Below are 69,240 nucleotides of genomic sequence, written 5' to 3'. Positions count from 1 at the left end.
AAAACTTTAGAAAAGGCGTTTGAATAAAAGATTTCTACTTCTGTATGGAAAAGAAAATCAAACATAATACATATACATATGTATATATACACACACACATATATATATAAAAGAAAAGGAATTTTTGCCGTAATTACTCATTTAGTTCACAGATACTCTTTGCCCTCCTAGGAGGTCGTATTTTGGCTTTTATTAAGACCTTGCTTGCCTTCGTGCCGCKCTCTGCCGCCGCGCAGGCGCGCGGAGGGCGCCGGGGCTCAGAGCGCCGGGGATGGGCTCCGCGCGGCTCCGGTCGGTCCTTCGACGGGCTCGTTCTTGGGTTTCACGAGCACGTTCAGCCCCGGGGCGGCAGGGACCCGCGGGCGCCGGCGGCGGCCCCCTCCTGCCGAGGCGCCCGGGGACCTGCCGGCGCCTCACAGGCGCCCGCGGAGGGAAATAACCAAGCCGAGCGGGTCTGCGCGCCGCCCGGGGAGCTTTCCTCGAGGCGGACGGGTTCGAAAACGTCCGTCCGTAAAYCTCCCCCCTCGCGTTTCTGACTACGCCGCGGTCTGGTACGCGCCCCCTAAACAAACTATTTACGCTGCTAATTCAGATTCATTGCGGTTTTGTTTGTTCAGCAGCGGAAACTTAATTTTAAACCCTTTTTAATTGAATGACCTGCTAGAAGTATTATTAAAGTGATTTCATTATTTTAAAATTTCCTCAGGAAAGGTCATTTGCATAGCGATCATTTTTCACCTGCAACAGCACCGGCCACTTCTCAGCCTTCAGCTCCTGCAGCTCCCTTCCTGCCTCGCGCTCGCTTCGCSTTCGCTTTCACGCGGGCGGCAGCCGGCCCTGCACCGGCGCTGGGGTTCGGCACGCGGGCGTTTCGCAGCTTTACCTCGTCCTCRCGAGCCCCCAGGCGAGCGCACCGCCCGCGGCCTTTTCGCTCGAGTACGGAACGAGGAGGCCGTTAGCAAATACACGTGTTCAGTCTCGAGCAGTTGCACTTTCCATCTACAACACGCTTTGAAACACAGAAGCACCGAAAGAAATTTTCTCTGCCGCTGTTTTGACAATTTTATTTTTTATTAAGCGTATGAAACATTCGTATGTGAAGCATTTACCGTCGTCATGTTCTCAGATACAACGGCCCTCTCACAGCAAAGAGTTCATGAAAAAGACCKCAAAACCTTTTCCACTTGTATGCACCCGAATCAGAAGACACGGACAGCAGAAGGAAAAGCAGGATTCTTGAGAATCTGAAGAAAGATATTTTATGTAAGCAACACCTGTCCTGGCAACTTCAAAACTTATTTCTCAGCATTTTACGTGGAATTTTAGTGTAACCTAACTGCATCATTAAAAAGCAGATCTACTGCTAAATCCACATTTCTATATGGAAGACCGAAACGTAACGGAGGGGCACAGGCACGAGCGCTTAGCGCACGACCCCTCTCGCACCGCCCGCCGTAGCCCGCAGCTGCCGAGTCTCCCCCAACCTTAGGGCGCTTTCTCCTGCCCGCTGAAGAGCTGCTGCTCTGCTTAACATAGCACAGCTCCAGAAGCACCGGTGGCTTAACTCTGCGCGGGCTTACTCCTATTTAACGCCTTGCACAAGAAGTTACTCCCTTTYTTGCGACAGCTCTGCAGTGGAGAGGAAGAGATCTTTAATTTTCTTATGTCGTTGAGATGTTAACACAGAYTGAACCTGTCAAAGTCTTGCAAAAATAAAGATCGGCCCACTGAAAGTACTCCTTCATTCTGTTATATAACTTTTTATCTTTCTTTTCGAGTCTGAACGGGCTTTGTTTGCTAGAGAGGCAAACACCYGGGGCCCGCGGAGCGGACAGGCGGGAGGCTTTCCCCCCCGGCGGCAAAGCTCGACTTCACGCGCTCGCCAGCCACGGGGTAAATTCATGCTGCAGGGCGACTTCGCACGGTTCAGCTCCTGCAACAGCTCGCTTCCCCAAGACGTTTAAGAAAACTGAAATCGCTAGGAAGAGTAAGGAGAGAATGGCAAATTATGGCAGAATGACAAAAACAAACAAAAAAACGTGATTAGAGTACGAAGCAAAGAAAGCTAAAGACATCCAAGGTGCAAAGGAAATAAGGAAAGACRAACTGCTGTTCGTCTACTGCTACTTAATAGGGCAAGTAAACAAGCTGCTGGAGCCCTCCTTAGCCTGTTTAATTTTCACAGTGATAGGCCAGAATATAGGAAGAAAAGACCACAGACTGTTAAGAAAAGTTAGACACACCTAACCAGGAGGCCGTGATGAAATCCTTTGGCGTAGTTACTACCCGGCCGACGGCATCGCCGCACAGTTATTGACCAGCTCCAGAGAYCTCGTGGAGGATAAATAGTTTCACGGAGTTGAAGACAGGGAAATACAACTTCCACCTTTAGGAAACGTGGAGTACGCTGGGATATTAAGCCACCCAACCTAACTTTAATACCCCGACACAACCCCCGAAGAGATTACTAATCAATTTGTAACCTCCGAGGGGGTAAAGYGATAAGGAAAGCTAACACAGATTTGCCAAGGACAGATCATGTCAAACCAATCTAATTTCCTTTTTTTGACATAACTGGCCTGATGGGAAAGGGACAGGAAAGAGATGCTATCTTTCCAGGCTTTATTAAGGTCTTTGAGGCAATCCAGCATGAAATTCTCATAAGCAAACTAGGACATATGGATTAAGCAGGCACATGCCAGTTAAACACCGTATGGAAAAGTGAGCATCCGCTATTAAACAGAGAGCGTGGAGGAGGGGCATTTATGTATAAACATATCTCGGTAAATAGGTGTGCTCCTGTGAGGACAGCACGCTTCAGTATTTTCATTAGCATCTTATACAYGAGTGGAAAACGCACAAATCCAATGGACATCAAGTCACAGTTACTTTGAAAGACTGTTAGAAATTAAAATARCTTTGATACACTGAAGAAATGGTCTGAAATTAAAAATATATCAAAATGCTAAGTATTACACTTAAAGAAAAATGCATAAATGCAAATAGAGGAAATAATAGTCTAGTAACAGGACTGCAGAAAAGGATCTGGGAATTACAGCAGATCAAATGCCCAGATAACAACCAGCATTGCAAAGTTCTTGCAAAAGAAAAGGCAGAGTTAATTCTGAGCTATATTAATGGGATTGTCGTACTAGTGCTCAGGAGGTGATTATCTGGGAGGTTTGAAAGAATTGGGCTTATGGCAGGAGGGAAAAAAAGACAAGGAAGGCAGTAATAGCCTTCACAAGTCTRTATAGGGGTACAGTGAGTAATAATYGGCTAAATCTGTAACTGTAGATAAGCGGGGGAGCGGACAAGGTTGGTGTCCGTGTTTGCGGGTGYGAGGATATGAGAAATCTCATACCTGAAACCTCTAGGTGTGGCCGCAGCGAGCACCTGTGGGCTGCTCAGCCGAAACCACCTCCGAAAATGTCACCTCTCGCCAAAAAGCTGCGTTTGCACTCCAGAGAGCAGATTATACAGGGAAAAGAAAATTAAGGGGGGAAAAGGAAGAAAGAGTACACAAGAAAAACAATTTACAAAAATAGAGGTAACCAAGGGAGAAAAATCATCTGATCCAGCCTATAGAGTTGATAGCAGACTAGGAACCACTGAGTTCCTACATAAACATCCACAGTCAAGTGCAACAGCCTGCTTAAACCATCATCTTTAGCCATCCACTTTGCACACGCAGTTCTGGCRAGGAGATGAAGTTGCAGGGGGAGAGGAGAGGAAACGACTCCAAAGTAGAGTTTGTTGCCTGTGGCACAATGTCTTTAGTAGTACAGCCTGTAGCCACCAAAAAGTATATAATCTATTAAAAATAATAATAATAAAAATAAAGCAGTCCTTAATGCCAGGCAATTAAAAGTAGTGGAATGTAAATTCAAGCGCAGATTTGSAGCCCATGTCTGCAAGAGGAAATCTCTTCCTACTGACAGCTTCTGCTACTTAGAAAGCCAAAAATCCAACTAAAACGTACCAGTTCTTGTTCTCTCACCTAGCAGCTTCCCTGAGACACCCGAGTCTGCTCTATTTTCAGCTGGTAAGTTAGATTCATAAAATCAGAGCAGCCAAACAAAAAGTACTAAAGGTTCCCACCTCTAACTCTGTGAGAGTATAGTTCTGACTCTACTGTTAACATAAAGTTAAGATTCAGCAACTTTTGGAAAAAAAATTTCCAGAGAAAGCTTTCTCTTCCAAGATATCAGTATGTGATTAAAAAGGCAAAAAGTAACATTTGTATTTTGCCATTTTCCTACTTACATGACCTCTTTTGCTAGATATCAGCAAAAGCTTTATTTGAGAATCTTTAACCCTTTACAATTTCTCAAAGGCTTTAAAACCTATGCAATCTACMAAATAGCTGCATACAGTCCAAGTTTCAGACACATTACAAGGGCGTTGATTTTTCYCCTCTTAGTCATGTGGCAATCCAGCTAGAGCAGTGCCAACCCAAAAGCTCAAAAGTTCTCACCTTTAGTAATAAAACTAAATTAGACAGTGTTTTAGCTGTCATCTGGTTCTTTCATTATCACCCTGACTACTTATATTATCACCCTGATTACTTTTTCTAGCTTTTTTATTTTTTGGTAGTCATGAGACTTAAGAAACAAGTTTAACACAATTACTGATCAACTCAGAATTCGGCAATTAGCTGGCCAGCTCCTTCCTCTGGGCTGAAATCCAAGAGAATGTCATATAGACTAGTGACCCATCACTTCATGCACATTTGCACAATTACCTTGGGATTGGTTTTTTTGTTGCTGTTTTGGGGKKTTTTTTTTGAGAGCAGTGACTTGCTTACTGAAAGCAGCTCAAAGAAAACGCCTAAAGGCCCAGTGAAAAATTCATTGCTTCAGTTATAATCTAATTAGTAAATCACTCTATTAAAACTATTTTTCTGCGATTGGAATTTACCCAGCATCAGGTCCGAGCCACCAGTTCTCGCCCTGTCTTCCTCTGTAAGATTAGAGAGTCCTTCTCTATGCAGCTTTTATTCCCCGCTAAGGTATTTTTACTTCGCGTCTTCTTTCGATACTCTGCAGAGAGGATTCTTTTCATGTTTCTCACTGAAAGTCATTTTTCTAGTCCTTRAATCCTCCACCAGCTTTTCCAGGTTTTCACAATAAATAATAAATAAAGACCTCTCTGCAGCCTTACAGCGTTGGCCCGATTTATCCCAGCTGGCACRAAGCAGGCAAACCTCAGCCCACCACTCGCGTCCCCAAACCCCCGAGCCCCGCTCACGCCCTCGCCGCCGTTCGAGCGGGCTGTTCGCTACGCGGTGCTTCCCTGCGGCCGCGACGCCCCTTTCCAGACTGACTGCTGTCCATGTTTCTCGTTCTCTAAGCAGCGCCCGAACGCCTTGTCAGAGAGCTCAGTCGCGGTCCCTGCCACCTCGCTCCCCATTTCTGAGCCCTTGCCCCGCTGGGGAGCCGCAGGCGGAGAGGGCCGGAGCCTTCTGCTGCACCGGCGCAGCCCCAGTTTAATCCCGCTCCAGTAACAAGAGGCCAAGGGAACTGGCTCTCTGCATAAAATACCCAGGAGACGTTTGGGCTGAAGATTTTCCATTTTACCCTTCTAATCAAGCTGATACTAAGAACCGGAGAGGATTAGGATGGCGTGTGCTCATACGAGGAAGAAATTTGGATTTCAGGACCAAACTGTCCACTTACGACCTGCCCTCAACAGAAATCAAGCRGATGGGAAGCAACTGGACATCTGTGATCCTTAAACTGCAACTATAATGTCAAATCCCAGCTAAGAGCCTGCATTCTGTTGGTTTTGGGCAAACGCAGGACCGCTGCTCACACGATACTCGATCRACCTGTAAAGACGAGTACTTCAGTAAATCACTGGAGTTCTACATTGATAAAATGCTTTCAGATTTGACAGTTGGGAAGAACAGGGGGAGGCTTGCCCATCCAGAGCTGCAGGAAGTACTTTGGGACTGTTGTAATTCAGAGATKATGCTTTATTTTCCATTCAGCTTTCAGGAGAGACAGAATTTAGACCTGGCTCCATATTTCAAAAATAAAGATCAGTCGAGGCCATGCCACTGAGATCAGTCACGGCCAGTCCTCCGAGAACTATGCTCTGGAGAGGTCTTTTAAGTGAACAGGTACTAGGAAAAGCAGAAAATATTCTAGGGTTGACTCGCTTCCAGAACAAGAAATTACATCCTGCTAATATGAAACATATTAATAGCCCATATATGGGGTTCAGGGAAAGGAAAGAGGCTTCCTGTTCTTTGGGAAGGTTAATTGGTAACCRAGTCTTAGAAATACTGCACTTACCTATCTAGAAGAGTAGTGACCCCGAAAACACAAAACTGTTCTATTTGCTTGGAATAGTTTAATTGAGGACACATTTGCTGTGACTGTTACCCTACGTTCAGGTAGTTTTTCAGGAAAACTGGCAGATCACTGTTTCTGAGGAATGAATATATCTACTTTAAAGTAAGTTGGATAGTCTCTAAGCTGTTACACTGAACTCTACTGTGAATCACGCACACTTGTCCTTCACAGCAGAGATCAAATCTGCTAAAATTTTGCTCACCGAGAGGTTTTTAAATCAGTGGGGCATTAGATGAGTGTCAAACTTAYGGGTTCAAAAGCAAGATTTTATATAATCCTTGAAATCAAAGGTTCACTTCTATTCCGAGAGTGGCTGCCAAGACTTTCACAGCAGCTTGTTAGTGCAAAGGAAACGAGCAGAAGAGTGGAGGGAAGCAGCACAGACACCTTGGCGGTAACGCGGGCCGTGGCCAGGAGCTCTGCAGGGACACGGACGTTTTTGCCCAGGCGAACGTTTGGCCGTCCGAGCCCTGCAGCACTTGAACGTTCATCCTGCTTGTGGCTCAGGCAGAAAAGATGCTGCAGAGTCTACAGCCCAAGTTATCTGGTAATGCTTAATACGGCTCCAGCCAAAGCCCTTTTGAAGATTAAACACAAAATGTTGAAAACCATCTGCAATACGTTGGCACCTACCTTGAACTTYGAAGTAGCAAACTAGTTTCCATGCATTATTCAAAGTTTCCATCTCTACAGAAACACATAGGGTAGAAGAACTAAGACAAACATGCAATGCTAAAAACCTRTTCTCCTGGGAAGTTTCAAGTATTGTTGTGCTTTCAGGTCAGCTGAACCGTTTATATGGAGAAAGTAGACGGCCGACCAGACTCCTTCCGGTTTGTACAAAATCCCAAAGCCTCACGGCTTTCCTCCTAACCATGATCTCAAACTCACCCTATTATCTGGGATGGGATAAATACTCTTCGGAGGAGGTCCCACAGTTCCAGTAGCTTCTACATTTTCAAATATGCCAAAAAAAAAAAAAATTACTGTCCTAGTTTTTGCCTTTTTGTCTTTTCTAAAGCTGCTTGTAATATATATAATTACATGGCTTTGGGAAATGAATAGCTTTCCTCAGTCAGTCTGCATAATATATTCAATACTTGTAAAATTTTAAAAGCCCTTGCTCGAGAATTGTTGTATCATAGCTCTTTTCCTTGGGACATGAGGCACTTTTCCCCTCTGCAGTAAGATTTTTATAATTGAAATTTTTTTGGTTAGAGCTTTGCCTGTGGCTTAAAGGAAATTGTTTTCTTAAGGTTTTGTTTTTGTTTTGTTTTTTTGCTGCCGCAGAACTAGCTGGGAGCAATTAACCTGAGTAGTTATGCCATCATACACCGGTATGTGCTGCTGTGCATGGAAACATGACAAACAAATCCATGAATGCTCAAATTCAATATTCAAAACAACATTCTTCTAGTCTTTTTTCCACATATATTCCTTGCTAGTCCTGAGATTTTAGTGATGACATAGGAAGAAGAGACCTTGAAGTGTGATTTTAAACATATTACTTATCTTTTTTAGTTATTTAAGATTACCAATACAATCCATGTTTAAGTGGTTACCTGTTTGGAAGTGTGACAGTCAAGAACAGTGGTAGATAAATCCACCAATGGGTACACTGTCAAACCTGTAAGTTCTTCCACTCACCTTTACATCATCTTTTTCCCTGGAAGTTAAATTATTTCCCAAATTTAATTCTGAAACTCTCAGAAATGAAAATTTTATCAACTCTGTAAGTGGCTCTTTGTGGMCAAAGAGCTATTCACGGGATTCGCACCGTGCCCACGCTGCTGCTTTCCAAACAAGGAGGGGAAATGGCCCCACAGGGGTTTCCAAACACTCCACTTTGGACTAGTATAGAAACTGAGTAGATAAACTTTATATGACAAGTGGGATGTAGYATACAAAAAATAAATTACACTGATATACAATAACCATTTATTGATCTTCAGATTTAGAAGCTGCCTTACTTTGAATAAGGAAAACAGTCTAAAATAATGGATTTTTTTAAAACTAAGTAAGTGTGATAAAACAGTTTAAGCCATCATTTTACAGTGCTCAAATGCAAGACATGCAGAGTAGGTGTAGGGATGCTAAAATATTGTGTCATGCTCACTGCTGCAGACATTAAATGCCTCACAGATCAATGCTTTACAAAGGCAAGTGAGTTGCTGGGGGAGTTGATACACAGCAGATACCCRGAGCTTCTCAAAGTCAGTGTGGTAATACCACTAGTACCTAACTAATACTAATTTCACTTAAATAACTTGTTCTTTATAAAAAACAAAGCTGAATTACAACATCTCAACAGAATGTGTAGGGGAATAAAAAAGTATAATCTCTTCTCACTTCGCAGCACTTAATGCGGTTATTAAAGGATTTTTTTTTTATTTTTTGGATTACAAACTAACTCTTACTATTTTCACCAACATTAGTAAAATGCTGACTGACACACACTAACACTTACTAAGCAAGACCGAAATAGCTTCTTACATGCTCTACAGTAAAATAATAAGCAACAATTTCTTACGCGTAGTGCTAAGAAATGTTTAGTAAGCTTATTAGAGCAAGTTTTCCCAGTGTACTATATACAGGATAGATTGCTAAAGCCACTTTTTAGAGCTTAAAGCCCGACATGTTTTTATAAGTCTTCCTTTAAGAAGGTTTCTTTTGGTAGATTTAAATTAATAACTCAATTTACAAGCACTTCACATTTAGAATGCATAATTAATYCAAAAGTAGACACCTACTGTTTCATCCCTTTTTTCCTGTTAAATCAGACCAGTCAAGTTTCATCTTCCATTCATACCATTCTCCAGAAAAAAAAAAAATAGTAGTTGAAAGGTAAGGAAGGTTTTGCTATTTGATACACTAATAGTATWCTAAAAAATTGAAACAATGCATAATTTGTGCCTTGTTTTGGATCCCCTTTGTTCAGTCCCAGAGAGCTATGTTACAATCCAGCTCTTTTGTACACTTTGTGCCCCACATCCATATGGATGTGGTGAACTTCAGTCTTTCTGAGCTCAAGCAGAACTACTTACCTGGCTTAAGTTACCTACGAGCCTGCTGAAMGGAGGTCTATGCAACATCAAGGTTGTCACTATAAAATTTTGTCAAAGCCAATCCTTCCAAAGCTGTGCTAGTCCTTCAATCTCAAAAAAATGGAAGAAAAATGAATATGTAGGTGGAAGTGGGGTGTTAAATTACCAAAAAGGTAGTGGCAGAGCTATGAGAATATCATTAAAGTAGTATGAATTAAATTAAACATTTCTAAAAAAAATCTTATTTGCCACCAATGTGTCGTTAACTCCTTACACATATGGGCATTATATACACAGAAAACAAAGAAAACAACTGTTTCATAGCAAGCCTCATTTTTAGGTCTAGCAACCACTTGCATCTTTTTTCCCCAAAGATAACCTCCTGTTATTTAGCAAGGTAAATACAAAGGTAGGTGCACAAATTTAAAATACGTCTTCTAGAGACCATGCATGCTTAGGCACTTTAATCTACGATGTACACAGACTGTAACTTTTCTGTAGGTTGTTTATTATGGTGATAATTGTACCTAAGTATTGTCCACACTAGCTTAACAAACAAAACAAACGAAAACACCATACCCCAAAYCCAAATCCAGCAACTCCCCAGCTTTCCCAGGGGTTGCTCTTTCCTGTTCATAACTTCCGATGAACCTCTAAAGTATACAGCAAACAAGATTTGTTTTAAAAGCATAGGTGAAGCAACCCTAGTCAGAACAAGTATATAACGCGATATCCATTTAATATCATCTTCACTGAGAACATGCCAGTCTTAATACCTGTAGAAATGGAACCATAAAAATCACATTTTTACAGTAATTTAGCAGAAACAGGAAATTATAATTTACATAAATAAAACCAGAGTCCTCCTCCTTTGAAATGAAGCGAGGGGAGCCCTTTGTTCTTAGGTTCAATCTAGAATAGGAAGTGTTATGTGCTCTTCACTTAAAGAGACAAAAAACAAACAAAGACTATTAACAATAGAACAACAACACTGAATTTGTGTGTGTTCCCACCAGAGAGACATACTTAAAGCAAAATATTTACCACCTGGAGCATGTACCCTGTGCAATTTATAACAAGTCTAGCTTAAGAGAAATTTTAGCCTTAAATTACTTAATAGCATGTTTACATTAGTATTTGCTCATATGGATGGAACACATCCACATATATTCTTCCTAGACCTTACATACTGAAATGAAAACATACAAGATCATTCACAACAGGACAAAAGCATGATTGAAGACAGGAAAAACAAACTATTAGTTGGCACATCATGACACGGGCATAAAGTGTATTTACAAAATATAATTTTTGGTGCATTTCTTCTTCATCCTAGCTTTTTATCAAAAATACTGCAAATATGCGTTCTTGAAACTTAGAATATATGAGGAAAGCAAAGTTACAAAGAACAGAAAAAAACAAAGGYTGATTTTAAGCACAAGATATTTTGTCAGGTTTTAAAAAGACTTAGCAGCGTCATAAAATAAATAAAAATGGCCAAGTACTAAGAAGTTTGAAAAAAGCTACTTTTCAAAACATTACAGAGTATTCTAAATAGCAGTCATAAGGACAGCATGTTGTTGAGAGACATACTGCAAATCTGAATTTCCTCCTTTATTCTTGACTGATGTGTGATCTGAAAAAAGTTTGGTATTTACAGCTTGATACACACTTCAATATAAAACTTCACACTTGATAACACTTCAGTCTAGATATCAAGTTTTAAAAAAATCTGAATGTAGAAATATTTGAGTTCTAGTTGCAGGCACTGATACTAATTTAAAAAATGAAAAGGTGATCTACAGTATCAGAATTAAAAATAATTTCATTAAAAATGTTGTTGAAACTAAAGTATAAAAATATATATACACTGGCATGCAAAACAACRTCCAGTGTAGCATTACTCTCCCGGCAGTCAATGTGGGAGACTTCAAAAAGTTAAGTGCAGTATATACAGATYTCAGTAAAAGCAGCCCTGGAGTAACACCTTGGCCTCACCACCCCTCCCATGCAGAAGGGAGACCTTTCCRTCTAATATTAGGAATGAAGATTAGATATTCCATCAGCTTCAGTACCTGCACTGCCAAAGCCTCAAAGCATGGCAGATCTTTWCAAAGTAAAAGTTGCACAAACGTAGTTCTGAAGTACTGGCTGACTACTGTATCAGCTTGCTTAACTAGATCTAGCATTTGCTACAATACTTCTTACTTGTACCTTCTCTACAGTAAAGATCAGCATGGTCAAAATATTGCTCTTAATGTATCATTTGGGATTTAAGATTTAGGCTGCAGATGCTGAAAATAACAGTCGTACTCATTATAGTAAACATTCACCTTTAATACTAGATTTAGGATACAAGTGACCTGCTGCTGCCTTCCTCTGCTAAGGTTTTACTCAGACATAACAAAGATTTCTCGAACCGAACACATTATTTTCTTTGGCCTCATTTTTATTCAAGATTTTCCATTTTCACTGTGCACCTAATTTTTCCATCTTAAGTAAAATATTTCAGTAACTTTGTAGGGTTAGAGTTAAGTGTGAGGTTGAATTTAGTTTTTCTGACTAACAAATAAATGCAAAAACTATATTGTATTTCAAAACATGAAGTATAGCATTTCAGATTTGGTCAAATATCTTTGCACGAAGAACAAGTTAATGTTCAAAAGGAAAATGGAGGCCTTTGAGAATATAGAGGTATAAGACCTTCTACCTTGTAGAGCTTTCCAACATATCTAAGATTTAAATAACAGTTTTTCAGGACCATAAACTTTTATTATTTTTATGCATTAAATCTAAGATCCCTATTACCAGTTAGATGGTAAACCATCTGTAGTTATATTGTGACAAAGTGCAAAACTTTTAATTATTCTTGTGAGGTCAGCTAGAATTTCTGTACTCACTAACTCTGTTACATTCTGAAGTTATGTTATCTAACTGCAATGTTGACATATCTTGATGGCATTTTTGTTGACAGGCRAGTGATTTGATAATCTGGGGAAAACACGCATCTCTGCTCTCATGTCTTCCAGTATTTGTGACTAAAAGTGGAAGAGCAATTGCCACAGGAACGAATTTTCTAAGGTATGTCCTTCTGTACAGGGATGTTCCCTTGCACTGAGATACTACATGCTTTTTCACTTGTTACTTTCTTTTGATTCTTATGCAAGAGAAGTCAGAAAGAAATTAAAAAGAATGTGCAGCTGAAGTTAACACAGTCCCTTCAACAACTAGGGAATCCTAAAGCTTGGTAAGGTACCAAAAGAGGACACGTGTTACCTGAGAATATTGAAAAGTGCCCACAAAGTGAAAGAATAGACTTGTTACATCCCTTCTCCTCTTCCTAATCACTTTCTCTAAGCTCAGAAATAGCCAGGGTTATGTTCAGCATTTCCTGAATCTTGCTGGAAGACTTGAATTTATCACTAGCCTAATACTTTGTCTAAAGGGACTTCCACTACAAATCAGAGTGCAGTGTTTAACCAACTGTTAACAAGTTTGTGTTTAGCTATTCATATTTCAGCTAGAATTCAAAGTTATTTAAACTATTTGAAGGAACTAATCCTTCACAGACAGGTGAATTTAAATCAAAACCAAAACAATGAAAATCAAAATAGAATTTAATTTAGCCAGATCAGTTCTAAACCACACGAGTTCCTAACTTAAAGAAAGCTGTGGACAGGAAAGAGTCRGGCTAACAAGCGCATTACTGGAGTGAGAAAAGGAGAGTGAAATGAAGGAAGGAAATGTTGATTCTTTGACAAAGCCATCTTTTAAGAATTCTTAAAAATTAAGTAGCAGGGAAAAAGCACAACAAACTGTTTAAGAATCCTGAATAAAAACTACTAACTTCTGAATCAGGTTTTACCTGCTTTTTCATTTCTGTAAGCTACTTCCCTCTCCCTGCCTCATGCTGATCAAGCTCTGCAGCAAAAACACATTTGCTGGCTATGTTTTAAAGTAACTTGCTAAAGAAGCGCGCAGATACTTCTTTGAAGCTTACAAAGTATATGTGGAAGTCAGGACTATCAAGTCTGCTATTTTTCTTTGCAAGTCACTTCTAAGCATATCAAGTAGTTGTACAAAGTATTGCTCACCATCTAATTTCTGTGTCACCTCATATTTCAGAGACGTTTATTGCTACACTGTAGTTTATAATGAGCCTCCTGGACTCATGTAAGACTAAATGAATCCACAGAAAGACCATCTCCCACTCAAATCCAACTGCTGCGCAGCAGCAATGGCCAGAAGCGGTGATCTTAACGTCAGCAACATCCTGGTGCATATTTTCAGTTTAATCAGCGTGACCTCTGAAGAATAAGACAGTATATATACACTTATCAAAAGTTCAGTAAGGCTCAACTACAATTCAGTCAACTACCTTTGCCAAATTGCTGAAAGCTTGCTGATTTTATATAACTACAGCTTGTTCTCAGTTATGAGCTTTTAAAATAAAAATGTCTATGGCAACTGAAACTGTATCTCCTAACAGAGAAGTAGTTTTCTAATACTATTTTGATATTTTTCTCTACTATCTACATTCCTTTCTATCTTTCAGATTGCAATGATAGGTTACATCTAATCTAATGAGTTTCCTGGACCAAGTTCACAATCAGAATGAAACTGCACTATATTGTGGGTATTCTTCCCTGAATGAAACTTGGATGCCTAACTATAACCACTTAAAAAAATGACTTTATTAATTCCATTATTAATCATGTATCTCAAACGAACAGAAAGCAGGTTGGTGTTAAAAAAAGAAAAGAAAAAAAAAAAGCAGCAGCTTTCAGCACCAGCAGCACTGAAATACTGTACTGCAATGAAACTGGTAGAATCATGCAAGGTGTTCTCAGATATCTCAAACGTATGCAGTAGGTAGTAGCTGGTGCATATAAACCTTGTCCCAGTATCAGCAAATGCAATTTAATAAACCAATAAATAACTTAACAGGCTTTCAAAGTAGCAGGACAGTTCTCACCAGCTTAAATCCYTAATTTTCTGCATCCAGTGACACTTTGTTTTCCCATACGGTAGGTTCGCAACAGACTAAATATTTGTGAAGCTTTTACATTTATGAATGCTTATTATATGCCAAAGCTTTACACAGTTCTAAGAGAAATAACAATAACGTAAAAAATAGCTAATATTAAAAACACTGAGAACTCTCATCAGCTTATTAAAAAAAAGTTACTCTACAAGTTTCCACTCGTTTTCTGATTACACAAAATATCTGAAAATGCTGTCATTCTAGTTTGCTTCCCAATGTTTCTATACTTAGTATCTATCCTACCAATTAAACAAAACTTGTAAGTCAATGTTTTGCTCCTCCTTACCTCTGCTTTATTATACAGAAAATCTATTTCTGAAGCCAAAAGACATTAGCTGTTATTATATCGCCAACTTAAAGATTAAGCTGGAAAAAAAAGATGATGATCTGACAGAGCAGAAATTTCAAGATTAAATAGTTTAAGTGGATCATTTCTTCCAAAATAGCAAAGGTTAGTTAGTATAGTTAAGTACCTTTGTAGAGGCACCAAAAACAAATAGCCCTTTCAAACTGAACTTTCAAAAAAATTTTAATTTTCATTTCAAAAGTGATCTTGAACTTACTAGATACACACATATCCCTGTCCCACTGTCTTGTAACATACATTCAGTAATTTAAAATAAAGATTCAATATTTTATAGATTTCATATATATATTATATATTTAATATATAATATATATTTCTATGTACATTACACAGATACATACACTCTCAGTCAGCAGGATTAAACTCTTTTGCTTTGAAATATTTGATTGGTATCACTGATCTACTTCAATTATTTTGTGAATTCAAAGGAATTTATTCTATTACCTGAAAAGAAATTTAAAAGACCCAAATAGAATCCGTGGATCAATATTAGCACCAATACACATGGTCAGTACTTCAAAATGACTGCAGGGACTGCAATAATATATATTTTTATAACACCTCTCCCACTGCACAAGCATTCCTGCATATATTTAGGCAGCAATACCTGCCCAGTCTACACATCTATTCCTATGCTAAATTTAAATGTTATATAACTTTCTTTACTGTAATATACAGTATCTCTCCTGTGCTGTTGGATTGTTTCATTTTCCATGGCAAAAATTGATCAACAGCTATCCAACAGAAGTTTTTTTTTTTGTTTGTTTTTTTTGTTTTTTTGTTTTTTTGTAATTCCTCTCCCATCTTCTTCACTGTATGGCTCAGATTTTACTTACAGATTTTACTAAGATTTTACTTAGTAGGAAGCCACCATCAGCATAACCAGCACCCTAGTAACAYACATAGTTCAGTCACTGACTCCAATTCTTGAAATACAAAGTTTTGAGGGTGGCTGTTTATGGAAACCAAAATACTCAAAGGTGTTATCTTCTCAACCTGCCCACCAATACCAGCCACACAATGTTAKTCAGTCCCAAAACCATAATTCAATTAGTTACCTACCATTTGGGTAACAACAGTAACAAACCCAGTTCCGATTTTAAACATTATAAGAATATTCACCCTGAGAATGCAGAGGAAGTGTTTAAGAATAAATTCTGATATGTTTTCTCTTCATACATAGTTTTCTTTTCTTCTTCATCTCCTCTTAGGTACCTGGGTTTGTATCTAGAATTTGACCTCAGCTTGCTTTGCCAGCTGCTCAGTTCATGCCACTGTCAGGTACTGGTGATAGAAAAGCCCAAAAAGGCTCGTGGAAAAGAGGCAAGCAGCAATCCACCAGGTGAGGAAAGACAGGAGTCCCCGGAACAGGAGAGGAGTGAAAATATTCTTTAGGCTTCCCAAGGCCATTGTTATTTGCACTACAGTTACTTTCATCTTTCCATCAGCAGATGGAGACTCAGAATAAACTGAACTGGGAAGTGGATTGTTTTCTACCGGAGTGTCAGAATTGGATTCTGGATAGATGCCCCAAGAATAATTACCTGTTAAAAAACAGAGGAACAGAAAGTATATTTCTACAAATACCTTATAAGTTCTGCCATTTCTATCAACTCTACAGACCATTTTATATATATATATCTTTCCACATATAATAATTGGAAAATTTTTTACTTATAACTTAGTAAATGCTAACTRTATCCATCCACATGGCTTCCTGCTAATGCTAGCAAGCCATTAGGGTAAGACTCATCTTACCTTTTGGCATCCTGACATTTACATGTGAACCAGATGCCTTGGGACAGTGCTCAGTATAATTTATCTCATCAGATGTAGATGTCTACTTTATGATGGAATGAATCACAGCCTCGTAATGCCTATTTCTTTCTGTTGACATTTGGCAAAATGAATGCCACCACTATGTGGTAGGCTCTGAAAGAAATCCCTCACAAGAAAGAGGAGAGAAAACCCAGAGYGACAGCACTAATAGTGAAATAAACCCCGTATCTTATAGTTTGTGCTCAAGTAGTTCACTGATGTTGAAAATTTGAAAAAAAAAGTTAACAGATATTCATAAGGTTAAATCAACAATGCTTTACACAGCTCATTGTTAAAGTACTTTTGAGCAGATGAATATTTCAATGAAGATAATTGTTAATACAAATTAAGCTGTTTATCAGAAATAAATCAYATTAGTGTATTGTTGAAAGACGTCAAAAACAGCAATAGATGAGTACAGCTTATAAGTAGTCTATCAGTCAGTTTTAGATGGCAGGAAACAAAGTATTTCTATCTGTTACGAGTACCCATACCTTCCAATTCTCTTTAACAGACTGAAAATACAAAAGCCAAACAATAGAACAAAACATATTGTTGTTCAAACTTTGCCTACCTAGTGTTTTCAATAGCAGAGTTGTGTGAAGGAGCATTACCAATGGTGCAACATACTGCAGTGCAATAACACAAAGATAATAGAAAACTCGAGCCACCTAGGAAAACAGAAAAGAGCAACTTGAATTCTGGATGACCAAAGCAAACCTTTATGTACATTTTTAGGAAAAAAAAAACATTTTTTTTTTAAAAAAACACTCCTATGTGAGGAAAGAAAGACACTATTTTAAAAGTTTTCTAGTATGTTTGCTATGTTAAAAGGCCTAATAAACAAATTCTCTAGAATGAGTTCTAGTTGCAGGACATAATATCCTAAGAAGAAATACTCAAAACGAGAAAATATGAAAAAAATCAGTTCTACAACACRATTTATTTTGCTTATGCTAACTGAAAATTATCATTCAAAGATTTGTATTTCAAAACACGTAGAATTTTGCTAAGCCATCTCAAAGCTAAATATATAGTTAGTTTTTAGACTCTCAAGCAAGTCCCAAACTAAATCTCATTTCAAAAATGACACAGTAGTCACAGTTCAAAACTTCATCAAAAGTAAATCAATTTTTGATTAGTATTCCAATCCCTCTTCAAAGTGAGGTATTTTAAAGATTTCCATATGTGAAATACCAATACWTTAAAAACAAAGAAAAGTGAATTTATTAGTAGTTGATCAATAACAAAGCATTTAAATGGTCTTTATTTCAGATATACATTATGGTTCATTGAAACCCACTCATATTTGTCCCTCCCCCTGCTCCCAATCTGTTCCATCTTGAGAAAGATTGTTACATTACATATTTTATATAAGCTGTTGACCTAAAAGACTAGATCAAATAAAGAAGAAAAAGAAAAAGTCATAAAATCAATAGCAAGCAAGAAATGAAGTAAAGTTAACTGGATTTTAGAAAAAAACAGCATACAGGGTGGCAAAAAAGATGAAGGGAGACATGACATTTTTGGAAATAGCTTTAAAACCTCAAAAGGCTTTGAGACGAGCAAGCATCAAAAACTAACATGAGCGAAAAAAAAAGTAGAAAACACTGACAGAAAAAAAAAAGCATGAGACAAAAATATTTTTTTTTCATATGCCATCAATTATTTTAAAAGAGCAAATAGGAAAGTCATGATCAGCATAGACTGATAGGCAGGACTTTACTGGCAAAAGCACCAGAGGAAAAGAAAGCGGGCACAGCTAGCAAAACAAGATAGGGTTTTATTTTGTGGCCTTGGGTTTCTTACTGGCAAAAGCACCAGAGGAAAAGAAAGCCAGCACAGCTAGTAAAACAAGATAGGGTTTTATTTTGTGGCCTTGGGTTTCTTACTGGATAAACAGATTTAGGAAGCTCCACAGAGAGAAGAGATTCCTGAAATCTCTCCAAACTAAATTATGCATTCACAACAACTACAACAGTTCTGTCATAGCCAACTGTTGCCAGCTGTACTTCTTTTAACTGGTCTTCTGAAACCCAGTGCTAGTCTCTTTGTAACTAAATATCTGAAAGCACAACTGCATAGTCCATTTACAACCTTCAGGTATTTCTGGAGACAAATACAAGGCTATAAAGAAAAGGGACAATCCAAAAATAGAGAAGAAGCTCCATCCTATGACATACTTCTCCAGTCCTTCAGGAATATACTCTGACTCACCAAAACTGAAGACTATAGGTACTGCTATCATGAAAAACTAGAAATGTAAGTTTATTTTGCAAGCAACATGCAACAGCATTTCATTATCACTTTATAGCAAACTTAAAAAAAAAAAAATACCTTTTCAGTTTGTTGATAAAAAGCAACCAAAAACCACAACTCAAAGAAATCTTTCCTTTTTATTACTTACCACAGTAATAAGATGGGTAGTCAGTTTTGTATCTAAGCTAGTGCATTTGAGAGCAGTCTTACAGGACTAAACAYGGCTCATTTTATCCCAAAATACAACCATCCTATCTTAAACTTTGCCCCAATTTAAAAATCATCACTGAGATTAGGTAAACAATATTTTGCTATTCTATCAAAACTCAACATTTTTCTATGCTATAACTACAAATCACCACTCACCCTACMCACTTGCCAAGTGCTATTCATGCTTAACAAAAGCAATCATCAAAATAAGCACAAGGCTTGCCAAAATATTTCATTAAGGGATTTCTTGGAGCAACAATGGATGAACAACTTTAAGACAAAGTATCTGCATAATACGGATGACACATSTCTACATATTTTGGTTTCCAGAATTTCTCTGCAAAGGTGCCATTTTTAAGGGATATAGTTTACCAAGCTTCATTCAGATATCAGCGCTGGCGGCATGAAGACACAACAAACCAGCTGTTTGTTTTTCTATTAAAAAAGTTTGCACAGAGCATTTTGAATACTTTATGCCATTATACTTACCATTATGCTTACCACCAAKCTTTATGCCATTATACTTACCATTTTCTGCAAATCAACTGTACTTATTCTGCCAGCTTCCTTTTTCATCTGATCTACACATTTCTGTGCTAAATTCAGGTAGGCCTGTAAATGACTGCGCATCATAGCTAACCGTAAAGCACACAATAGGATTATAATCCACAACCGCATGGTGTCAAAAGTATCTTCTGACATTCTGTGGATAAAAGAAAGAAAATGTTTTCCAAAGGTCACCTACCAGTAGAGAGTTATTTGTTTGTATTAGCTGTAAAGATATCTTAAAGCATAATGTCAAAAATACTTAACTCACAGTTATGGAGTTCATGTGCAACTAATACTCAGTACCTCCCCCCGCTTTACTGCTAGTTCTTGGTACCCTATTTTAGCATTAGATCCAAATTAGKACCCATTTGTATGCAAACAAGAACACTCTTAAATGCTTGAATTCTGAGTAATGAAGACAGGATGCTAAAAACAAGCTCTTTCAGATAATTTAAGTTTTGAAATATATACTTGTAGATACCCGATGTATACTTCAGCTATCTTAGATACATTGCTATACCACAACTCTCATTTTAAGAAAAATTGAAAAATAAAATGGAAACACAAAAATTTTATGTTTTCAATGTTTTACATAATAACACTGTGGTCACTTCATCTTAAAAGCATCTTTTAAACCTAGAAAGTAATAAAAGTGACAACCAATCACATTAGTTTCAAGTCAACAGTCTTACTATTTTGAATTAATTAGATTAATAAAGTAACGACGACAATCACCTATGCTACTTATACAATATTAATTTCAGTTACTATTTGTCTTGAAAATTCTTCCCCTTTTATGCTTTTAAATATTTTAGCTATCAGATTTCATATGTGTTTCATCTCCACATAGATCTTAAGACAAATCTCATGGTACTAAGAGCCTTAGGTCAGTTCTCACACCAATGTATCTCAATTGTCTTCAGTGAAATGACTTCTCTCTTACACCTCTAAAAAAAGATGTAAGATGCTAGCAATAAAGTAGTATTCTGCCCCTAGGAAGAACACCACAGAACTCCACCAAGGAGAGGCCAGAAGACAGCAGCTCTTTGGGAACCTTTCTTAATCAGGTTTAACACATTGAGACTAATTCTCAATCTTAATCACAGAAATCCTTTACAGCTTAGCTGGAACTTCTACAGTTCCTTTTAAGACAGATACTAGTCACACCAACAACTTTAAGTCTTTTGCATTGTTGTAATTTCTACAAATTACTACTTGCACACATGATTTTATCCCAAATAACTCCAGAAAGTATTTTTAAAGAGAATCTTACAAAGGAATGCTCTCTTTGCCCAAAGGTGGGTTCATAATGTAGTCCTTAGTGATTGGTTTTACCCACAGTAGAACCATAAGTAAAGGCGCCAAGAAGTTTATATGTAGCAATGTTCTGAAAGAAGGAAAAAAAAGGGGGAGGGGAAGGGAAAAGTGAGTTATTAAATATATAAAGTGACCATTCTGTTAAAACTGGTGATATAGATTCAAAAGGAGTAGTTCAATTTTAAAATACCAGGGAAAGGTAAATAAGAAAATTACTTTCTTATTTTTATAAGTTTGACTTAAGTCTCAAAAAAACCCCAGGAATATAACATACTATGAAGTCACACTGGCTGTGGTTAAAGAAAAAAAGCGCTCTTTGGAATAAATCAAATTTTTAGACATTCCAACAAACTAACTAAAAGGAACTACATGCATTATTACACCACACTACAGTCACTTGTTGAAAATTTGCATACGATGGCATAACACAGAATTGCAATAGCCATTAAAATTTTACTCTAGAGCATCAGTATCTCAGATAGATAATTACATTAATATATACTGCTATATTAGTGATTTTTTTTGCTTAATTAAAAACATACTCAGATTAATTTCCATTATCTATACAGACCAGTGGAAACACTTCTCACAGGTCAGATTTTCCAGTTTAATGCAGATTTTTACGTAGGAATCTTGACTAAATGAAACTTGGTACTTGCATCCAGTTAAAGATACTCTGAMAAAAAAAAAAAAAAGAAAAGAGAAAAAAGAAAAAGAAAAAAGCTACTCCATTTCAAAAACACTGTATTCCCTATATATTAAACTACACAGTTAATGTAGAAACAGCTCTAAGTACAAAACAGATATTAACATTTAAAAAGAGGAAATAGTTTTCTATAGTTTTTCTTGAAATTATCATCCTTCTTCATTTGAATCCCTATCATTTGAACCCCATATCCCTATCATTTGAACCCCATATCCCTATCATTTTGCATTACTCAAATGAAATGAAAACATAGTTGAAGACTTCAGTGCTGTAGATCTGGTGTTGTGTTAATATTACTTCCTTACTAACAGCTTTGGCTTGTCTATATTTCCATCTCCAGCCAGACTACTTAATTATTTTCTCTATAGTGTAAAAGCAATCAAATTATTCTAAAAACACAAGACCTTACTGATTTCAAACTATCAAGCTTCCTAAATCCATTAAAACATTTGCAAGCTTCCTAAATCCATTAAAACATCTGCATGTTTCATAAGGTGTCACCACACAGTTTAAATAATTGGTTTCATATGAAGAAAGAAGCACTGCTGGTTATGCAGTGTTGCTAGGGAACACTACAGCACTAAGGAACAGTCCAAAGCATTTCAATAACTTGCAAAAGGATTTTACCTGAGCTTCTACTTATTTAAGACCTCCTACCGGGTTAATGGACTGGAATGTGCCAAAGGGTGGCAAGAATCACTTTCTGTTTATTTGAGTAGAGGGAGAAAGGCTGAAAGACTCTTGAAGCAGGCTCAGAAAAATAGAGTGAATGTGTAGGGAAGTGGTATGAATGGATTAAGAAAACTCCAAAATATATCCAGGGAAGAAAGTTGCTGCTAAAGGGGAGAGAGAGAGAGAAAAAAAAAAGGTACTGGAATTAAAAGTGACATCAGGTTATGTTTATTTAATATATTAAAAAAAAAAAAAAAAAAAACACTTATTCCATATCTATAAAGTAAGAATTATGGTTAGCATTTTGGCCAAATCACTGCAGTGAAAATTTATCCTTTACCTAACTTCTAATTTTTTTAGTCACTGCTCCCTATGAAAGTCTCCCATTCTGTAATTACGGCTTGTGTCTTTTACACTTTACAAATGTATGACCTGATATTTGATTGCAGGGAAAGGCATTGTTTTCCTGCATCCAAATTAGAGAGCTCTGTATCAATGACATGTCATCCTCATTTACTACTCCCCTTTAGTCACTGCCAAACTACTGCAAACAGTCAATAATGATCTACTCATTGATAAAAAACCTCACTTAGGGCAAATACTGATCTCTTCAGAGCCCATTAGAAACAATCACTCAGCAATGATTCCTTGTTTATAATTGCATTACCTAATTACATTGATATCTAACCAAGTTCTAATCCATTTAATGTCATTTTTATACTGTTCCAGTTGAACAGGCAAAGTATTGGTAAACTTGCAAAAAAAATTGCTTGGTGCTGCTAAAAAYTAAAGTTTTTAGTTGTTAAAAAACTTTAACAACCAGTTCCAATTTTTCCTGAAAATTAATTTGGACAAAATTTTTTTTCATAAACCCAGACTAGTGGATATTAATTACCCTCTTAGTGATTAATAAAGTTCTGCTTCAGATGGTTTGTACTTCTGCTAGGATCCTGTGATCTAGGATCCATAGATCAAGAAAACCATTTGAAAATCAGAACAGTTACAGCAAAGGCACAAGAACTTTTAAAATATTGAAAACCATAAAAATGAAAAAGTTCAGGAGTTTAATTTACTTAGCTCAAAGAATAAAAGACTAAAGAGGTGATCTGATCACAGTCTACACACAGACAAACTTTAAGAGTGGATGCAACAAAATCCAACAGCTTGCAGCTGTAACTGGATGCCTTCAACTACAATGAGAGTGCAAGTCTAATACACAGTAATTAATTAATCAATCTACTAAGAGTGAAGGATCCATTTGGAACACAGATTAATTTTTAAATTGGGTGTTTGAGGGTGAAGGGGGAACTATGTGTGCATACATGCACACACACTTCAATTTGAGTAGAAATAATTGGACACAAAACAAAAAATTCACATCAGAAAGTCTAACAGGTTTCTTATTGAAGTGGCTACACTAAATGATCACAACTGTCTACACTGCAGAATCTGTCATTAACATGTACTAAATATTCAGAGGTTGTGATCTATCAAAGACATTTGGAGTTGCTACCTCAACCAGAAAATGCTAAAGAGAAATAGTTAAATATAAGGAAAGATTTAATTTCCAACCTGAAGAACAGCTGCAAGTGAAAATGTTCCTTTAAGCTGGTATAAACCTCTGACTCTTATTATACATAGACAGAAATACTGAAAAGGACAACTTTAATTTACCCTTCATTTTAAAGACAAAAGTTTTAACAGYTGAACTTGCTTTCTATATGCTACTTTAATTTCAACATTTATTAACAGAAGTTTTTACTGAGTTTTAGAYTSCCTTTAAACGTGTTTCCAGTTTACTGCTTTTCTGAAACTGTTTCTTCCCTTTCATTTTTTTTTCTCTGGATCTTACCCTAACCTCATTAACAACAGCATGATGCTCTTCTAAAAGAATTTTAAAAAAGTTGTGGCTGCACCTCTTTTTCCACACAGCTATTTGAATTTCCAAAAAGAAATGATGGAAAAAAGAAAGCAGGAAGCAAAAACACTCATGTTGGAGCAGAAACACTCATGATGGAGGAAAGGAAAGAAATGCTCCTTTAACTGGTACTCTAGTTAAGAGGCAAAGAATGTAACAGACTGGCAGAGGGCAAATTGAGCAGAAAGAGGCAGGTGGCAAGTTTGCTGGATATATGAAAAGCAGGCAGCAACAGAAATCTTAGTCAGTCACTACCTTCTTGGAATAGTTTGCTTTGTTTCTTTTCAGACATTAAATAGAGATTTAAGATTGGGTAGCATATACCTATGTGTGTATATTTTCTCTTACTGTGTTATTTTTTCTGTTGCTAAATTCAGAGCATCCAGATGCATTTGAGCCAGTCGCAAGCCAGGGAATGTCAAAAAAGCACCAATAAGTGAACACAGAACAGCCAGGAACAATTTGAAGGTTAGTTTAGACACAGGACCCCTAAAAGAAAAGAAAGGAGATAAGCATTTTCTGAGGGGAGGAGGGGGAGTTGGAGTGGGTAAATCACTTTCAACTTAACATTATCTAACATTTAATCAAAAAAGCAAACAGTATTCTATGGTTTTGCTCTAGAATACCAGCATTATTATAACCAATTCAGGAAATCTGAACAAAAAACAATCAAGTCACCTATTTATTTATTAAAAGGAAAACTCTTCAATGTAGAAGGACAAAAAGCCTAAACTCCTACAAGATGTTAAATTTGTTAGTACAGCAAAAATAAAAAATTTTATACTGTAATTGACAATGAGTTATTTAATAAAACTAGCTAGTAGAAAGAATTTAATGATGATATTTTAAATAAAAGGACAGATACATGACAAGTTTTAACTGCTCAAAGACAAAAACAGATCTTTTTACTTTTTGCATTCAACCTTTATCCATTAAATAACTCTATCAAACTGTTATTAATCCAGTTATCCACAGATTTATTGATAACATTCATGTGGCTAATTAACATGTCTCTTTCAAGCATCTAATATCATTTGTTATAATGAACTATCTATTCAGTATATAATAGAATTGGAAAAAAWATTATGATCAACTGAATTACTGAATTAATAAGCACTGATTACATAAAATACAGAAGTGGCAAATAACAAAGATCAAAGAGAAACAAAACCAAGACTATTGACCCATATGAGTTTCAGATTCTTCTTAATCTGTGTCATTCAAAGTAACAAGAGACTGCTATAGCCAAAGCACTGCAAAACTTTAAGAGAAAGGAAACAGGCACTAGCGGGAAAATAAAGAAGTTAGTAAATAGTTTAGGAAAAATAAAGCAAAGAAAAGTTAAGAAACACATGGGATTCAGTTGAAGGGCTTCTTTCTCATTAGATTAAATATCCACTAAATAGGCTATTCTAAGTATATATATTTGAAACTTTTGTTCCTCTCAAATAAAAAACAAACATAATACTTATACTTTAACTTCGAAACAAGAAATTTAAAGTTGCATGCCTGCAGTGATGACATATCCCATACAAGCATTTTAGAGCATATGTGTAAGACAAAGACTGTGACAGAAGTCAGTTTTACAACATATATAGGTCGTCTACGACAGTGACTATACATATAAGTATCATCATAAGCTATGGAGCATTCCTTTGTCAGTCCATGCAAAACTTGGATGTACTATAGCAAGCAGATGTATTTGTAAAAGAGGAAAATACTATTACTGCCTGAAAACACGACTGAAAGCCAAAATTTACTCCTAATTCCAACTTAATCACAGGCTCCATCACAGGCTTTTGCCCTCTCATGCTCTTGTATAACACAGAAACTGGGAAGGAAGGAAAAAAAAAAAAAAATAATTCAAAAAAAAAAAAAAAAAAAAAAAAACACACTCCAGATTTAAATAAGTATTCTTCTCAAAGAAGAAGGAACTGTTTAAGAATTACAATGAGAAAGAGGTTCATAATTTTGAACTATACTTCATGGTCTGCAACTAAACTGTTAGAACAGAATTAAAAAGAGAAAAGACATATGAAACTTAAGTTATTTGCATATACTGACGGATTATTTTCATTAATCCACCCCTTCACATTAATATTAGAGCACAAGCATATATCAAAGCAATGCATGCAACACAAATGCTTGCTAAGAAAATCCAAGTGGTTCAGTTATTAATGCAACATAATGAAGACCAATGTATTTCCAGAAACTTACTGGGATTCCAACCCCTGCTTTTCAAGAAACTGCATAGCACTTTCCGAAAAATTTGAGAATCCTGCAGAGACACACATATTATATGTATTTTATCACACTACAAACACTGAGTCTCTTTTCTGAAATAAAATGTTAGGTAACAGAACACCTTTAGAACAAATTTTCGTATGTCTAGCATAGCTCTTTCATGTGCTAATTAGCATGCCACAATGCAATAAAACTTAGTTATTAACATGAGCAGTCTTTGAAAACACCTCTTTGATATTTGTACATTTCATGAACGTGAATAAAATTTACATTAATTTTTAAGACCATAAGTAATTTTTTTCCTGTAGAGGAGCTTCACTTTACTACACAAAGCAAAACGGGTTAAAAATAAAACTGAAGGGCAAATGTAATTAACAAAACAAGTAAAGACTGCACCATTTAAGACAAAGCAGGGAAAATATAAGATATCCTTCAGAATCCTTATTCCCAAGCAAGATTTTCTAAAAATGTATGATAAAGTTCATTTTAATACAGATATTCTCAAAAACATCCTGAAGGCTTCAAATTAAATTTTCAGGTCATGTAATCAATGGGGCTATTACAAACATTGATAAAAGTAGTTACCTGATTCCAGTCCAAATTCTAGATAATTTTCTGTCACAATTAGGATTGCCATTGCTTTCACAAAGAAGAAAAAGCCAAAGGTGACACACACTGATCTTTCACCACCATCCTCTACTTTGAAATAATGGGTGGTCAGAGAAAACAGCATCTTACTATACAAGGAAACAGTCAAGGAAAATAGAGTTTGTTATAATTCTTAAATGTAGTTATTTTACACTATTTTAGTCATCTRTACTAAGATTGTTTTAAGACGCACAAATGTTTTAAAAATTTAAAAGTAATGTGTGAGGCCAACCTAAGGTTAATTACGCTTTACAGTATTGGGAAATTTTAATAAGCACAGACACACACAACTACATAATGGAYAGTTGAGAATACTCTATTCTGGAATATAGTTTTGATTTAGGCTTACTGATGGCCAAATGCAACAAATGCACTATCCACCAGGGCAAATTAAACTAGTTATGTCATAATCATGATAATTTACAGAAGTTATACTAAAACAAGTGCATCTCCAATAAAAAAAACAAGCTAAATAAAAAAAAATCCATTAAAATACATAACTCAAGATTTCATGTATTTTAATTTCAAAATTCAAAACATTACTTTTGAATATAACAGTGAATACAGGGATGTGAATACATATATTTTTTAAACCACAGAGGAGTGATACATGTTCTTCCAGAATGCATCACCTCAAATGGGTCCATTCAAGATTCTGCACTACAGAAATCCAGAGTTCAAAAGCAAAAATAGAGCATCATTCAAATTGCTGCCTGTTTGTTGCTGAAATCATCTGGGTCAAAACACTGCTTCAATCTTGAGTTAACTGCATGTGAATGTGTGTTTGGACACACATATCCATCCACACACAGAAATACATGTATAACAAAACCAGTATTTTGTTTGTTTGAGGAGAAAAAAGTAGAATGATGGTCCTCCTCACACACATCCTGAAGATTCAGGCATCAAATTGTGTCCTCCCTCTTGGTTTAAAGGCTAGGAATTTTATAAGACTTAAGGTGAAGACAGAGAGCTTGTTTGCAAACTAAGGGCAACAACAAAAATAATGCACAATTATTTAATGCAAGAAGGTCTCTCTCAAATGTCTGCTGAGCTTTCTCAAATGATTAAAGCTTCTGAGTTGTCTCATAAAATCTGTATCCTTTCAATTAGATTTCCTTTTCTTAATCTTCAAAGCATGATAATTACTGGAAGCAGGAAAAATTTAACTCTTTGTGTAAGAACGGAAAAGTTGTACTTTTCTAGTAATAATGGGATAAAACTTCTTAAAAACGGAAACTTCTCAGAGGGACTGCAGACTTGCCTTATAAGAAATAATGACCAGTGGCATGGCATTTATTATGTGACTATTTCCTAAGCAGAAAATGTATGAAGAGATGAAACTTGTGTTTTTCTACTTTCATGTGCATTAGTTTAAGACTTTTCAACCATCAAAACTAATCACTCAAACAGCATATTTAGTATTACCTAGTAAATACAATTTATTCCTTTCTCATTTTGAAAAAATGAGACTATACACTCCCGTATGATACCTTAAGCCCTTTCATGTAACCTCAGTGCCACAAATATGAACAGTAAGAGGTTGTCTGCTCTGTTATTAAGCTGTTTTAAAAAAAAGTTCATTGAATATTCTCATTTTAATGCATTTCTAAACATAATTAGCACCAAAACTATACAGTAGGTTTATATAAATTTTTCATAATACAATGTCAACTCTATATTAATATAAGCTGCAGCTTATTATAATTCTTTTTTTTTTTCAAATGGCAAATGATATCAAGTTTATATTCAAATAAAGTACTTGAAGATAACTCCAGACGTTACTTGCTTTGAAAAAACAAAAGGGGGGGGGATATTTTTCCATTACATCATAACATTTAAATTTGTACTTTTTAAAATACTGGAAATGTATTTTAGGATGTAGATTATGTGAATATCCATTTTAGGGGATCTATTCAATAAAACATTTCAACTGCCATCAGTTAATCTCTCATATGATTATGCAATACTGCACTTCATTAAGCAGCACATATTTAATACATGCATTGTTGTATTTCATCCATATGCAGAGTATTCATCTGTGCACATCAGAGTTGCCTAACGACAGCATCTAACTTGAGTCTTAAGTTTACAGTAATCAGCTTAAGCTCCCCTTACAGCTGACAGGAAAAATGGGTATCTCTAAAGGAATACTTACCTCATCCTAAAAACAGGCACATAACAGGTCATCAGACTGTTCTAAAAACATCCATTTCTCCACATTGACCCTTAAAAGAATGTTAGTATGATCACAATAATTCCTACCCTTATGTACATTTTTCTCAAAATGTAACCTTAAGATATTTCACCAAAACCAATACATTCTTAAACCAAGTATCCTTACACAGTTAGGGACATTAACCACAAATCAAAAATCTATTAAAGTCAAATCTTGAAGTTACACAAAGTATTTCACAACAATTTGTGACTAATAGTGCTATCTCCAAACAGATTTTTAAGCCTCCCACGTGCATTATTTTCAAGTACAGATTATGCCCAAAGTATCCAACCACAAGTAACTAGGAAAAAGAAAGCATGTAGATAATAAATTCCAATTACAGTGCGCATTCAGATACCTCTAGAAAAATTAAGGATCATGCAAACTGGGTAACAGAGAGTTCCAGTCACATGTGAATAACCACCCTCACTACTGATTCAGGGATGGAGAAAAGTCAAAGCATTATGTCAAGGAAATCAGACTTCTCTTCATTACTTCCTTTCAATGCTTGACCTACGTTTCAAGTTCTACTGAAGAAATAAGTCAACAGTACTAAGTTAATAGGTTTTTTTTTTTCAATTTACTTCATTTATTTCACAAAAGGTGGTAAACTTGTAGAACATATATAATTATTTCCAGTAAATGTATCCTATCACTTATATAAAATAACTCTAGAATTTTTGAATCATTTACTATACAGTGCATCAGTATTTATATGCATGGTTAAAAAGATTCACTTGCATGTCTAGTAAAATAGCTAGAATTTTTGGATTCACAATAGAAAACCAAATAAAGCCCTGTAAATTATTTCTAATTGTATGTGTGTAGAAAAAAAAATAGTTTAAGGTTTCCAGAGGCTATATCAAGGTCTGATGATAACTTTTCCTATATCAATATTCATTCCAGTTCAAGAAAGTCTTTTGGTTTCCTTTTTCTATCCCATTGATGTAACTACATACAAAGACATTTTTCAAAAGCAGACAGTAAAGTTTCCTAATTTTCTTGACCAGGTAGCTCAAATGATTATCTTTTCAGATAACAGATAGTTTCCCAACTAAGAAATACATTACTTTTCTTACTTCGCATTAATTTTCCTAAGTACCTTGCCTATGCAACAAAAAGGATTGTAAACCTTTAAACAGTATTGTATACAAGAGATTAAACAAATAAATAAATAAGGTCATGTATTTGTATGTTGTGCAAAGACAACCGACTTAGAATGTCATTCATGTCAGTGATGAATATTAAAATGCTGCATAAGCAAAGTAATTTAAATTGAACGCATACTATTGTTAAGATGGATCATCCCTCCAAGCTGTCCACCTTCACTCTACCCTCATAGATGTCTCTYCCCTTTCCCTCTTCCCCAAAAAGTGCTTTGTTATCTTACAAACTCATCCCTTCACAAGTACCCTGGCAACTGCTACATTTAAAATTAACAATCATTTAGTTAACTAATTTTTAATTTTAGTTCTAACAAGAAGGCACCATTCCAAATTTCAAAATAACAGTAATCAGTCATCTGACTAGCAACGATGTGCAATAAAATATATAGCAAAAATAAAAGAATTCAGTAACCAGAACAGGTGACCTACAAAACAGTAAGTTCTCACAAACATTAGCTACTTTTGCAGGAAATACTGCATTTTAAAGTAAAAATTCGTATTTGGCAGATGGATATCAATAAACAAGGAAAAAAAATCACAACACTTTTAATATCTTTTCTTCTCCTCTTTAGCAACTGGAAACAGTGCAGTGTGTACAGACTATCAGCACAAAAGSATATCAGTGAAATGACTCAGTATTCTGCAGCCTTTCAAAACCACTAAATATGGAGTGGTACAGCAGGCCTGCTAAACTGCTGCCTCCAAGGAACATATTGTCATTGAATCTTCCTGAAAGTATTGCTAACGCAGTAAGAGAGACTTTTATAATACTGAAATTATTTATCTATATTGTTAACCATGAGGTAACCAAAAATCMCAGAACTGCCGAGGTTGGAAGGCAGCTCTGAAGGATCGTCTAGTCCAAACCCCRCTCAAGCAGGGTCAGCAACAGCAGGCTGCTCACGGCAGCGTCCAGTCGGGGTCTCAATATCCCCAAGGATGGAGAATCCACAGCCTCTCTGGCCAACACGCTCCAGTGCTCSGTCACCCTCACAGTGAAGGGGCATTTTCTTATGTTCTGGTGAAATTTTCTAGTACTGTGCCCACTGCCTCTTGTCCTGTCACTGGGCACCACTGGGAAGAGCCTGGCTCCACCTTCTTTACTCTGCCTCCACTGGATATTTATACACATTGATAAACCCCTTCCCGCCCTCCCCAGCCGTCTCTTCTCCAGGCTGGACAGGTCCAGCTCTCTCAGCCTCTCCTTATATGAGAGATGCTCCAATCCCTTGATCATCTTAGTAGCCCTTTGCTGGACTCACTCCAGTAGCTCCATGTCTCTCTTGCACTGGGGARCCCAGCACTGGATGCAGCACTCCAGATGTGGCGTCACCATTGCTGAGTAGAAAGGAAGGATCACCTCCCTCAATCTGCTGGAAACACTCTGCCTAACATAGCCCAGGGCAGAAAGACAGAATCAGAAAGAGACCCTAACAGCTCCTTGCATTTTCACACTACTGAGAAAGAAAGCTGGCAACTCAATCCTCTAAAATACCTGAGTTTGGTTTTGCCTCTGAATGCATGATTAATAGATGACCAGATGAAAGCAGTGATTAGGACTGCATTTATATACCACTGTAAGAAAGCAGTGCTTAGTCTATTTTTCCCACATAATCCAAACCAATAAATAGTTTACAACTCTGTCATCTAGAGCTGGAATTGCAGTAGTAATCCTTAAGCTAGTTACACCCAAGATTTGTTTGATAGACAAAGCAAACAGAGGGTGTTGCCACCCATACATTTAAGAATACATTATGGCTAAACTTGTCTAAAACTAACGCTATGTCTTAAACTTGTTTTCTGAGTTGTATTAACCTCCCCCTCATTCTTAAAATTTCTTAACAGTAGTTGCCTCTCTCTCCTTCTGTCATGATTAAAGTAGAAATACTTCACTCCAAGAAATAAAATAAAGGCTGCTTAAAACTATAGGTATAATAYCATTTAAAGTGCATAAGAGTCAGGCATTAATTTTCTTGTGACCACCTAGTAGATTAGAAAACCATCTTTGCATCGCTCTGTCTGCTGACAGGTAAAAATCAGTGGAGAAATGCCTTATCTGGAAAGGAAGCAACTGCCATACATTTTGTTYTTTCATAATATGAGCCAATTCCCCCATCTAACAAGTACTTACATTCATTACCAGGAAAATTCTAGGATTTCATTTATACTGAAAGCTACTTTGGATGGAGATACTGTCCTTACTGTAAGGGCAGCACACACTTTAAGAATTATCAAGTGCAGAGGAACAGTAAGCAAATCCAGAACTGTCAGACAAATCTAATCAAACATTAGAACTCAAAGGTTTTACAGATCATTAGATAATACTTAACACACACACACACACACACAAATAAATAAACCACAATATGATCTTCTATATGGAAGAGGCATTTCCACAGAGGAATCAATTTTGAATATTCAAGTGCTGTATTAAGTCTAATTTAAGTCTAACTTAGTACTTCATCTAGTTATTAGTTGTTGAGGGAACAAAAGAATTGAACAAATTCATTTTTTAAGTCACCTCTCTATAATCTGCTTTTCTCGAGGCCCTTATTCAATTTCATCAYTTCATCACCTCTCACATCTTTAAAAGGCAACTTTCCTCCTCAAAGTGTAAGTCTGAACTGGTCTATGAAAAAATCACTAATTACTACACAAGCATCTATATCCAATACAGCTTTCTCCTGTACATAAAAACATTACAGCTGCTTCTTTCTATGGGTTGATATCACTTGTCTCCTAAACAGTCTGTTTTTGTTTTCCTCAGTTTCAGAGGGGAATTGAGCTCCTCACTGAACTTTGAAAACCTAGTACCATCTCATCTCCTACAGCTCTACATATTATATTTTCATATAAGGTTCATTATAAGAATATCTTGAATTTCCTCTAAAAATATGATCGCATACATGCATCTTTGCAATAAGTGATTGTTCAGCTAAGGAAGCATGAGACTAAACCTATCAAAACCAAAAACTATGTGGTAAATTGCAAACTTCTGCAAATGTTTTAAATACTTGCAGGTACCAAAAAAAAAAAAATATATATATATATATATACATTCCTTATTGCCCCTGGGCAAAACCAAATTACTTTAGAACCATTATACATATTACAGGTGAGCACTGACTTTTTGTTCACATACAAAGATTTTCTTCCATAGATGGTCTGGTATTAAAATTTACAAGTTACTTTTATCAGCATGTACAAAGAGAAATATATATTATCTGACATCAGCACTAGCATATACATCCTTTATCCAGATGTTAAATATGTATTTATTCTTCAAATCTGCAACATACAGCTTTCTATAAATTACAGAATGACACAAGAGCTATTTGGGACAGACTGATTCAAGAAAATAGGAAAGGATACACTGCAAAGGCCAAGACAAGYAGACACCACACTATGCTGATATTCATTTCTTGTGAGGGCTTCACAATGCTGTAATAGGCTTCAGTCACCACATATACAACTGTAGCTGCAACAGTGAAATCCACCAACCACTGATATTCAGGAAAATAATGCAATGCTGAAAAATATAAATTTGCAAATCTTAGAAGTACAATAGTATTTTAAAGAAAATTACTGACATATACAAAAAGGGGTGACAACTACAAATTATTTTCAAAGCTGCTTCTCAAGGTCTAGATTATCTAAGAGCAACAGCAAAAAGAGCAACTCTTTCCCCCCCGACTCAGCAACTTGTTCTTTTAGTCCAAACTTCACTCTTCACTTGTTGCTTAACACTGGATTACTATTAAGCAGTGTATGAGGCTACAAGATGTTGTTGTTTTACCATTTCAGCTTTTTCACATCAACCTGCCAGTATCAAGAAGCATAGCTAATTTAGATCTCAACTTCAAGGTAGAAAATAGTCCTCTGCTAAAACTRAACTACCGTTCTAAATCTAACTACAGTTCTAATTAAGAATTTTGTTTCTCTATTTAAGATTAAAAGCCTACTGACAATCATTTAATGTACTATATATAATTGCTTCCTTTTTCTCTTTAATCTAAAATCTTTCAAATCTAAAACACGGACAATTTGTTCTCCAAAATTTTGTTCACATCTCCTGTCTAGCAACAAATCATTGTGTGAACTCCATCCTGAAAATTCTGGGGAACATACTGTCCCCCATGCAGGTCAGGTGATTTGCAAAAGGGAGAAATTTTTTTTCCATAGATGCTAGGAGCTGCAAAGACCAGTTCCTGATAATACAGTGCAATCTGACCTTGCCAAACAGCTTCCTATATTAACAAGGTTAAAAAAAAGAAAAACAACAAAAAAAAAAAAAGAACCCACAGAGTATTACCGAGCATTTCTCGTTTGTGTACACAGTACCTGATGTCAAAACCAAGAAATCAGCTGAATCCTAATATTTCATTGAAAATACGGTATTTATTTTGAAACAACTATTCAGTTAATTTAATTTACATTTATAKATATAGCTTCTTAAAGATACTTAAACCCTACATTATATCAGCATTTACTAGCGGATGCTTGTTTTACTCAGGGAGACACTTTAATACTATTACWTGAAGTAAATAAAACTGAAATTTATGAATGTTTTGCACGCTTACATGCTAGTTTCAAAAAGCTGTGCATTTCTGTTACAGACTAAAGGTCTTTTCATCGCTATTTTGGAGAGTTTAAACTGAGAGATCTCCTGCTCAGCACTATGCTTTCTCTCTATGCTTTCTCTCTATCTTCATGCATACAACAACACRTGCATGTTAAAACATAGCTAGGGAGAAAATATGCATCACATATACTTACATATCCATGTATGACTTCTCAACAGAAAAATCGGTTGAGACGTTTAAAGAATCAAAAATTAACATTAAAAAAAATTTAATAACTTTCAAAACATTTAATGCTGCTTATTTCTGCATTGTCGCTTTTGTTTTCTGAATATTTTACTTCAAAGTTTCAGATGTGTGTGTGAAAGGTCTAAGTTTCAATGCTACAGTATACTTCCTATTTTAGCTGAAAAGAAAGCTTATGTTTCGACATCTGCCAGTTGTCATTTTCTTGTACAAAGCTATGATCACATTTTTTATGTCTATTTCAAATACACTGAGTGATGTGATCCTTTTGGTGTTGTCTCATATTGCTAGGGATGCCTGATGCAACAATAGATGTGCTTTATGCTGGATTTCACCTACTCATCCTCTTCTGTAACGCTGCTATTAAGATGTCACCTATGGAACAACAAAGGAGATTTAACCCTAATTCTTGCCTTCTCACTTTATAATCAGTTGTGCTTTTATTCTTTCATTGTCTATCAAAAGAGATCTTCTGKTTTTTATTGCAAATAAACACTCGATAGAAAACAACATACCATACTGTCAGGATATATTTGACACAATATACTGTATACTGTTGTCTGCATCTACTTATTCTTACCTAGGGTGTCCCTTTCAGTCACAGACTTTGTTTCCAGGTGAAGATCAATATCTTTTGGAATGGTTAGGGGCTTGTTTTCAATATGACCATTATATTTTCTGTTAAAATAAATAAAACACACAGATACAACAAAAATCAACGTTTTAATTATATAACAACATTTCAAATACAAGAAATATGCAGATCACTTTTCCCCAAAAGCAGACATTTTCATCTATGTAAAGAAARCATTAACTCAAATTCAAACATGCACACATCTCGAGAAAGAACTGAGTATGTCAGTAATTATTAGCTTTGCCTTGCAATGTTCTGAAATACTAATGTTACACATACAGGTCTAAACAGCATCTCTATGCCGCATCCTGAGTATGTATCAGGACAGTATCAGGTGGGCACCTACTCCAGCACACTGGTTTCCTCTAAAAATGAACTTCACAGTTCAGGCAGGCAATAAGCTATGGGAGAACCTGCTGAAACACACTAATCTCCAGAGTCTAGTGATACAACTGCATGTACAGTGCAGAATACATCCACCTTGTCAYGCACATATACAAGAAAACTAAAGTTAATTCGAGATTTTGCAATTGAGGTCTAGGCCAGGAGAGCAGACGGCAGCTGCGTTAAAGCCTTTGGATTGAGAGAAGTTAGACTTGGGAGTCAGTCTACTAAACACGCACTGCAGTTAACAAGATGTAAGGCAGCTCAAAAGATAACTGAGGTGGATAGGCAAAAATGTAACTAAATTTCCCAAGTTTGCAGATTCCAGTATTAGGTTTTTGGCCACAATACAGTGGTTAATAAGCACATCATCTGAGCTGGAGGAACCTAGATCCTTGACAGATCTATCCCACTAGCCATCACAAAAAGATAATTTTAAGATAGTTTTTTAATATAAAAGGAAATGTGTAAAAATACCACAGAATTATTTCAATTTATTATTGTTATGGTAATTAGTTAATTTGTATGAAAATTATCTGAAAGATCATCCTTACTAACCAGAGTAAAAAACTTACTTCACTACTATATCAAAAACACTACACAACAACAAAAACACAACAAACAATGGAACTCAAAACCTCTAAACAGTTAGCAAAACAACAATTCCGGCCAAATTTTAGAATAACATCTCTGAAATCAGAAGAAGAGAGGTAGATCTTCCACTGAAAGAACTATCATCAGAATATACACATGAAAATGATTTTCAATCAACCGTGAACTTAAAGAATGATGTCYTACCAGCTAATGTGTAAGATGAGAATATAGCACAGAGCATCACTTTTTCATTTCATCTTAATTCTTAATATCCCCTAACTGAAGTACACAACTTTTAATGAACAAATTCAAAAAAATAAATAAATAAAAGAGAGAGAGAGAAGCCTAAAGCACTACTTAAAATTTTTGCATGTCTAAGTCTGAGTTAGAATTCCCAAATTTATAGCCACTTGAATATCTGCAGGCTTCTGTGTGCTTCCCCCTCTCCCCACAGTTATACTCTGTTTTCCTCCTGTGTGCACCCAGGAGTACCATCATCTTGAGTGAGATGAGCATTTTGATAACTGAAGTCATCTCAGTTCAACAAAATTTGGTGCTCCTATACTTTAATTATCCCATGGGACCCATAATCCAAGAGACACGCTCAGAACATACCTAGCATCACTGACAGCCTTTAATTCAGAATAATTCATAGTAGCTATGGACCTTCCCATTAACCTAACAATTTAATATAAAGCAAATCATTCTGAAATAGAAAAGCTATCTAATAATATCTATGTGCTATTATAACTTACAGCACAACATACTGAAATGTAGTATGCATTGAACATAATGGACTAATCAGATACAAGTTCAAACTACAGCTGTTYCTGATTCTAATTTCTAAGCAAGTTCCTTCGTTCCCTTTTGTCATCTCTCTATTAACTCAAACTTGGAAAAGTACTTAAGCAAGGAGCAGGTATTATATTTTACAAGATTTGGGGCTTGAAAAAACAAATCTTATTCTTTATCTTGAAGACATACAGGAAAAGCCAATAGATGTACCTTTACATCATTCTCACATCTCCTTGGCTCAAATGAGCACTGCATTCCAATGCATACAACCTAAAAAAAGTATATCTAAAACAAGTAAATAGGAACAATTCCTACTTTAAAATAGGCCTCTCCTCCAGTAACAGCAGCTTCTTCAAAGAACAGAAGTATATTCATTGACTGAAAAGTCAGGTTATTACACTTCCTATTGTAACAATAGGAAAACAAAGAAAGCAGTGTTTAAGTCTGAACATTACTATCCTAGTTTCTCTGAAGTCCTATAWCCATAAATAAAATTTACCTCATTACAAGCAACTACATACAGCTATTACAACTCTATTTTTAGTTACATATGAATGTACTATGACAACTAGACCAACCTTAAAATAATTAAATGACCCAAAACAAAAGCGGTGTCTAGACATGAAATTACAACATCACATTTGAAATACTAAAATGCAGAAGTTTAACGTTTAAAAAAAGGACAATGCAAATCAGTAACTCATGAAACAGTCTCCTGTTAAGTTTTACAGTAAATTTTTCAAGGACTAAAAAATTTAAGCTTACGTACATATAAATACACATTAACATGTCATGCTTCCACTTAATGGAGAGCATAGGATTGCTCTGGTGAAAGTGATAATACACATAGTTTGGATGGCAGAAGGTTGCTAGAGTTGAAGAAAGGCAGTAAGAATAGAGTGCAATTATTATTTGTTAAAGTGATAGTGTTTTTGTGTTTTGGTGGAACCTGTCATTTACACTTATACGTAACTGAAGTTATTTTATGCATGACTAAATATCACTGGTTAAATGGACAGTTAACTGTAATAACTGTAATGCTATTCATATTAACTATTTTGCTTCAGTTTGTTACAGAATGATTAGATAAAAGGGRTTTCTGAATTTAGAAAAAATACTGTGACAAATAAGTAAAACTAAAGTCATTAAATATTAAAAGGAAAGACTTTTTTACTCCAAAATTTGGCAAATAAAGTTGCTACCCCATGTAATTTCAGAAATGGAAAAAAAATTGCTTTGATATTACAATGAATAGACAACATATGCAGCCTGTGGATTAACATAAAAGTTAGATATCTAAGAGCTATAGGAGTAGTTCATACTGGAATAAAAGAAAAACCCAWWATTTTTCCYTTTTTTCCCCCTACAGCCAGTTCAGAAACATTGAATAAAGATTGAAAACTCCACCACCTCAAGATTAGCCTCGGTTCTTGCCTCAATTATCCTTCCGGTACGGCTGTTCCAGAACTTCACGCCCGATGGTCAGGAATCTGTTTCCAGCTTAAGTTGACACACTGCAATCCTATCCTTTCTCAGCCTTCTTTTTGCTAGGTTAAACAAGTCAAGCTCTTTTAGCCTCCTCTTGTAAGACAGGCTTTCCATTTCTTGGATCATCCTAACAGCCCTTCTCTTCACCTGTTTGAGTCTGAATTCATTTTTCTTGAACATGAGTGATCAAAACTGTACACAGTAATCCAGATAAAGTTCTACACCAGTGCCTTGTGCAAGAGGATTAAYATTCCCCTATCTCTTCTATTGGAAATACCTCTCCTAATACATTCTAGGAGCACATTTACCTTTTTCACAGCTGCGTRAGAGTGGTGGCTCATAGTAATCCTGTGTTCAACTAATATAACCAAATCTTTCTTCTCTTGCTTCAAGATGAAGAGCTTCAATCCTACAGAAGATTTGCTATTCTCAGTCTTCACCCAAATGAAGAGATTCATTAAAAAAATCTTGCTACCAAATTARCGACTTTAGAGATCACTTTTGTGGACTGGGAATCATACAGTCCTGCACAATTCAGGCATGTTAAGCTCTCTGTTAAACCAAAAGAACATAGCTCAGTACAGAGCTGCGGCAATCAAAGCAAGCAGGGCACACGCACATAAGTTTTAGACTCACTCAAAGACAAAAGTTATCCAGTAAAGTTATTATACAGATTATGCTTTAAAACCACTAAAAAAATCCCACACCTTAAAACAAGTATTTACCTATCTTTTTTACTCTTCCCTCTTTGTTTTCCTGCAAGAATTCGTAGCTCTTCTTCAGTAGGATGCTGATACCATCGTAAACTTAAGAGAGAAAAAAGGAAAAAAAAACTCAAGTAAAACAATGTCAGTATTAACAATTTAGAGGGCTTTTTAATCTATATATCAACACACATATATACACACATTAAAACATCTGTCATTTGCAGCACCTAACCAAAATACATTTGTATTTTGGTAGATAGTTATAACTAGAAAGGTTTGCCACTATCAACACACCATTCAAGTGAAAGCTCATGTTTCTTAAAACTGATTTTTCAAGTTGTTATCAAATACAGCAAGTAACACTGTTAGTGATTTTTTTCACTGAACAGTGAAACTAAAAATAACTATATTATAGTTACTCATCAAAAYTATATTCTAAATGATTTTATTAAGGATAATTAATTCTTCTCCCCCCCAAAAAAAAAAGCAGTAATTTTCCAGAATCTGGAACAGCTATGATCAAGTAACCTTTACCTGTCTTTTCTTTCACAGTCATACTCTTAACATTTGTAATCCTGTCCTACACAACACCTCAGTGGTATTTTCGGCTCTTTCTAGGAAAAGAGGAAACATCGAACACCACAGCTAACAAAAGCATAGAAATTTAAAGGTACTTAACTGTAACCTAGAAAAATATTTTCATACTTCATTATYGCTTTTAGAGATTTAATATTTAAGCACTATTAAGCAGTCATTAATTTATATGCAGCTGAGTTGTACACTTTCCCACTTTCACAAGCAAATGCTCCATCATGTTGCTCATTTATTTGAGAGACAAGTAGTGGCAAGGCAATTCTGAAGAAGAAAAAGAAAAGGATGGCTAAGTGTCTAGGTGGTACATTTTATCCTACCTTCTAAGCATGACAACAACCTCAGTAGCTGAAAAAAAGCCTTTACCTTTGGCAAGGGAGTGTTGCCTTTCAGATGAAAGATGACTATTACTCTCATTTCTACTCTGAAATGCTGAGGCAAAGGAGGCTAAGTACTAATGGGAACAGTGCTGGAAAACCTATCTGCATTTACCTGGAAGTCCTTTTCTCAAGTAGAAGAAATTGCAATGCAAAGTTCAGCTTTCAGCATAGCAAAATAATCAGAGTCAGTAAGCAAATCCATGACTGTTAGTATTTCCCAAGTTAAGAAAACTTCATCAAGTAGGGTAATTCAAACCTACATGGGCTAATGAGGGACCCTGTTAAACACTCTTTCAAAAAGATGGTAAGGCAAACCTGGGAAATGATCAAACCAAAGCTATCCTGTCACAGGACAACATTTTCAGTCTCTCTTTGGGAAAGGCTGCCTGTCCCAAGGAGAAGTCAGATCCACAGATCTTTATATTTGCAGAACAYAAACTTTTGGGTAAGCAAAAGAAAATTTTCACTCTTCATGCAACAGAGCCTACACAAATGCACAGGAAGGACCACTGCAATGAGACTTTCATCTGAAAAGCAGGAACATTAAGTCCAGGCAGCCATCACGAGAAATATTACTCATTTTCCTATCTTCCTTATGATGGTATGGACACCACGTGCATACTCATGTGCTACCAGAGATGAAAGGTAAAAGACCAGGAGGAAGAACAGGGAGAACAAATGTATGTATCACTGGGCATATGCTTGCTTGGCAAATTTTGAACAGGAGTTTCTCCATCCTGACATTTTCTTTGACACCAGACTGAACGTGGTTCGGGGGTGGGAACAAATAATAGTATGGCAAAAATACAGTACATATTGCAGTAAAAGCTCCTAATTTCAGAAGTCTGATTGCTAGTATAACGAAGTGTTAAACAGGCACTCATATAGAGCTCATAGACATCATCTTAAAATAATTTAAAAAACAAATCTAACGGGTAAGAAAGAGTTCAAGCTGGTAATACTATATAGAATGTAAAATGGTTAACAGGGGTTTGCAGATAGCACAACAGTACCTACTGACAAAAACTACACAACCAGTTGATGCTGCGATTTGTTCGAGAGAAAAAGCACAAGCTAATATACTACAAAGATTCAAAAAGCACAGCAAACTCCCCCTGAAGAAATTCATTACTAGCTGAAACACCAAAGAAGGGCAAAAGCTAGACACTTTGCATAAACAAGGATTTTGGGGGGTGGGGAGCTGTCCCCCTGCCCCCCTCCCCCAGGACACTGGTAAAAGTTATTTCATTCATTAATTTTCATCATAYGCAGTCCCAGGTGAAACATTTCCTGTTTCGCAAAAGAACTGTAATGCAAAACATTGYAAGATCTACAGTGAAATAAAAATCAGAACAGCTACCTTTTCATCCAAAACAAGATACTATAGAGATACTAATTTCTTCCCATCCTTATATGATCTAGAGAAACAAAGTGAGGAAAAAACACAGTAGTCTCCCACTTTGTCACTAACCATCTTCCAGATTTGAACTTCACATACTGACAGTACAAGTAATGATGATCTCTTACGTATGAAAAAGTTCACTTKTGTTGGAAGCTAATTTTTCACAAACTTTCCTGCAAAGATAGAYAAATACACTTAATACAGCAGCACAGACAAAATTCTTGTTCTGTGTAAAGGACCAGGACAAATCAAGGATGTTTAAACTACAACTAGGTCTTAATTTCTCGACAAGAYTATATTGCAAGTGATTTATACTGAAAGCTAACAGTACATAAGCCTCAATTTTTTTTAATTAATAAATCTTACACATCTGTGTTTAGAATCTCAAAACAAAGATATTTGAACAAATACTTTAATAAAGGCAGAGTTAAATATTTGTTATTCATATCTGCTACAGTTTATGTTTGTTTAAAGCTGAGGTCCCAAAACTGGTTACCCTGTGGCTTTGACATGTTCGAGCTATTCTGAATTGGAACAGTAGCACAGATATGCCCTAGTTAACTTGAATGAAGGTCATTAAATAATGCACAGCAAAACATCAGTTTTATTCCTCTTCCCAAAGCAGACTGAAAATAGGACAGARGTAGCTGGACAACTTAAGAGCAACATGTTGGTAAAGTCTGATTATTCATTAAAATGCAAAGGCCTACACAGATACTTGAGCTGCCATTGAGTTAAATAAACATGAATATTCAAATTCTTTTCAAGTTTTGAAAACAACACAGATTGTTGAAAGTTTATATCTGCTTTCAAATTTAGGTAAATATTTTTTTCAATCCTTGATSATTTGTTCATTGAATAAGTTACCTTATATCTACCAATTCTCACAATTTTTTAAATTTTGAAAGTCTGTTTCCTTTTAACAGGCTTCGAAAGTACACAATAGTAATACTGAAATCTACTGGCTTTTTCGTTTTTAAATGATAACATGTTTATCCCTCCTCCCCCTTTCCCTCTATCACATATAGATATTTTAGAGAGCCTTACCTAGAAAAACCTACCAACCTTCTGAAAGTTTTTTAAAAAAAAAAAAAAACATAACCAAACAAAAAACTTTTGGTAACCAAAGACTAACTGAAGAGCGAGTGAGTGTATGCATATATATCAAAGAAAACATTGTTAGCAAAAAAGACAGCACTATGTTAACCAATTTATCATAAAAGATTGTTTGTCAGCTAAACTAAGAAAAGTAATGTTTTTTCTTTCTGCCGTTACAATTCAGATTCTTGTTTCAGTGGACTTTATGATTTGTTTTTATTTTTGGAACACAGGATTATTTCTGAATCTTTATATAGTCCTTGTATTCAGAGGGTTATCCACAATGAATGAAATTACAATGCACTCTAATAATTACTAGGTAAACAGAATACTGAAAAATAATAGTGAGATTTTCATGACTACTAACATGAAAGGCAATAATAAAAAAAGCAGAAGTGCTAAAGTCATGCCTCATGTATTTTATCAACTATGAGCGTGCAAAGACAGAAAGGGAAAAGGATGATGAAGAGAAACAAGTGAACAGCAAACTTTTCCCCATCATTGGCAAAAAGCATGCCTTAAAAACTTCACAAGAACAAAGAATACAGACATAATATCGAACAATTATCTAAAAGAAGCAATTAAATACTTCTATTTTTATTTGTATTAAATAGAACTATAAAAAATAGAAAATGTCATTTGAAATATCACTGAAAAAATAACATGGTAGCTGCATCTCTTAAAAAATAAAGTTGGCAGTTTCATATTCATTAAAAATTGTCAAGAGTTCACTTATAATTTTAAATTATTTTTAGAGAACAAGAGGTGATCATTACCCTATAGATGTGGTCAACAATGAAACATTGCACAATAATTAAGTCTATCATTCCTATTTATATTATCTACCTGTCAATCACTACATTTGCCATTCTACTTACGTAGTAATAACTAATACATATCTAAACAATATTAGAAGCATTTTTGATTAGCAGCTCTTTGGGAAATGAACCAACACGTAGTTTGGGAAAATTAAAAAGAGAAGATTTGGTAATTTCAAGATCCAGAAGAAAAAAAGGCAAATGAAAAATTATAACRCTGGTTAAGATTCCTAAGGAGCACATTCAAGGATACTCCTTCAGAAATCATGGAGTGGAGATTTGGCATTTTCAAAAATTTAACAATCATAAAAGACAGCACACTACCTTCTAAAAACACACAGTTTTTCTTCCTGAAAGGAAAAAAAAAAGTGTCTAATATTTTAATATTTAAGATAYTGCTTTATATGCAAAATAGCTGCTGGTTTTAGTTATTATTGATACAGTCACATAGGGAATGTTTGCTTCGCAACTCATTACGTCTGTTTGACATACAGTTATGAAGAAGCAGTATACTGAAATTTACACTAATCTTGCCCTATGATGTATTAAAAGAAAGACTTTTTTTAAGTAAATACCTGAGCACTTTTCATACGCAAGGCTAATCAGCCCATGGATTATAAAGAATACTGAGGCAGCACAGAGAAAATCCCTYCATTCTCGCAATGTCCTGTATTTAGATCAGGTTTTCAATATCAAAATGTGTAGCCTGTGCCTTTAGAAAGGCAAGAGCTGGACAGCAGCTAACTTTATGACTGACATGATTTATAGCAACAAACTCAAGTCTGTTCTTTTATACCACCCTTGCTTTGTACTTTGAACTTGTAAATCAGGTATCAAAATACTGTAATCCTAATAACATTCAAGAATAGTAGATCAATTATTTTGCAAGAAAACATCATCTGAATTACTTTGTTTCGCTGTTTGTACTCTAATACATAAATGTGTTACCATAGTCACACACAGTTTAACTACTGTTTCTTATCTTACCTGCCACTACAGAGAAGCCACCGAGCAAGAGAATAGTGAGGTATGATCTTCTGTATGACACTAGCCATTACCATGGTAACCACCAACTGCACACCTATCACACCCTGTAGAGGAATAAGTTAGTAACAAGTCAATATGTATTTTTTAAAAGTGCTGAAATATCTTTTTWAAATATTTTTAAAACATTTTCCTATAGTAGAGAKAACATTTACTTGTTTTAAAATTGGAGAAAAAAAATACTGCACCAGTTTTCAAGAAATTCCTTGGAACTTGTTATAGCCACTTACACATCTTACTCAAAAAAAGGTACTGCCAGATCACAAGGCTAGTAACATATGTACTATCTGACAGCTCACAAATACAATAGTTTCTCTGTTTAACAGATGTTAAAGCCACATGTTGATATGACATTTCACATGACATTATGCCTTAAAGTTACATCACTGATTACAATCTTGATTTTTGTGGTCTCTTCAATTCTGACATGATCTTAACAGCTGACACTGCACAGACCTAGTAGAATTAACAATTTAAAAATCTCTGTGTCTTAAAATTACCACTTTCTATTAGTGTACAGCAATTGCTCCTTAATGAATTCGAGGAAAGGAGAAGATAGGGCAGAGGAATTAGCATAGCTCAATTTTAATGTCTGATTCTTGACTGGTCAAGATCTGGAACTTCAGAGGGGCAGCAGTATTCTGATCTCCAGTAATTCAACAAGCTTTAATTCATACTGTTTAAAAAAGATTAGTGTAGTACTGCACAAGTTTAAATGTTAGCAAGGCTTTTTTTTTTTCTTCACGTATCGCTTTTCTTTTTCCTTGTCTAAAAAGCTGGGGAAAATATGTATACTCTAGTAGTAGGCTCTTTTCTTTTTTWAAATAAAGGAACATCTCTAAAGTTCTAAAGCTAACAAGCTAAGAGTGAAATGTTGCATCATRTTACCCCTATCCTGCATAAAAAAAAGCTATCAATTCACACTAAYACCATGTTTAAAATGCAGCATGAATCTTGTACCTTATACTTCCTCTATTTACATACAACATTTTCATGCTTAAAAYATCACAAGCAATAGCAAGAACAAAAAAATACTGAACACAGACATACACACAAAATTTACCAGAATATGCAAGAGAGAAGGCACCAAAGATGCACCAAATGAACTACTTTCTCTTGTTTTAAATTGAGCTGTTTTTCAGAATACTTTCTCATGAAAAGGACCGTACACATTTTCGAGCAGCACACAAAACATCACATTTAAGTAGTGGCATGTGAATGTTTGTATGTACATTCATTCCTAGACATCTCCCTTGGCTAGTAATCTAACAATGCCTTGAAGACAAAACATTTCCTTCTGTAGCTGTAGTAGTTCAGAATTAACGGGCCACTGAAGGTTAGGAGGTAAAACACATTTCCACATATGTAAGCAGTACACAAATAACTAATGGCAAATAAATCATAGATTAGCCTATATATTTGAGAAACATTTCCCTAAACTTTTACATCTCATTCCCCACAAGAAAAAGATTCACCACCCAATAATACCCTACTAGCAGCACAGTATGCAATCCTGTCATGGTCCTGACATATTCTTTCCCAACTAGTGTATCTGCTCTCCTGGAGGAGCTTTAAGCATGTTTGGAAGACGTTATATTTTGAAATCAGAAGTTTCTTTCAGTGTACAGATAATCTGAAAAAGGAAAGAGTAATTTTCATAGAATCCCAGAACTGCCGAGGTTGGAAGGCAGCTCTGAAGGATCGTCTAGTCCAAACCCCRCTCAAGCAGGGTCAGCAACAGCAGGCTGCTCACGGCAGCGTCCAGTCGGGGTCTCAATATCCCCAAGGATGGAGAATCCACAGCCTCYCTGGCCAACACGCTCCAGTGCTCSGTCACCCTCACAGTGAAGGGGCATTTTCTTATGTTCTGGTGAAATTTTCTAGTACTGTGCCCACTGCYTCTTGTCCTGTCACTGGGCACCACTGGGAAGAGCCTGGCTCCACCTTCTTTACTCTGCCTCCACTGGATATTTATACACATTGATAAACCTCAACCCCACCGCCAGCCGTCTCTTCTCCAGGCCAGACAGGTCCAGCTCTCTCAGCCTCTCCTTGTATGACATCTCTGTAGCTCTTCTTTGGACTCACTCCAGTACAACCACATCCACCTTGTACTGGAGACCGCAGCACTGGATGCAGCACTCCAGATGTGGCCTCCTCAGCGCTGAGCCACATGACAAGTTCTGAGTTGACTTATGACCCATCCCTACGCAGAGCTTCATGCATTCCCACTGATCTCTCACATAAAGAGCAACTCTCTCTCCTTACTGTCCCAGTCTGCCCTTCCTAAGGGGACTGTATCAAGCCATTGCAGCACTCCAGTTGTGTGAGCTACCTGACCACATCTGTGTGATCCCAGTGAGATCATAGCCCTGCAACTTACCACAGACTTCTGACTCTCCCAGTTTTTTCCCCCTATGCTGCATGCATGGGTGGGACTTCACGAAGACACTCAGTTATGCTGATTTCCCAAAGGTATGAGAGCTTCTCCCCCATAATACTGGCTTCTTGGCACTTCCTTATTTGCGTGCATACACTTGAGTGGGTCCCCTTCTGCCCTGTTTTATTGTTGTCAAGGTCACTGTCGTCCACATCACCCAGTACTCTTTGCTTACCAATCCAATCCATCACTTTTTCATTTGATTATGGGTCATCATCCCCTTCCTCCTTCATTCCTAGTTTAAAGTTTTCCTCATCAGCCTGTTGGCAAAGATAATTTTGGCCCACTTGGTAAAGTGAATCCAATCTCTTCCTAGGAGTCCTCAATTCTCAAGGAGGGTCCCATGGTCATAAAAGCCAAATATCTGTTGTTGACACCAGCTGTGCAACCAGCCATTGACTTGCAGGACCCATTCACTCCTTGTGCCCTTCCTTCTCATAGGCAAGATGCCCTTTAGTCTTGAATACAGCAGTAAGGAGAGTTCTCTTTTCTCCCTTCAACAGTGTTTACACTTAACTAAATCAGTAGTCGTGTTGTCAGTACTGCTTTTAGGGAGATGGTAGACAAATCTAATGTCATAGGCAATGCCCAGTATCACTGTTAATGAAATATGATGGAGAGAGCTTATGATAGCATAAATTAGTTTTCATCATTTGTAAATATTTAAAATAAATACGCTACCAAACATCTTATAACAAAATGTCAAATATCATTTTGAAGTATTTGTCACTTCTTTATAAGCTGAAATAACATATTTGGGATTTTTAGGGATATCATGAAGTTTTTTCAGTACAAAGCCTCTCTTTGCCAACTACTCATGTCTCCTTGAAATTTTAACTGCTCCTCTATATTTCTGCCTGCAGTTCCTTCAGACACCTCAAAAAGTAAGACCTCACAGCTTTGTTTGTGCTCCATGCCATCAACACCAGGGATCAAGATAAGGTTTGAAGTATTATTTTAAACACTTTACATTGGGAATTTTTGTTTTCTTGGAATTGTGTGCATTAGACCACCCAAAACGATTACCTAGCTAAAGGGAAGTGTATTCAAAATGAAGTCTACCTATTTACCTCACAGATGAGGAACTGTTGGACAGACTGCATAAAATGTCTAAAGCTGCAAAATAGTTTGAGGAAAATGATACAATTTACATTCATTTAATAAGAGGAAATTTAGCACTCTGATTCCACATACATCCATGTCCCTACCATGCTTCAACCTCACACCTCAGAATTTGAGATTCAAATTCATGACACTATAGAGAGAAATCAGTTTCTTGCTGATCCGAGAATGACATTTCTGCCAATCTGTATACTGTTGAGAAGTACTCAGTCCAAGAAAAAGAACACTAAGTAAGATAGGTCAGTTTCTCCACAAAACAGAGGCTGGCAAGCAACCTCATCAAAGATAAGCTTGAAATAGTACATCCAAACAGGGACTATACTGTCTAAAAAGTTGCTCTCTGGCAACTAGCTCTGTTATAGAGGAAAGTCTTTGGCCAAAGTCTTACAGTCCCGAGCACTGTGCTCCATTCCAAAATCTTCTTAATAAGTAAGGCATTATTATTTTTGCTTGTGAAACATAACTACACACCTTTTGTGAGAAAGATTTTAATTAAACTGAGAAAAATGTATAAGCAGTCTCCAATACAAACACTATCAGCCTTGCTAAAGGGTAAGATAGTGAGACTTTGCACAACATTGAAAAAAGATGATAGATCGAAAAAAGCAATTGGAGAAGGTTGAACAAAGCATAACCCAGACTTCAGCTTTCATAGTCGATACAATTTACACTACATACCTGAAAGCATTCTTGCTGATAATTAGGAGAACAAAAAGTAAGAATAAGTAATTACGATAAAGTTACAATACCACTTATCCACAAGTAAACTGTACTTTTAATACATGTACAACTACCTTAGCATAAGAATGACAAAACAAACAAGTTCTTAAAAGTACCGCTTCCTAAAGGACATTTTTCTTTACAGCACAAATTGATTTAAAGATTGATTTTTCTTTTGGCAGAGTAAAGATAACCAAGACTAATAGCTTTATGCCAAGGCATTACTTTAGTTTCCTCATTTTGACTTTGCCCAAGATTATACTCCCACAATAATAGGTCTTTTTTTTTTTTTTTTGTCCTCCAGACGTTCACTTTATCACGTACCTAGATCTCACAAATAAATCAACACCTATTTTTAGGCAGGACTTGGACTCTAATAACAACCACCATGTCTGCCACTGCAAGACCACAGCCTTGATCCGAACTTGTATGCACCAGGACTACTGCAGAATAGGACAGTAGCAATCTAACTGCACACCAGTCAGTGCCTCTCCACATGTTCAAAGGTGGTGGGGGGAAGGGGGTACAAACTGCTAGGTGGAAGCAGTATAACTCCCTTTGAGATAAGGTGTTTTGTTTAAAAATAAAATTGCATTACCTTCAGCCAACTGCATTTTAACAGAAGCAGTCCTGTTTCTTTTTCCACTCAAATTCTCTAAGCATAAAGATTTTAGAACTCTCTGCTAGTGACCATTAGGCAAATCAAGTTATTGCTGTAGAAATCTCATTACCAGAACAAAGGCATTTTTAAAATCATACAACTATCATTATTATAGAAGCAATCAAAAGAAAATGCTTATTATGTGGAATGCTAATACATACTCAATGTTTTATTAAATTATAAGTAGAACTAGTCCAGAGAATCTGATCTACTAAAAAGGAAAAAAAAAAGTTGGATTATACTGTTATTATTACAACATTTTAAAAAAATAGCTTACCCATATTTCCCCAATCAGCACATGAACAAGAACTATGGAAGCTATTACTCTCTAGAACATTTACTTTTTTAAACAAGAAGTTTTGCCATCATGAAGATCATCAAACATAAACAACAGCCTTTAATACCTCTGTTGAACAATCTGAACATCATGGCCTTAAGTAGTATTAGGATATTTGTGCAGAATTTAGAGTTGCAAGCCTAATGGGCATGCATAGATGAGCCCCGGCAATCACAACCTGGAATTAGCAAATTGTGTTGATGATTTAATTTATAAGCCTCTTAATCCAGTAGAAACTGATTAACATCGCACTCTATTCTTGCTTTGGAACTGGAAAATGTGGCCTCCAAACAGTGTAAGAGAAAAACATCAAAAATAACTTTTTCCTTATGTCGTAGAAATATGTGCAAGGATTACTTGTCCACTCTTCTAGCAACTAGTAAAAATAAATAAATTCTGGTTTTTCAAGCCTACCAGGCAACAGCAACAAGCACCTTTTTTTCTTTTTTWAAAAAAAAATCTGCATTGGTTGGACAAGCTATATTGCCTGCAAAATAAATAAATAAATCAAACGAAGCACTAGGTGACAGCACCCACGTACTCTACAAATGGCATGGGTGTTTCGAGATCTTTTCATTTAATAACATAACCCTTACTGAAAATAAAAAAAGGGGGGGAAGAAGAAAAGATGTAAGAAGAAAAAGAAGCAAAAAACTACAGTTCCTTGCAGGTGCCAAAATGTACAAAAGTTACAGACATACAGGCAGAATCAGGCCATTAAATATTTAAATAACAGTTTGAGATTAAAAATCTGGTTTTGCTCAAAGCCAAACTCTGAGGTATGGCCCCTAAGCAACACGATTAAAAATCTGATTTTACTCAAAGCCAGACTGAGGTACGGCCCCTAAATAACACTTGCATCATTAATTTAGTATTATCATAGCTAAAATGACATATTGATATTTATATCCACGTGGAGAGGAAATGCATGCATCCACGGCACACAGAAAATGTGCTTTTATACCAGCATATACGTGTCTGATTATCAGTGATGCCTCATACATCTCTCACCTGTAGATTAAGCATATTAAAAGTGGATCTGACCAACCCAGCTGCTGCAAGTTGTAATTAAAACCTAAACAGAAAGGTCAACATATCTTTCTTTATAGTAAAGGAGATGAGTCCATAACATGCTCAAGTCTCTTCTACTTAATCTAGAGCTATCCAAGAAGCCTGTGATTAGTAGCAATTGCACCAATCAAGTTTGTTCCTCTTTTTTTTTTTTTTTTTTTTTTTTTTTTGCTTATTTTACAGGAAGCTCATTCACAATCAGTTAGGGCAAGTGCAATAGTTTGTGTCTGTGCTAAGATGCTTATCAAAAAGTCATCTGAAGCTGCAACTCTAACAAAACCAATGCACTTACATACTGCCGCAGCTTATACTGATGTACTGTAGAGCCCAAAAATGAACTAGTAGTAGCAGYAGTCAAAGCGTTTGATAAAGTTTTTAGACACATTCAAGTTAACAGCTAATTAAAATCATTAAACTCTCTGTTCTTAACTACGAGGTATGTGAACATACATATGTTCACAGGTATACATTTATATGTACAAAAACACACCTTAAACCTGACATGGGGCATAAAATGTAGCAACTTTGCCTCYTTTTTCCAGTAGGAAAGAAGCAAAGAAGTAAACAACCATTGGGACATAAAATAATCTCAGTACAAGGTTTCAGAGAGCTTGGAAATGGCACTGTACTTTTTTAAAGAGCAGCAGCAGCCATCGTAGCTGTAACACTACATTTTTGTTGTTTCRCCTCCCCTCGGCACCCGCCGCCCCCAAAGCTAGCGCTGCTCCTGCGGCAAAGGCGGGGGGCGACATGTCGGCACAAATCACTCGGGGCTGAAGGGCGAGGCGGCCCCGCCGCCCGCCCCCCCCCCGCCGAGCTCCCTCCGCGGCCCCAGCGCTCACCATGGTGCTCGAGCCGCCCCCGCCCGCCGCCGCCGCTCCAGCCGCCCGGCCTGGCCCTGCTCCCAGCTCATAAATCCGCCGCCGGGCCCGGCCGCCTCCGCGCGGCGGCCAAGCGCCCCGCCAGGCACCCGCCGCGCGCCGGCTCCTACCGGCGCACACCTCACCCCGCGGAGGTCACGCCAGGACCCCGCCGGCGAGAAGCCCGGCTAAGCTGCCCACCCAAGTGCCTGTGCAGACGTGGCCGTGACGCACCAAAGCTGCTCAGTATTAGCTAGCCGTTCCCTTGCCGGGCCGCTTTGCACATGCGGAGGGAAACTCGGGGAGGAAACGCGCCCACCACCGAACAAGGAGAGCCGGCCTACGGCGCTCCGTCCGTCAGGCGCGGCGCGGGCAGCCGGCGCGGCGCAGGGCGGCAGCGTGACCTCGCGCACGTGACCTGGGAGGTCAGCGCAGCGCTGACCTCGCCGGRGCGAGCGGCGTGGACCCTCATGCGGCCGCGGGGGAGCTGCCTGCGGGAGCGGGCAGGCGGCCCCGGGGGCGCCGGGGAGAGGACGGGCAGCGGCACCCTCCTCGGGGAAGGGGGCGTCCGCCGCGAAACAGCACGGGCCCGGGGGGAGGGGAGCGCGGCGTCAGCCATGAGGGAGGGTGGCAGCTCCGCGCATGCGCCGGGCCGTCAGGCATCACCGCCTGGGCCGGCGAGGCGGGATGCGCTCGGCGCATGCGCGGCGGCGCGGGGCGCGTCCCGGGTCTGCAGATGGAAACGCGCGGGGTGGGGCGGGTGCGCGCGCTGCTGGGGGCGGGGCGGTTGGGGTTGGCGGTTGGCGGTTGGCGGTTGGCGGTTGGCGGGGGTTCGGGGGCGGCTCGCAGCGCTGGCGGCGAGGGGTCGGTTCGGCCGTGTCAGGCATCCGCTTCTGCTTGCAGCCAGGCCCTTCTCCGTCCGCAGCCCCAGGAGGGCTCAGGACTTGCACCCTTGCGCGGTGCCCCCACAGGGCCCTCTTCAGTGGTGATCCCTAGTTGATGGTTGCAGGTGGCTCTGCTGTAGGAGCTGGTACGCCCTTGTCTTCTCATGAATGATGAATAGGCAGGGAAATTGAAGATAACTACCTTTTGCCTAACATACATCAGGTTATTATGAAGGCTTCCAGATCTCTGTCAGTCAGCCTGCCAACAAGAGATGCATCAAACGCTGCTTTCCAGGTTCAAGAGCACTCTAGTCGGCCAGTGCCAGTGGCCTCTGCTGTAGACTCAAAAGATGACAGGTCTTCCATGGACAAAGACCTTCCTTTTACTTAAGAGAATTCAATTAACGCAGAACTAGCCTCTTAAAAAGTGCCTACAAATTCATTTGGACCGTGGTCCTCCTCCTTGAGCACAAAAATGAGTGTGACTGTTGTATTGTGGCACTACCCCGCATGAGCATGAAAGGATGTATGCTACAGGCATTTGACCTGGAAAAAAAAATATACCATGTTTCTGTCTTTAAGCCACGCTTCAAGACTTCAATACTCACCCTTTGATCCCTGATTCACTTATCTATACCCCCTCTMACAACAGCGTGTGCCTTCATACTGGTTCCAGCATCCCAAAAGAGCAATTTTAAATTGTTGTATCTATAACTGAATTAGCAAAATAGCTTCCTTGTAAATCCCACTGTTTTAAATATACCACTACAGTACTTCATGCATGAACTGGAAACCGAAGCACAAACACTCTGCTTGAATGGATAAATAGTATTTTTATAGAAAATATTTATCTACATCTATTGGTATTTTGACTAACTTTACCTGCCTTTCAGAGAATCCCAAGAGGGGGATTCAGACTGAATCTAAATCTCACACCACACACAAATACCTAGGAAAAGATAATTTAATAACATCTAAACAGCTGTCTTGGAGACTTATAAACTGTGACATTCTGACATTTTTAATTGTTCCTTTGAAATATGTAGCAGCTAAAAGAAAAACTCAACAAAACCCACTCAACATTACCATAATAAAACAATAGAGAAATGGAGAAAAAAGACTTCAAAGGAAATCCACTCAGATACAAGAGATTATAGTACCAGGGGCTGAGACAAGATGTTTTTGACCTATTCATATCGTTTTAGTCAACAAGTCTTGTGCCTCCCAATTTATTAGTGCTAATTTAATGAATGTTGTTGCAAATGTAGCATGGTAAAGAAGAGCATTGTCAATTTACAAAAGTAAAAAATGCTAAAAGCATTCTATTTAAATCATTAATCATATATTCATGCTATTCAAAGAATACCAAATAAAATTAGTAAGTTCTTAAAATAGAGTTATAACTGAAAACATTAATCTTGTTCTTAGTATGTGAACAGTAGGAGATTTGATGCACTTGGAAAGCCATCAGTTCAAAACATTCAAAACTTCTGAATCAAAGACCCCAAAAGATGTATATCTTTTAAAGAAATTCATATTTTTCCTATGGAACTCTACCATGAGTTTTCATTGCTGATGAGAGTTGGTGGTATTTTATAAAAAAAACAAGCAATTGAAATTGATAACAAGCATAGTTCTGTTAACTAAAATCAAAGATGTTTAATGGTTGGCTTATTCTCTAGAATGCATGGTTTTAGGGTCATACCATTTTAATTCCAGTATTGCTTAAAGGATGTTAAACAAAAATAATCGATATTCACACAAAAACAARAAGGCCAAAGTTGTAATCACTATGCAAAAATGGATTTTTTTAAAAGGACTTCAGCTGAGTAGGGACCTTTACAGCAAGCAAGCTAAAGAAGATTGTACCATGCATTATGAAGTGCTGCTGACAAAAACACCATTTCACCTATACTAATATTGTCCTCAGAACCTCTGATACTGCACAGCTGCAAAAATTTAATAAACCCATCAGAGCAGATAGAGCCTTGCTACCAGTGTCATCTAGACACAAGGTTAGATTGAAAAAAACACATATGCCTCATTGTTTAGGAAACAGGCAGGACCTCCCAAAGGTACCCAGCCATTTTCTAGAGAGTCAAATGCAGTCTCATTTTTCAGTTTCTTTTATGCCCTTCAGTTCTATTTATTCCATACTGCTAAACCCTCTTTTCCTGTGAGTTACCATTTCCTCTCCATCACCAAGGATTCTTTGACATCCACAAGAAAAAAAAAAAACAGATTTTTGCATAACAGTGTACTAACATGACTTAAACTCAGCTTTAGATCTACGTAGATAGAAGCAATAGGTATGCCAAGATCACACTATCTGATGTTCAGAAAAATTCTCGTATTTTTTTTCCTCCTATAGGGAGGAGCAGGATTCACATCTCTGACCAGCTCTGAGAACATTTTCATTACAATCTCTACAGGTTCCTTCTTTAAGCTTGTTATAAGAGCTGATCTCTGACCCACCTTCTTTATGATGAGCATTTCACCTACTGTGATTCAAGACAATCTGTTTCATCAGGCATTGAACTTAGTATGAGTGAAGGAAGGCCAAGCCACAAGTCTCATTCTCCTGCCCTGGCTACAAGGGTAGTAACTTCCAGCAGAGGGATATATGGACAATGAGGGAGACATTATCATCTTAAACAACTCCATGACATTTAATAAGAAAATTTCTAAGAGAGTGACTCAATTAACAAGTGTTGTCAAGCATCATCCTCACTTTGATTAGAGCTTTGAATAGAAGCAGGCGCCTTACATCACCGAGACTACTATGAGCTGATTAAAACTTGAGGAAGCTTAACATGACCRTGACACAACTGTTTCTAGTCTCCATCACAACAATATCATGAAATGACCACTTTGTAACTGCATTCTCTGATACGGATCTAGCCAGAGTCTGAAGGAAACAGGGAGGAGGAAAACTGACAAGGAGATTTTCTTTTTTCCTCTCAAGTACTAAGGAGACCTAATCTCATAGTTCTCTGTACAAGTGTACTGTACTGGAAGAAGTTGGGAGATTTCAGTGACTTCCTGAAAGTCCTTGTGACTGAAATTGATAAAATATTATAAGCTTATTTGGAGATACATTTTATCTCACAGCCTCCCACATAGCAAAATGCCCAAGAAACCTTCCTGTGGAAAGCAAGCCAGGAAATAGTGGAAATGCATACAAACGACAGTTTGAGAAGTCTGCATCATAATGTTAAAGCAAGAGATCTGAACTACTGAAACAAACAGTGAATGTGTGTGTGTGTGTGTGTGTGTGTGTGTGTGTGTGTATAAATACCATCTACAACCCATAAGGTACAAGATTGATAAGCAGAATGTGAGTTTAGCTCAACAAAATCCAATTTACCAAATAAGAAAAACCTGCAACTACATAATAGCTTTTTAGAGCAAGTTACAGGAAGATGTACTGGAAAGAGTAAAAGCTCCACATCTCACAGTGTGCCAGGAGCTGAGTTGTCTAGCATAAACCATAATCTAACATGTAACGGAAATTACATGTGTTCTTGTAGAACAGACACAGAAACATATCTAAGGAATGTCATCTTCCAATTGCACCACTGCTATTCCATGAAAGGATAACATGAACTGTTTAAAGAAAGGAATATTCCTATTTATTTTTTCTAGATTTGTAAAGGTTCTGCCTCTCATTGCATATATGCATTATCAGGGAATAGAAAAGTTGAAGAGCATCTTTGCTTGCTCTGGTGTTTCAGAAGAATTTGTTCCAAGAAGTGAAGCAGAGCTTGTAAGACTTCTAAGAGCTGATACAAAGTATAACATCGACTGTATCACTTACAGTGTATGTATAAATCTTATGATTCACATTTGGATGACCTAAATTCCACATAAGTTTCTCTGGCTGGTTAATGAAGAGATCTAACTGGCTCTGAAAGAAATCTTCAGAGGTCTAAGTTACGTGCTTGAATAATCTGACCCCTACTCATCCACTGGAACTTGGGTGGAATTTTGGCCACCTGATAATTGTCCTATATTTTTCTTGGTACTGGCAGAGCTCTGAGTGCACTAATAGGGCTTAATTGCCTAACCAGTATGAGGATATCTCATGTATTTGGCATTGGAGTATACCCACTAGGTAAAGCAGCTCATTATTAGTTTGTGGAGGGGAATCTGAGATAAAGTCATGTGAAATTTAGCCTGGAGAAGAGAAGACTGAGAGGAGATCTTCTAAATGTCTACAAATACCTTAAGAGGGGAGTGTCAAGGGGATGGGTCCGAACTCTTCAGTAGTGCCATGCAACAGGACAAGAGGCAACGGGCACAAACTGAAACACAGGAAGTTCCACCTGAATGTGAGGGACAATTTCTTCACTGTGAGAGTGACAGAGCACTGGAACAGGTTGCCCAGAGAGGTTGTGGAGTCTCCTTCTCTGGAAATATTCAAAACCCACCTGGATGCAACCCTGTCTAACATGCTCAAGGTGACCCTGCTTGGACTAGATGATCTCCAGAGGTCCCTTCCAACCACAACCATTCTGTGATTCTGTAAAGTTCTTTGTGTGAAGTTCTCTTAAAATCACTAGGCTTCTCTATAGATGAATACATGCCTGTAAACATTGATCGGTTTACAAGACCAGGGCCTATAGCAAGAAGAGAACAGAAAATACTTTTTCTGTGAAGGGAAGAATGGGAACAAATTTAATTGCAATATGTTCTGTTAGTTTTTAACTTTCCATTTTTTTTGCTACTTTCCATTTCTGTAAGATAAAGAAAATCAGACACTCACTTAAAGGCTAATTCGACACACAAGAGAGCATTGAAGAAAAACAGTAATAAAACTGTTAAAATGTATTCRAGAGAGGACTCACTAGTTTCCTTTTTTGAGAACTGTATGTCAGAGAGTTTCTATTTGGATGACTAATTTTGAATTCTCTGTGTAAAATAAGAACACCTTCCCCAATAGTTTAAAGTAAATACATGCATTTAGGCATAAGAAATGTGTGAGTGGGGATTTAGTTGGTGTTTCTTTTGACCTAGGCAGGTGGCTGCTCAGCTTATTTAAACTAGTTCTGTGAATAGTGGGGCTAATGAAGCTTGGTTTCCTATGGATTTCTATCTCATGATTGTTTGACTAAAACGCAAGTTTCTGTTTTAGCTGTTTCTCTGGTTGGGGCATTTGCGATGTCTCTGTCCTACACACAGCCACTTATTTTCATTAAACCTATAGCACTGTAATTATCTTTGAGAATTGTACTTCACTAATTTGGTTGATTCAGGCCAGTGTGTTCGGAACTTAATGAGAAAGCACTTACTAAAAAACACACAGGCAAACTCACATATCAATATGAATTAGTGTATAGATACAGTGCAATACTATATGTAACTTATTTCCATGGGAAGTTAGGATTAAAAGAAATATATTTGTGACACCAGTATGTTTGTTTTACCTGTTTTACCATGCCATCAAACAGAATAGTGTGAGTATAAAGCCTGTGGATTCATTTTTTTGTGCATGTGTAGTATCTAACACCACAGGGCCTAAGTCTGGCTTGGATTTTCTAGATGTTAATCCCCTTCACCCCACATCTATCTGTCATGTTTTCAAATGAAAATATTTATTTTTATATATTGGCACGCATGCACACACACACGTGAAAAACTTGTATTATCTAAAGCCCATGCTCTTCCAAATGAGAAGACAATAGGTTTGTAGGCTCCTTACTTGCCACTTAACACAAGGCACTCCTGTCTGCTCTGTGTCATTTTTGAAGTGGTTACTGTTCTATTGTTTGATTCAGCTAACTTGAAATGTACTTTCTGATAGTGAATAAGAATTTCCTTCTATTTTCTGAAAAATCAAATTATTCAGCAGAAAGTGCACGCTTGCTGAGCAGCGTAGTAGAGCTAGAAAGGCCTGTGGTGTGTTGTGACTTTGCTTAACCACTATGTACTAAAAAGAATTTTAACAATAAATGTCTTTTGACAATAATATTTCCTTTTAAAAAACTCTGAGTAGCTTTGATGTTTTCTTCTTTGTACTGTACCTTAAGATTTCATCTACATTGTTTTAATATACACTAAAGTGTTTGAGAAACAAAACTACAAAAGCAGCAATCAGAATGTAATTATGTTAGCCACAGGCCAGTATATTCTGCAGCTTTCCAGGGTAGCATTCATGTGTAAAAAATCTTACCATGAGTGAACGGACTACAAATTGGCCAAGTGTTCAGATACGTTAGGCAAAAAATGTAAAATTTGTTGGTATTTTGGTGTTAGAGCTAATAGCAGATGATGAACAGTGAACTCATATCTGCAGTGCAAGTGAGGAAAAGAGCTTATGTAGGTTTGCAGGAACTGGACCACTGAAGGTCTTACAGGTCAGGAACAGAATTTTAAAATCAATCCTCTGCTTCACAGGGAAGTAGTGTAATGAACAAAGTAACTACAGTGTGTTCAGAGGCTTGGCAGCGAGTTAACAACCTGACAGCAGCATTCTTCAAAAGCTCTGCAAAAGTGCCATGGGCCTGCTCAGTGTCTGACTTCCTCAGGCACCCAAAAATGTATTCCAAGCACTTGCAAGTATTACTGTGTGCCTTCAGCTGATTCTCTTTGTAACAAAAGTAAACAAAAAACTTCACACTCCTAGAACATTCTTCTTTTTTATGAATCAGATTAAATAAGCAGCATTTATAACACTCACAACTAGAAACCCTCCACCCCCTATTTATAATCTGTGCACATGCCRCTGCATTCCTCACAAGAATGATGATTTGTAGAGCTCTAAACCGTGAAAGGGGCCCCAGGATGAATGACTGTGAGTGGGTGGCGATCAGGCAATGACTTTTTTCTTGTTCTAGTCCCATGCTGTCAAAGGGGAGACTAGGGTCAGGAGACAAGTTTTCCCCCTTCCAAGTCCCTCTGCTAGAAGAGGAGATCAAGGTCAGTGATGAATTTTCTGCTTCCCTATGCTGTCTAGGAAGGAGACAGGTCTGGCTCGGTGAACTACATACTGAACTGCAAGGACTGCATGCCTGGAAAACCAAGCAGCCCTTTGTTTTTATTTGTGTGCTTTGGCTACCTTTTTGAGAACAGCCATACAAATCACACGTGCAAGCCTCCCTTCAGAAAAAAAACCATTGAAGTACAACAGCAGGAAAACCTTTATGCTGTGGGCCCTGAAGAAGTTAGCGGTTGTTGCAGCTGAAAGCACCGTTGCTGTCTAATGAGTGCGAGTTAATAAAATGAAGTGGTAAACTAACATGTGAATTATGAAGGTCTTCCCTCACTAATGGGAGTTATCCAGTGTCCCATAGATGCTCATTATGTGTTGTTTATACCCAATAGTAAAGTCTTCCATTGCTTCAGTAGCATTAGCTGGAAATGATGTTCTGTGATCACAGAATAACAGCTACTGAGGAGTTTTGTTGCCTGTACTTATATCTCTCTCTGTATTTTTCCCCTCTCTCTTCCTCTCTCTCTCTCTGCATCTGTCTCCCTAAGTCTGTGAGAGTGTTATTTATAGGAGTAATTTGTCACTTTGTTTAAAATAAAGAAAACCTTGAAAACATCTTGATACTGGCTGATTATGAAGAAATAGGAATGTTAGCATAACGGGCCAAATTAATCCCCAGTGTAAATCCATTTACTTCAGCAGAGCTACGCTAAGAATGAATCTGGGTCAAAAATATCTAAAATAAATGTAGTCAAGATGTAAGGCTCAAATTAAGAAGTGGAACAGAACAACACATCTGTTGAGTGCTTTCAACTATGCCCTCGTGTGCCTTATTGTGATTCCAAAGTAGCCCTAAGGTAAAAATGTGAACAACTCTGCCATCCTTCTGTAATATGAAGTGTCACAGAAGCAGAGTTAGCATTAGTTTTCTGGTATGCAAAGAAGAGATCAATGAATTTTATAATCTGGCTTCGGGTAAATGATGCTAAAACAGTCAGTGTTTTGTTGTTAACTGGGAATACTCAGTTCTGAATAACAGGACCTTTGAGTTTCAGGAGATAYTTGAAAAAGCTGAATGTTTTCAGTCATACCCTTTCAATTCTTCGAGGTTAAAAAGGAATAATAAAATGTGAAAAAGATTTACAAAATAAAAAATTACAAAATTTACAAATTTATAAAAATAATTCTGCTAACATACTCTCTGGTATACTGGTACCTCCTTTAAAATTATTCTAGTAGCAGCCTGTAATATTATAGAGCATATGAAAGCTAATGCATATTGGAAATAAACATGTTTTTTATTCTTAAACATTTAGACTATTTTCCCAAAGAATTAAGTCATTTGCAGTGTGTGTGTGTGTATGCGCGTGCACACAGATGATTGCTTCTTAGCATCCTCACCTGGATACTTTAGACTTTGTTGGCCAATATCAATCAAATCTGTAGATGTCTCAAAGATATTAAGTTCCTACAGATGCTCTGAAAATGTGAAGCCAAGGCAAAAGAGAGACTGTCATTACTGCTACCAGCAAGGGTAAGACTACAATGTGATTTCACCCTTTATTAAAATCTACATGGAAGAGCACACGTTAAGTGCAGGCAAAGCGTCAGCTGGCCCTCATATCTTATTCAGACATTAGCAAGTCCAAGCACAAGACACAAATGCAAAGGCTTCATTAGCTCTGCTGCTAATGTGATATTTGTATTCAAGTAAATTTTAGTCCGTGATTTAACAGCATACTAAAAAAATAAAATTTCCCATTCAAAAATCTTTTTTAGAATTTATGCCTGATCTTTCACGCAATTATTTGAAAATTGTTCTTCATAAACGTTAAAGAGCAAGTCTGCAACTGGCCTTGCAGATGATCAGAAGTTTTCCCAAATGTATGTGTGTGTGTATGTGTGTGTGTATACACATACACACATATATATGCATATTTATATGTATTTATGCATATGTGTGTATATGTGCGTGTTTGTGTATTTACAGGAACTTGACAAAATGCTGTCACTGGCTTTTTGGTTAAGCTTTTGAGAATGACTGTCTAAGTTTAGGACATTGTATTTAGACTCCRGTGAATACTACTGAATTGAATACTTTTTTGAAAGCCCAGGCACTTGGGTGACAAAAAAAATGATTTATCAAAATGAGTTCATGCACCCTTGTGCAAATATTGGTCTTCAGGCAAAAGAAATGCATCAGGCAAGGCCTTACCTTGCCTTGCCTAGCTTTCCCTTCTCTGTTTTCTCTTTCCTTCCCTATCCCAGGTAAATAGAGATGAGCCATTGTGTAATTTGGGATAGATGAGTCCAGTGGACTTGTGGCATGAGAGAAAGTGTGTTTTCTGGATTACTGCCAAAAGACTATGACCATCTATGTCAAATGAGAAATAAGCTAAGTCAGAGAGTTCAAAGTCATGAACCTGTTGGTGGCAAAGCACCCAAGAAAAAGAATTTTTGCTTAATATGTCTTCATTTCCTAGCATGTATATGCACCTAAGTTCTCTGTTGGTGTAATTCTCTTGGAAAACTATAGGTTAGTAGTAATTTTCTAATTGAGATTGCGTATGCCAGCTTGCCCTGAAGGATTCTGATAGAGATTTGCTCCTGAAAGTCTTCACTATTAGAAAAAGAACTAAAACAATGCTTAGATAATTTCTTTGCTTTCAAAATGCTTCCCTATTCACTACAATTGTTTGGTGTTTTTTCATCTTAATAAGTGTCTTATAAATATTTCAAAGCATGTTGGTTTGGTTATCTATGGAGAAAAAAAACAAAAMCTAAGTTCCCTACAAAAATGTTTGAACTGGACTTACTACTGAACCAGGAGACATCCATAATGGGATATTAGTTTAGAAGTGGTTTGCAAATAGCAACCTCAATTAGGTACAAGCGCTAACAAGCCAAAAAGGCATGAAAGTAAGCAAACATAATTGCAAATACACATTTATTTACACATGCTTAATCCAATCTACATATATAAATTGAGAAGATTAGAGATAACTTGGGGAATGTGAAGTCCAGCCCTAGTAACTGAMTAGTAAGAGGCAGAATGATCTCAATATTAAACTAGGAGAAAATGGCAGCCATATCAGCTCTTCCCTCTTTAAATCTCTGTTCAAGTCTCATAAGCCATATTGAGTCCAGGCTACCCATCTCTAGGACATAGCATTTTGGGGACACTTACGCTAAGGTCTCTCAACTCAGGAGAATTTTTGAAACAGATCATAATTTAGAAACACCATAAACAGTATTGATTCTCTTGGTAAGTCATGTGTTACTTAGAAACCATATTGTATTAACATAAGGGAGTTAGAACAGTTTGCCTTTCGGCATGACTGGGAACATATACCTGAGACATTTTCTCACACCACTTTTAATCTGATTTTCTTCTCTCTGTTTCTGTCTCCTAAGTGGTTTTGATCACTGCTGTATCTGCATGAATGCTGATGTTACACCTATTAGTAGTGCATCACTTGGAAGAAAATAAGTGAGTTTTTTAGCAACAGCATTTTCTTATGCTTCCATTATGCTAAAAAAATACAATAGCTTTAGACCTCATTCTTCCATGTATCTTTCATTCTAACATCCTGAAAAAGTGAGAAGAGACCTAATAACTCTAAGTACTAATTATTGTTGCAAATCAAACAGTAGTCCTGGGAATTTGGTCACAATCTCTTGTGGGCAGAAAGATCTTTAAACTCTCTCGTTCTTTCTTCTTCTGTCATACTCAATCATTGTTCCGGTATAATTTTTAAAAATTAATTTTCTTTAAGAAGATGGGTATGAACAGCACAAACGGCAGCCTGAATGTTAGACTTAACATAGGAGAAGTAAAGATGACATGCTGCCCTTTTGATATGTCTATTCAATATTTACTGTCAACTTCAACTAACATTTATATAATATGAATATTTTAAAACAAATTCATTACTACACCAAAGTACTTACTTGAGTAAATATGTTACAACCAGCTCCACCCTCCCATGTTCCTTTAAATCCTAGCTCGTTTTCTGAGCAATGAAAGAGCAGGAAATCAGGAAATAATGGAAAATAAAATGGATTTGATAGCCCTGGCACACTCTTCTTTGTTAATCAGCAGGGTATTTTGAATATTGTCTCAGTGGTCAGAAATGGCATTTTAAAAATGATATGATAAATTTCCCCATTTTTATATTAACTTCAGCCAAGGTGTTTTGGTGTACAGCTAGGATAAATTCAAGACACCAGAGAACCCATCCTGGGAACAGGCTAATAGTTGTGTGAACTATTGAAGCATGAGCGTATAAGGGTCATGGCTGTGCTCTGATACTTTAGATCTCCAGAAGAAAGCTGCAATTATAAATGCTGAAGATTATGCTGTATACATAAAATGATCTTATGTTCTGGCATCTCTTTTTTCCCTCTTCTCTTGTCAAGGGCTGAATTTTTGTGACTGACCAAAAAAATGGGCTGCTGTACATGGGCTTTTAGGCAGTCCTTGGCATCACCTTCTACATGGCCATGCCTAGCAGCTCTGCGAGGAGATTTCTGACCTGACTGATAGCCCTGAGCTTTCAACACGGAAAGCTCTGTAAGAACCAGATCATTCTGTCTTTTTCCTACTGTCCTGCAGCTTGTGTCTTGCTAAGCTTTTCTCTGGTATATCTTCTCCTCTGTGCTTGACCTACAAGGAAAAGTGAGTTTGGTACAACTTCTATCCACAGAGGTGGAGATTTTAGCTTTAGCTTCAAGAGTAATGTTTAATTCTAGATGCTCCCCATTCACTAGCTTGTGTTGGCCAAAACTGTGACTCTCACAGTGGAATATAATAGTTAGGTAGGAATTGTGTATTTGGTATGTATCACTGAGCCATTTCAACATTAGATCATCTTCATTATATTCATTATTAGTTTTTTTTTTCTTTTTTTAGCTACATTGCTTTTTTATTCACCCACCTGGTTTGTTTGTTCAGTCTGTACTCAGTGGACATCCAGACTCATAAAATGCAATGCATGTGCTAACTCATGGGGTGTAAGAAAACAGTAATATGTAGTGAGCATTTGCTACAAAATCACCTACACAGGATAGCTCCAAGGAGCATGAGCAAAGGCTGTGCTTCATTAAAATAGGTGAGTTAACAATAGGTACTTAAATAACCTTTCAAGGAAAGTCACTGATCAGGAGCAGCCTCTTGAAGTATTTTCGTGTGCTTATAGTGGGCATGAAGCTCTGTCAATCTGTATCTTAGTGAAGAACAAATATATGGCCCTTACTGTGGGACTAATTAGAAATCATTGCCTGCTATTAAAAAAAAAAATGTGGGTGGGGGGGGAGTATAGTATCTCTTTTTCTGCTCTGGTCATCTGGAAGACAGGAGGGTAGTTCAAGCCCCAAGGCATTTGTGAAAGCCACCAGGAGGTTGTAGAAATTAGGGTAAAGTAGCTTTTAGTCCTTCTAAGAGGGGAAGAATTTGTATAATTTACAATCTGATGACTAGTCCTAGAAAGCAGTTAGCCAAACAGATTATGCAGCCAAGAGTTGCCATATATCTGGTCAAATGGATTTAAGAAGTTGCTACTGCCTGGTGGCTCTTTTGCTATAAAGATTATTTGCAKACACTATGTTGTTTCCTCTGTTCTGATACGGTTAAAGCTTTTGAGTCATGATCTTTACACCTGCCAACTATGGAGCATCAGCTCATTCTAATTACTCAGGTTTTATGGCTGATTGTATTTTTAAATCTCACAAGTTGATATATCATTTTGGTAATATTTAAAACCTCCATCTTAACTCTTTGAAGATTAACAATTGCAAATAAAGGAAATGCTTTTAAAAGCAGGAGAGAGGATGAAATTAGTACAGAATATCATTTGACTGGTGGAAAATTCAAAGTAATTATGCTTTAAAATAAATTTTTACTCTTATTTTCTGATTAGCTTCTAAGAAAGTTACTGAAAATTCAAGGATCCTTTGATTCAAATCTGATGTATTGACCTATGAAGAATTGAGAAAGCAGCACRAAATTATAGACATACAAGAGTATGGATATTAGAAGTGAAATAGTAGCAGGCTCCTCATTCTTTTCTAACAATATATAGCAAAATTAGAGCTCAAATTAATCTAAAAAATTTTCTAGCCATAATTTTAAATGCAACAAAGATTTGGTGTGGATTCTTGCACAACGGATTTGTTTTCGGGGGTCCCCTGTTGTAACCGCACCTATCCGCAAAAAGAGAGCCAAAAAATCTTCCTGTTGGAAAACCCCTAAGATGAAGGGGGCTGCGGGGGGAACAGGCTGTGCGGGATGTCCCCGCAAGCCCCGCGGAGCGGCCGAGCCCGAGACCTGCCCGAAGCGCCCGCGCGGAGCAGCGCGCCCGCCCGAGGGCTCGCCGGGACCCCGCGCCGCGGAGGCGGGGGGCACCAACGCCGCGCAGCCCCGCGCAGCCCCGCGCAGCCCCGCGCAGCGGCCCTGGGGAGGGCAGTCTCTAGGAAGGGCGGTGAGGAAATGTGAAGGACTAAGGAGGGCGCCCGTTGGCCTCAAAGGCGCCCCGCGCCAGGCGAGACAAAACCGTGCGAGGGCAGCGCTGTTGCAGTCCCGGGAGAAAGTGGGTATTTGAGCAAACCGTCTGTCACGCACGATCCGACAGATTCCTGTTTGCTTTTAGGAAGACGCCCGTGAATCCTGTCCGCGGGAGCGAGAGCGAGCGGCGTGCGCGGCGGCGGAGCGGCTCCGGGGCTGGCGGCACCGCGGGGCCGGGCCGCGTCCCCGGGGCCGCAGCCGCGCAGCGGGCCGCAGCCGCGGCGGGAGGTCACTCGGCCTTTCCCTCCGCAAACTTTTGCCGCGGGCGCTTGGTTTCGCTCTGCGCCGGCGGCCTGGCCCCGCGGAGCCCCGAGGCGAGGGCCCGCAGCAGCCTGCTGCAAGGGCGTTCGGCTGCTTCGGGTGCATTCCCGCCGGTCCCGGTGCAGCAGCGCGGCCTCTAGGTCGCTGCATCCCTCGCCTCGTCCTCTACAGGCACCGCGGCGCGGGCGCTTGTCGAGGGGGCGTGCGGAGGGCCCGCCGCCGCCGCCGCCCCGCAGCGCTGCGCGCAGGCTCCCGCGGGCCGGGGGTGCCCGCGGGCGGCCGCACACTTCGCCGCGGTGCGCAGGGGGGGTGTCCTGGAGGCAAGAGGCGGCCCGCGCTGTGCGCGGAGTCCTTGGCCGCCCGTCTTCTCCAGAGTGTTCAGGGAGTGCGTTGATCACTGCTGCTGCACGCACACTTCCATTAAACTTCGGGGGGGGGGGTAATTTATTTATTTATTTACTTATTAGTATTTTACCCAGCTACCGCAAAATACCTCGCTACATTTTATACAGTCGCAAACCGATGGATCGCCCTGTTTTTTTGTTTTGTTTTGTTTGGCAAAAGCCTGCTTTTGAACCAGAGGGACATTACAGTTGTCTTGTCAGTTAGTGTGATTTGAAAGTGAGTCTGTGCAGTGCTTTAGCCTGCCCTCAGCAATCAGGCTTTAGACTCACGAGGCTTTGATTGTAGGAGTTGCCTTATTTGCATTGATGAGGATGAACCAGCTGCTGGAGCATACAGAACTGCACCTGACACAATCACTGAGTTCAGGATTAGCACAGGGAATCAGGAATCCACTGCGCTATATGGCAATCTCAGCCCTACATTAGAGTCACTCATGCAAAATGACCCAAATTTGCAATGAGCACAATTAGCAATCCAAAGATGCATGTTAATTTAGGGGCTGACATTTTCTTGCCTTTTACTTATTAAATATAACGATTATGTGCAGTTTAGTATGCAAGGCTGAGGAAGAATATTTGAGCTTTTTCCTCCCCCATGAGCCCCAACAAACACCCTAACTATAGTTCCTTATATTTAGRACAGACAAGAAGTTTGGTACTCCACAACCCAAAGGGTTATTTTGCTTGTTCACTGTTTACAAGAATAAAATAAGAGAGGGTTATTTTTCCTTTTTTTCTTCTTTTTCGCTAAATGATCGCTTCCAGTTTATAAGACAAAATATTGCTGTGTTACTCCCTCCGTATGTTCAAAATGTACACACACCTCAGTCACTCGCCATTCATCTCCATGGTAAGGGGATGTTTCGTCAAAGTTAAACTGCTTCTATTAGAATCTAGCAAAGTAGTTTCTCTCTGCCCCCCCTTATCTCCCCCAAGTTGTTGACTTTATAATAGAAATCAAAATCTGAGATCTATTTTGCCATGTCTGTCTTGTGTATAGGTATTGAAATTCTCACCTATGCTTTGGAAAACATTTTGCAAAAATGGAATAAGTGATAATTCGGAGCAAAAGCATGCAGTTCAAAAGCTAAAGCTCCCATTGGAGAACAGAAAATTTAATGAGCTTTTAATGGAATGCAATGCTCAGAGTAGTAAATTATTTGTTAGTTGACGATGCAATCAGCATGCTGATTAAGGTTGCTTGGTTTTTTACTAAACATTAACTGAATGAAAACGGTTAGTCCTTGTTGTTCTGCTTGGGGGGCTTTCGTGAAGCAAATGGACTTTCAGAACAGAGATTGTCAATAAAGGTGAGTGCACTCCAGGTGTCATTTGAATATGGTGATAAAATACTTCTGATAAATATTTAAAAGCATTTTAAATCCACAATGTTCGYCTAGTGTATTGTGAACTCTCTTTAAAGAAACAGTGGGCCTAGACAGGCCTTCCATCAATCCCTGTTTCTTTCTAGCAAGAATGATATTATATTTCATTTGGTATATTTTTTAATATTGCGTTAAAAATGCACGTTTGGACGTAAATGTAGGCAAGTTACAGATCTTGGAGAGTAAATCTGCAGTAYGAAATAAAAACTACTTGAAGGAGAAATGGCTCTTCCCCGGCTAGATTAGAAGTGTAATTAAGGCTCTTCTAAATCTATGTGCAGTATTTGTGGACTTAAAATTAG

General features: G+C 37.6%; 1 protein-coding gene across 1 annotated transcript; it reads right to left on the bottom strand.

Annotated features, from left to right (window-relative positions):
- Nucleotides 1-9,890: 9,890 nt before the first annotated feature.
- Nucleotides 9,891-52,649, bottom strand: TMEM161B (transmembrane protein 161B). The gene is made up of 12 exons (XM_085316737.1): nucleotides 52,494-52,649; nucleotides 45,244-45,347; nucleotides 39,986-40,066; nucleotides 35,946-36,043; nucleotides 33,912-34,068; nucleotides 27,093-27,244; nucleotides 26,481-26,541; nucleotides 24,612-24,752; nucleotides 20,924-21,037; nucleotides 19,630-19,804; nucleotides 17,207-17,303; nucleotides 9,891-16,358 (listed from the first exon to the last, which is right to left on the bottom strand). The coding sequence occupies exons 1-12, from the start codon at nucleotides 52,494-52,496 to the stop codon at nucleotides 16,081-16,083; spliced, it is 1,461 nt and encodes a 486-aa protein (XP_085172863.1). The 5' UTR covers nucleotides 52,497-52,649; the 3' UTR covers nucleotides 9,891-16,080.
- Nucleotides 52,650-69,240: the final 16,591 nt, after the last annotated feature.

This window comes from Rhea americana, unplaced genomic scaffold (genome assembly GCF_003343005.1).
Source record: "Rhea americana isolate MKP2758 unplaced genomic scaffold, rheAme1 scaffold_114, whole genome shotgun sequence".
Taxonomy (NCBI): domain Eukaryota; kingdom Metazoa; phylum Chordata; class Aves; order Rheiformes; family Rheidae; genus Rhea; species Rhea americana.
This window is presented reverse-complemented; position numbering and strand designations above follow the sequence as displayed.